This window comes from Chiloscyllium plagiosum, unplaced genomic scaffold (genome assembly GCF_037043375.1).
Source record: "Chiloscyllium plagiosum isolate Xiang-an unplaced genomic scaffold, Cpla_swu_hap1 HiC_scaffold_15, whole genome shotgun sequence".
Lineage (NCBI taxonomy): Eukaryota > Metazoa > Chordata > Chondrichthyes > Orectolobiformes > Hemiscylliidae > Chiloscyllium > Chiloscyllium plagiosum.
This window is the reverse complement of record NW_028270153.1, coordinates 16,245,148-16,317,236: the sequence shown is the minus strand read 5'-3', so window position 1 is coordinate 16,317,236 and position 72,089 is coordinate 16,245,148. Positions and strand designations below refer to the sequence as shown.

Below are 72,089 nucleotides of genomic sequence, written 5' to 3'. Positions count from 1 at the left end.
GCAGTGCTGAGTTGGATCTAGGATAAGGTGGGTGGAGGGGAAATGAGGAAACTGGTGAAATCCACATTGATCTCGTGTGGTTGGAGGGTCCCTGATTGGGTTGGATTAGTAGAAAGGACTGACTATCCAAGGTTAGGGTTAACACTAATGGTAGTCAAATGAGGGTTAGGCCAACACAAGGGGGCAGATAACCTGATTAGGTTTAGATGTATAAGACCAATGTCCTGTGCAGTCAACAAGTTGTGTCGAATTTTCCATTCAGTGGGTGTCTAGTCTTCAGTGTGTCTCCATGAAACTAAAAGTATGGATCCGGCATCAATCAGGAATTGTAAGGGGCGGCTCTGTAGCCACTCCTGTATCTGCTGCAATGTAATCTATTGGCATGGGCAACTGGATCAAGCCAGTGATTAAACTCTGCTGACACTGGGGTACAGCTGGAGAAACATACACAAAAAGTAGAGAGGAGGTTTAACTTTGAAAGAAAATTGACAGGAAAGTCAACTTGCTTGAAGAGCAGCCCTCCTGTTGGAATGATCAAAAGTTATTATTTTCTGCTATAGAAATTTCAAGGAAAAGGAGAGATTATTTTTGGTTTTTCAATGCATTGGGTGCATCCGTACAATTGGTAATGTAACTAGTTTTCTTATTCTTTATTTTTCTACGGTCTGGGAATTTAGAATAGTGGGAATGGCGGTTAGGGCAGTTGAATGTTCCTCCTGCAGAATGTGGGAGGCAAGGGTCACCGCTAGTGTCCCTGCTGACTTCATCTGTGGAAAGTGACCTAACTCCAGCTCCTTGAAAACCGCGTGAGGGAACTGGAGCTGGAGCTGAATGAACTTCGGAAAATTCAGGAGGCAGAGGGGGTTATTGAGAGGAGTTACAGGGAGGTAATCCCAGCTCAGGTACAAGAAAAAGGCAGATGGGTTACAGTCAGGGGACGGAAAGGGAACCAGCAGGCAGTGCAGGGAACCCCTGTGGCCGTTCCCCTCAATGACAAGTATGCCATTTTGGATACTGTTGAGGGGGGTGGAGTTACCAGGGGTAAGACATGGGGTACAGGTCTCTGGCACAGGGTCTGTCCCTGTTGCTCAGAAAGGCAGGGGAGAGAAGAGCAGAGCATTAGTCAGAAAGACTCACGATTGGTGTGTTGCCTCCTAGATGCCAGCATCCACGATATCTCAGATCATGTTATCGGGATCATGGGGAGGGGTGCAAGGAGCAGTCCCAAGTTGTGGTCCACATAGGTACTAACGATATAGGTAGAAAAAAGGATGGGATTTAAGGCAGAAATTCAGGGAGCTCAGGTGGAAGCTTAGTGCAAGAACAAACAGAGTTGTTATCTCTGATTTGTTGCCCATGCCACATGCTAACGAGGCAAGGAGTAGGGAGAGAGAAGAGTTGAACATGTGGTGACAGGGATGGTGCAGGTGGGAGGGATTCAGATACCTGGATAATTGGGGCTTATTCTGGAGCAGTTGGGACCTCTACAAACAGGATGGTCTACATTTCAGCCAGAGGGGGCTCAATATCCTGGGGTGGAAATTTGCTAATGTACCAACAAGCAGGAAGATGGTGTCAAGTGTGTCTACTTCAACACCAGGAGCACCCGGAATAAGGTGGTGAACTTGCAGCATGGGCTGGTACCTAGGACTTTGATACTGTGGCCATTTCGGTGACATGGATAGAGCAGGAACAGGAATGGTTGTTGCCGGTTCCGGGATTTAGATGTTTCAGTAACAACAGAGAAGATGGTAAAAGAGGGGGAGATGTGGCATTGTTAGGAGAAAGTGAGGACTGCAGATGCTGGAGATTAGAGTTGAGTGTGTTGCTGGAAAAGCACAGCAGGTCAGGCAGCATTTGAGGAGCAGAAGAATTGACATTTCCTGATGAAGGGCTTATGCCCGAAACATTGATTTTTTTGCTCCTTGGATGCTGCCTGACCTGCCATGCTTTTCCAGCAACACACTCTCGACATGTGGCATTGTTAGTCAAGAACAGTATTACGGTGGCAGAAAGGACGTTTTTTTGGACACGCATTATGGACTGAGGTTAGAAACAGGAAAGGAGAGGTCAACCTGTTGGGAGGTTTTCTGTAGGCCTCCAAATAGTTCCAGAGATGTCGAGGAAAGGATAGCAAAGATAATTCTGGACAGGAGCGAGAGTAACAGGGTAATTGTTAAGAGGGACTTTAACTTTCCAAATATTGACTGCAAATACTATAGTTTGAGTACTTTAGATGGGTCAGTTTTTGTCCAATGTGTGCAAGAGGGTTTCCTGACACAGTATGTTGATAGGCCAACAAAGGGCAAGGTCACATTGGATTTGGTGCTCGATAATAAACCTGGCCAAGTGTTAGATTTGGAGGTAGGTGAGCACTTTGGTGATAGTGACCACAATTCAGTTATGTTTACTTTAGCGATGGAAAGGGATAGGTATATAATGCAGGGCAAGAGTTATTGCTGGGAGAAAGGCAATTATGATGCGATTAGGCAAGATTTAGGATGCATAGGATGGGGAGGGAAACTGCAGGAGATGGGCACAATTGAAATTGGAGCTTATTCAAGGAATAGCTACTGTGTGTCCTTGATAAGTATGTACCTGTCAGGCAGGGAGGAAAGGGTTCAGTGAGGGAGCCGTGTTTTACTAAAGAAGTTGAATCTCTTGTCAAGAGGAAGTAGAAGCCTTATGTTAGGATGAGATGTAAAGGCTCAGTTAGGACACTTGAGCGTTCTAAGTTAGCTAGGAAAGACCTAAAGAGAACAGTAAGAAGAGCCAGGAGAGGACATGAGAAGTCTTTGGCAGGTAGAATCAAGGAAAACCCTAAAGCTTTCTATAGATATATCAAAAGTAAAAGAATGACTAGAGAAGGATTATGGCCAATCAAGGACAGTAGTGAGAAGTTGTGTGCAGAGTCCAAGGAGATAGGGGAAACGCTAAATAAATATTTTTTGTCAGTATTCACACTGGAAAAAGATAATGTTGTCAAGGAGAATACAGGGATATAGGCTACTAGACTAGATGGGATTGACGTTCGCATGGAGGAGATGTTAGCAATTCTGGATAGTGTGAAAATAGATAAGTCCCCTGGGCTGGATGCAATTTATTCTAGGATTCTCTGGGAAACCAGGGAGGAGATTGCAGAGCCTTTGGCTTTGATCTTTATGTAATCATTGATACAAGAATAGTGCCAGAAGACTGGTGGATAGCAAAGAAGGAGAGTAGAGGCAACCCTGGTAATTATAGACCAGTGAACCTTACTTCAATTGTCAGTAAAGTATTAGAAAAGGTTATAAGAGATAGGAATTATAATCACCTGGAGAGGAAAACATTGATTAGGATGGTCAACATAGTCATGTGAAGGGTAGATCATATTTTACAAACCTTATTGAGTTCTTTGAGTTGGTGACCAAACAGATGGATGAGGGTAAAGTGGTTGATGTGGTGCAAATGGATTTCAATAAGGTGTTTGATAAGGTTCCCCACAATAGGCTACTGCACCAAATATAGTGGCATGGGATTGAAGGTGAATTTACCGGTTTGAATCAGACATTGGCTAGCTGAAAGAAGATAGAGTGTGGTAGTTGATGGGAAATGTTCATCCTGGATTTCAGTTACTAGTTCTGGATATAAGTTTGCTCACTGAGGCTGGAAGGTTCATTTCCAGACGTTTCATCACCCTACTAGGTGACATCTTCAGTGGGTCTCCAGGCGAAGCACTGCTGCTGATTCCTGCTTTCTATTTACATGTTTGGGTTTCTTTGGTTTGGTGATGTCATTTCCTGAGGTGATGTCATTTCTTGTTCTTTTTCTCAGGGGGTGGTTGATGGGAATTAACTCAATGTGTTTGTTGATAGAGTTCCGGTTGGAATGCCATGCTTCGGTCCATGCTCTCGGTGTCTATGCACAATGATCCCTGAAAGTTGCCACTCAGGTTGATAGGGCTGTTAAGAAGGCCTACAGTGTGTTAGCTTTTAATAGAAGAGGAATTGAGGTTTGGAGCCACGAGGTGATGCTGCAGCTGTACAAAACTCTGCATGTCATTTCTTGTTCTTTTTCTCAGGGGGTGGTTGATGGGAATTAACTCAATGTGTTTGTTGATAGAGTTCCGATTGGAATGCCATGCTTCTTGGAATTCTCGTGCGTGTCTCTATTTGGTTGTCCGAGGATGGATGTGTTGTTACAGTTGAAGTGGTGTCCTTCCTTATCTGTATGTAAGGAGACTAGTGAGAGACGATTATGTCATTTTGTGTCTAGTTGATGTTCATGCATCCTGGTGGCTAGTTTTCTGCCTGTTTGTCTAATGTAGTGTTTGTTACAGTTCTTGCACAGTATTTTGTAAATGACATTAGTTTTGCTTGTTGTCTGTATAGGGTCTTTCAAGTTTATTAGCTGCTGTTTTAGTGTATTGGTGGATTTGTGGGCTACCATGATGCCAAGGGGTCTGAGTATTCTGGCAGTCAGTTACTAGTGGTATATTTCAAGGATCTGTTTTGGGGCCACTGTTGTTTGTCATTTTTATAAATGAACTAGATGAGGGTGTAGAAGGATGGGTTAGTAAATTTGCGGATAATACTAATGTCATGGATTTGTAGATAGTGCTGAAGGATGTTGCAGGTTACTGAGGCACATAGATAAACTGCAGAGCTGGGCTGAGTGATGGCAAATGGAGTTTTCTGCAGAAAAGTGTGAGTTGATTCACTTTGGAAGGAGCAACAGGAATAGAGAGTATGGGCTAATGGTAAGACTCTTGGCAGTGTAGATGAGCAGAGAGATCTCGCTGTCCATGCACAATGATCCCTGAAAGTTGCCACTCAGGTTGATAGGGCTGTTAAGAAGGCCTACAGTGTGTTAGCTTTTAATAGAAGAGGAATTGAGGTTTGGAGCCACGAGGTGATGCTGCAGCTGTACAAAACTCTAATACAGCTGCACTTGGAGTATTGCATACAGTTCTGGTCACCATATTATATGAAGGATGTGGAAGCTTTAGAAAGGGTCCAGAGGAGATTTACTAGGATGTTGCCTGGTATGGAGGGAAGATCTTATGAGGAAAGGCTGAGGGACTTGAGCCTGTTTTCATTAGAGAGAAGAAGGTTGAGAGGTGAACTAATTGAGAGATGTAAGATAATCAGAGGGTTAAATAGGGTGGACAGTGAGAGATGTTTTCCTCAGATGGTGATGGCTAGCATGAGGGGACATAGCTTTAAATTGAGGGGTGATAGAGTTAGAGTTAGGTTCTTCACTCAGAGAGTAGTAGGGGCGTGGAATGTACTGCCTGCAACAGTAGTAGACTCGCCAACTTTAAGAGTATTTAAATAGTCATTGGATAAACATCTGGATGAAAATGGAAGAGTGTAGGATAGGTAGGCTTCACAGATTGGCGCAACATCGAGGGCTGAAGGGCCTGTACTGCACTGTAACACTGTAATGTTCTATGTTCTATTAATTCCGATTTGGTTTGCACATTTTCTTTGCCAGGGTAACAGTAGGGCTAAATAGACCAAAGGAATTCATGATGTGGCGATACTGGTGTTGGACTGGGGTGGACAAAGTTAATCGTCACATGACAACGAGTTATAGTCCAACAGGTTTATTTGAAACCACAAACTTTCAGAGCCCCCGCTCATTCCTCAGGCAGCTAGAGAGACAGAATACATCAGACATAGAATTTATAAGTAAAAGCCTTAAAGGTCATACAACTTATGTGAATGTATTGTGGTACATGACTCTATTGAGCAAACCTAGATCTCCGAAACCTTATATTTTAAATAAACCTATTGGACTATAACCCAGCGTCGTGTGATTTTTGAAAAGTAACTCAGTCAGGGCTACAAGTTTAAAGACCATGACATGCCCTCTAATGCTTTTTTATCTTAATAATGGGAGCCCAAAAGAGCTAAAAGAAATTACAAAGACATATGGCAGCTGCGGCTACCTTCATCAGCAGAAGCTGCTGATTTAATTGTGCCTCACGTGGCAGCCCCTTCCTTGTGTCTCCTCATCATTGCTGTTGTAAAAACTGTCCCAAAATATTGATTGCCTGCAACACGCAATGGGAATTAAAACATTGCAAACAATTGGGTTATTCACTAGTTCGATATCTTGTTAATTAATCATTTCAAATTGGCGATCAGGTTGCTGATTTCACAGCTAACTATTTGAGTCACCTTTGTCCTATATCCTAAAGTAAGTTGGGTTAACAAAAATATATTAACCTTGGATTTAAAATTAACGGCTGACCTCACATTTGTGGAAGAGAATTCCAAACTTTTACCACCCTTTGTTGTAGATGTCTTTCTGACTAACTTCTGAAATGTCTGCTTATACATTTTAGGCAACGCCTTAGTCCTATACATATTCCAGTGGAATTTTCTCTCTCTCTCTCTCTCTCTCTTTTGTTGCGGCTGCACAGGACATTGATTTGACCACTTTTGGAATATTGCGTGCAATTCTGGTCTTCCTCCTGTCGGAAGGATGTTGTGAAACTTAGAGTCATAGAGATGTACAGCATGGATACAGACCCTTCGGTCCAACTTGCCCATGCTGACGAGATATCCCAACCCAATCTAGTCCAGAATGTCCAGATTACAGAGGAGGAAGTGCTGGATGTCTTGAAACAGTTAAAAGTGGATAAATCCCAGGACCTGATCAGGTGTACCCGAGAACTCTGTGGGAAGCTAGAGAAGTGATTGCTGGGCCTTTTGCTGAGATATTTACATCATTGACAGTCACAGGTGAGATGCCGGAAGACTGGAGGTTGGCAAACGTGGTGCCACTGTTTAAGAAGGGCGGTAAAGACAAGCCAGGGAACGATAGATCGGTGAGCATGACGTTGGTGGTGGGCAAGTCGTTGGAGGGAGTCCTGAGGGACAGGATGTTCATGTATTTGGAAAGGCAAGGACTGATTAGGGATAGTCAACATGGCTTTGTGCCTGGTAAATCATATCTCACAAACTTGATTGAGTTTTTTGAAGAAGTAAGAAGATTGATGAGGGCAGAGCAGGAGATGTGATCGATATGGATTTCAGTAAGGCATTCAACAAAGTTCCCCATGGGAGACTGATTAGCAAGGTTAGATCTCATGGAATACAGGGAGAACTAGCCATTTGGATACAGAACTGGCTCAAAGGTAGAAGACAGAGGGTGGTGGTGGAGGGTTGTTTTTCAGACTGGAGGCCTGTGACCAGTGGAGTGCCACAAGGATCAGTGCTGGGTCCTCTACTTTTTGTCATTTACATAAATGATTTGGATGTGAGCATAAGAGGTACAGTTAGTAAGTTTGCAGATGACACCAAAATTGGAGGTGTAGTGGACAGCAAAGAGGGTTACCTCAAATTACAACAGGATCTGGACCAGATGGGCCAATGGGCTGAGAAGTGGTGGATGGAGTTTAATTCAGATAAATGCGAGGTGCTGCATTTTGGGAAAGCAAATCTTAGCAGGACTTATACACTTAATGGTAAGGTCCTTGGGAGTGTTGCTGAACAAAGAGACCTTGGAGTGCAGGTTCATTGCTCCTTGAAAGTGGAGTCGCAGGTAGATGGGATAGTGAAGAAGGCATTTGGTATGCTTTCCTTTATTGGTCAGAGTATTAAGTACAGGAGTTGGGAGGTCATGTTGCGGCTGTACAGGACATTGGTTCCCCACAAGGTTCTAAATTACCCCACAAGAGGAAACATCCTTCCAGCCCTACCTTGTCAATTGCCCTCAGAATCTCACATGTTTAAATATGATTCAATAAGAATGTCCAAAGCTTTGTTTCAGGGATTCTGGTAAATGTAACATGAAATCCTGAAACAGCTGATTCTCACTTTAGGGAATCACTATCTGACAATAGAGGAAATTGGTGACATCTGCTTTAGGGTTCATGTGTACCACCACGATGAACGTTATAATGGCTTGGTTAAAAAGCTCTAACACTGAAAATAACAGCCCACAGGACACCAGGTAACTTCATCTGTGACACTGATGGTAGCATCTGCCTCTTTAGCCATCTGCAAAAGTATGTCATGTGAAGACTCCCCATCATAAATTGATTTGTTTACTGCGTCACTCTCATATTTTGTTTATGGAAGGAAGCTGTTAACATATCTTTCTAAATTCCATGGAATACACCTCAGGTTTGAGTAGAAAATCCAAGTTGGCGGAATACTCTCCATCTATCTGAATGGGTGCAGCTCTAGCACTTAAGAGGGTTTACACCATCCAGGACAAAGCAGCCCACTTGATTTGCATCCCATCCATCACCTACAATATTGACTCCCTTCACCATCTGTGTTCTATGTCAGCAGTAACATCTACGAGATGCACTACGACAACTGAAGAAGTCTCTTCAGACATCACCTTATGAACCCATAACCTCAATCACCTAGAAGGACAACGGCAGCAAATTCATGGATTACCTGCAAGTCCTGACTTGGGATTATATCACCATTCTTTTACTTTGACCTAGTTGAAATAATGGAGCTCCCTCCTTCTCACTGTCTCGAGCGCATGTAAATATAGTCTTGTACAGGTCATTCTGCTTTAATGCACGTTTCATCAATGTGAATTTGCGGTAAAGCGATTGATGAATTGGGGAAGTTATTTCTAAAGCGCAAACGTTTAAAACATGTATTGGCTATAACATGATTACATCACCAGCACATTAACCACTGTTTCCAAACAGTGATTTTTCTATAACACGGGGTTGCACAAGAACTCTACCATCATGGTTTTGAAGAACTGACTGTAAATGTAAGAGATGTCTTTGGTTTGTTTGGAACGAGTCAAACTCCAGTGTTTGTTTGTTTCCTTGATATGTAACTGTTCAGAATTGAATTGCATTTGTAACTATGTATATATACAAAGATTTTTTTTATGAATAAAGTATATTTTTGAAATAAAAAAATTCTGGTGCTCTCTCTCTCTTACAACATTTCAGGTGTACCTTCACCACAAGGATTGCAACAGTTCAAGAGGGCAGCTCACTACCCTTTCTTAAGGGCAATTAGGGATGGGCAACAAATGCTGGCCGAGCCAGTGAAACTCATATCCCCTGAGTAAATAAAAAAGACTCTTTCTTGAACTTAACCCTTGGGATCTAGTCATCATTCTGGTAAATCTATGTTGCATCTCTACAATCACCAGAAAGTTTTCAAAATGTTTAGTAATGCTATCCTTGATTATAAGCTCTAACAATTTCCTGATGTAAGAATAACTGGTTTTTAATTTTACAGTGTCCCTCTCCCAGCTTTGTTAAAGAATGGAGTTATGTGCAACTTTTCCAAGATAAAAAAATAGCTCTGGAGTTAAGAGAATTTTGGAAGTTTATAGTGTGGTGATTGAATGTTCTCACTTACCTCCCTTAAAGTCAATCAGTCAGTCGTAACTTTTCAACTTTCAGTTTAGCATGTTAAATAACACGATTTAGTTTTTCCTAGCGATAAAATTAAAATCACAGTTGAATGCCAGCAATGTTCAATCCTAGAGCGATGTGGGAACCAGCAGTTTATATACACTGATCTGCCTCTCTTGTGACAGATACCTTGTCTATTAAGATTGGCTCACTGTCAATTCATTCAGCTTCATACCTTTCTTTCCCTTTCCTTTTTTTCCAATCGAAGTAAGTCTGGGAGCGATCAAAATGAATATATCAATGTAATAGATATATTTAAGGGGAAATCAGACAAGTATATGACAGATGATAGATTTAATTGTGCAAAGTTTGGAGGAGGCTCAAGTGAGCATAGACACTTGCATGGTCTGATTGGGTCAAGTGGGCTTTTTCTGTGCTACATATCCAATGGAAATGAGCTTCTTTGTGAGTTTTGGTTCAAGAGTGACAACAGTGTAATCAACCTTGCGTCATATCACAAGATGGATGATAGATTACAATGAGGACAACCCTTGACCTATCTTAGTCCTCTGATACAAAAAAAGCTTACGTTATTCAAATATTTCTCATAAATTACTCAATGACTTTTGCCTTTATTATTGTTTCAGGATGTTCCAACTATAAGTTGATCATTGATCCAATTATCTGTTGTTTCTCCAGGTTCCACTCCAGTAAACATCCACAATTGTTCTTAATACCCCGTCTGAAATGCTAGGGGAGAAATAAAATTGTAGGTCACAGTAAAACTTCTGTCTACAAGGCATCTTATTACCTTTTCCACCACACACCTATCTCAACTTTGTTCCATTATAAATTTCTGTATCTCAATGGAAATTACCCGTGTAAATTCATCATCCTGCAATTACTCAATAAGGCTACTTGTTTTCTGCTGTCCACAATAGGCTCAAAGTGCGCCTTCAAGAAACTTTTGGGAACTGGCATTTCTTTTCAGATAAATACATTTGACAATGTCCAAAACAAAATGACTTCAAACAAAGTTTTAAAGATATAGGTACTTTCATTAAGATTTACATTTATCTTTCTGAATTTATTGTGCCTGTTCTTTTCCATATGTGGAGCTGAGCCTCTCCCAGAAGCTGAGATTTGCAGTCAATGTTTGCCCGAAGTTGCAACACTTGAACAGCAATTACGTCATATGGTTGGATGTATGCAACACATCAATTGTACTGACCACGTAACTTATTTTAACTTACATAAATTTCTGATAACTTGTTTGCCAAAATATTTAAAGAAAACTTTGAGAGCAAATTTTAAAGGTCTTATTTATGTAAAATTTCAGGTAGATTGTTTCCTGAATGAAATATTTTACCTGTGTTTGTATGTGATGGAGAGTGAAAATTATATTTCACCCATCTGAAACGTTAACTCTCCCTCTCTCTCATTACAGGTGCTACTTGATCTGCTGAGTAGTTCTGTGTTTGGTTCTTTTATCAGATCCTGAATCCACAGTGTTCTGCTTTTCATGAAAAATACATGTTCTGTGTACACTTTTTTTCATTTTAAAACCCCCATAATATATTGGAACCAAAGTAGGTCATTCAGCCCATCAAATCTGCTGTCTTTTTTTAACCACCAAGTGCACAACCTGTCAGGGTAGAGTTCAGTTTGTACCGCATTGCTGGCTCTAAATCTTCTTTGACATCTGAGGGAGTGGCATCTCAGAATATTTGTCCAGACAGTATTATACTGGCTGAGTCATTCCTCTTTTGAAAAAAACACAAGCTGGTATTAAAGGTGTGATACGTCGACAGGTGATTTCATAAAGTTATAGAGATGTACAGCACAGAAACAGACACTTCGGTCCAATTCATCCATGCTGACTAGATATCCTAAATTAATCTAGTTCCATTTGCCAGCAGTTGGCCCATATCCCTCATAACCCTTATTATTCACGTATCCATATTGATGCCTTTTAAAAGTTATAATTGCACCTGCCTCCACCACTTTCTCCAGCAGCTCATTCCGTACACTCATCACCCTCTGTGTGGAAACATTATTCCTTACATCCTTTTAAAATCCTTTCTTTTACACCTTAAACATATGTCCTCCAGTTTTGGTCTCCCCTACCCTGGGGGGAAAAAGCCTTGCTATTCATCCTATCCATGATTTTGTAAAACCTCTACAGGTCACTCTGCTCTAATGCAACAGTTAGGTTCCTCTGCGACCTCACACTATGGAAAACCGCTATGGAGTCATAGAGTCATAGAGATGTACAGCATGGAAACAGATCCTTTGGTCCAACTTCTCCATGCCAACCCAATCTAGTCCCACCTTCCATACCCGACCCATATCCCTCCGAACCCTTCCTATTCATAAACCCATCCAGATGCCTTTTAAATGTTACAATCGTATCAGCCTCCACCACTTCCTCTGGCAGCTCATTCCATACACGTACCACCTTCTGCATGAAACAGTTGTCCATTAGATCTCTTTCATAGCTTTCCCCTCTCACCCTAAACCCATGCTCTCCAGTTCTGGACTCCTCCACCCCAAGGAAGAGACTTTGTCTATTTATCCAACCATCCCCCTTACGATTTTATAAACCTCTATAAGGTCACCCCTCAGTCTCCGACGCTCCAGGGAAAACAGCCCCAGCCTGTTCAACCTCTCCCTTTAGCTCAAATCCTCCAACCCTGGAAACATCCTTGGAAATCTTTTCTGAACCCTTTCAAACTTCACAACATCCTTCCATTAGGAAGGAGACCAGAATTGCATGCAATATTCCAAAAGTGGCCGAACCAATATCCTGTACAGCTGCAACATAACTTCTCAACTCCTGTACTCAATACTCTTATTAATAAAGGAAAGCATACCAAAAGCCTTCTTCACTAACATACCTACCTGCGACTCTATTTTCGAGGAGCTATGAACCTGCAGGTCTCTTTGTTCAGCAACACTCCCAAGGACCTTACCATTAAGTGTATAAGTCCTGCTAAGATTTGCTTTCCCAAAATGCAGCACCTCACATTTATCTGAATTAAACTCCATCTGCCACTTCTCAGCCCATTGGCCCATCTGATCAAGATCGCATTGTAATCTGAGGTGACCTTCTTCGCTGTCCACTACACTCCCAATGTTTGGTGTCATCTGCAAACTTACTAACTTATACCTCTAATGCTCGCATCCAATTCATTTATATAAATGACAAAAAGTAGAGGGCCCAGAACTGATTCTTGTGGCACTCCACTGGTCACAGGCCTCCAGTCTGAAAAACAATCCCCCACCACCACCCTCTGCCTTCTACCTTTGAGCCAGTTCTGTATCCAAATGGCGAGCTCTCCCTGTATTCCATGAGATCTAACCTTGCTAACCAGTTTTCCATGGGGAATCTTGTTGAACACCTTACTGAAGTCCATATCGATCACATCTACCGCTCTGCCCTCATCAATCCTTTTGTTACTTCTTCAAAAACTCAATCGAGTTTGTGAGATATGATTTCCCATGCACAAAGCCTTTCCCTAATTAGTCCTTGCCTTTCCAAACACATGTACATTCTGTCCCTCAGGGTTCCCTCCAACAACTTGCCCACCACCAACGTCAAGCTCACTGGTCTATAGTTCCCTGGCTTGTCCTTACCACCTTTCTTAAACAGTGGCACCACATTAGCCAACCTCCACTCTTCCAGCACCTCACCTGTGACTATCGATGATACAAATATCTCAACAAGGGGCCCAGCAATCACTTCCCTAGCTTCTGACAGAGTTCTAAGGTTCACTTGATCATGTCCTGGGATTTATTCACTTTTATGTGTTTCAAGATATCTAGCGCTCACCCTGTAGAAGATTACTAGAAAAAAAATCACTATATCCGTTCAGCATAAAATTTGCGTTATCCAAACAGCGTCCACAATTCGTCAATCGAATTATAGCCAATTTGTGTTGACAAAATGCGTGTTATACCTGTATAAAGTCACCCCTCAGACTCCAATACTTCAGGGAAAATAGCCCTAATCTATTCAACTTCTCCCTATACTCAAACCTCCAACTCTGGCAACATCTCTGCAAATCTTTTCTGAACTCTTCCAAGTTTTATCACATCTTTCCTGAAGGAGGGAGAAGCGAATTGAAAGCACGATACCAAAGTGGCCATACCAATGTCCTATACAGCTGCAGCACCACCTCCCAACGCCTATACTCAATGCACTGACCAATAAAGGAGGAGAAAATAAGGATTGCAGATGCTGGAGATCAGAGTTGAGAGTTTGGTGCTGAAAAAGCACAGCAAGTCAGGTAGCATCTGAGGAGCAGGAGAATCAACATTTCAGGCATAAGCCCTTCATCAGGAGTCAATTCAGCATTGATGAAGCTTATGCCTGAAACGTCAATTCTCCTGCTCCTCGGATGCTGTCTGACCTGCTGTACTTTTCCAGGACCACACACTTGGCACTGACCAATAAAGTCAAGTGCCTTCTTCACTATCCTGTCTATCTGTGACTCTACTTCCAAGGAACCAGGCACATACACTCTGAGATCTTTTTGTTTGGCAACACTTCTCAGGACCTTTCTATTAAGTATACGAGTCCTACCCTGGTTTGCCTTACCAAAATGTAGCATGTCACATTATCTAAATTGCACTTCATCTGCCACTCCTCAGCCCATTGGCCCAACTCATCAAGGTCCAGTTGTATTTTGAGGTAACCTTCTTCGCTGTCCACTACATCTCCAATTTTGGTGTCATCTGCAAACTTACTAACCATACCTCCTGTGTTCACATCCAAATGATCCATTAATATAACACAGCACACCAGTGACTGCTGATAACAACAAGTTATTCCACATATCTTCTTCGTGACAATAAGAAATGTTACTTACTAACACTTATGAGGGACAACAGGGGCACAGTATATTTTCTCATTCTAAGTTAATTGTCTTTAAAAGAACAAATCTAGAAATAATAAGCCCTTTACATGAGAAATGGATAGGGTGGATAGGAGAGATCATGTGGAGGGGAGCAGCAAGAATAACAGAAATAAATAGAATTGTTATCTCATTTGTTTAATTAAACTGAAGCATGTTTGTCAATCGTTCCATGCTGCATTCTATTGGAAATAACCAATCAGAGACAACCTGCCAATAATCAGTACCCTTTTGTCGCATAATATAAATTGCTGCTTCCTCTGAAATTTGGCACTCTTGCATCTGTCCTGATGAATGCAAGACAAAAATTTTGACATAATGGCTTTATTTCAGCAATTAAGATGAGAGAAATAAAATGAGTGAGAGAAATGAGTGTGAGAAAGATAGGAACAAGAGAAAGAAATAACAAAACAGAGATTGATAAGAGAGGGATGATGTTCTTTAACATTACCAACTTCGATCTGCAATGCCATTTTCAAAAAACCTACCCATTTAACGTTATGAGGCAAATCACATCAGATCACTATCTTTCAAGGTGAAAGAAAAACTCTTTCCTTATAATGCATTCTTCTGTTACTAGGGATTAATCTTGTAGCTCTCATAAGATCTTCCTCCACAGCTGGCTCTAGCAAGGAGTTCCAGTGACACGCCAACCCTTGGAGAGAAGAAATTCCTCCTTATCTCAACCTTAAATTGTGCTACCCCACCCTCCCTGCTCAATATTCTGAGACTATGCCCTTTGGTCCTAGACTCTCCCATGAGGGGAAACATCCCCTCAGCATTTATCCTGTCAGAATCGTATTTTTTTTTCAATGGGATCGATCATCTCATCATCTGCAGAACATCCAGGGCTATCATTTCTCCATAACATCCCCCACCAAAGCTGGCTAGACCACTGGACATGGCGGGCGGATTGGCCCCATCCTATTGTCGTAAAGCTTGCAGGATTCTGGAACAGATGGCTTTTGAAGTCTAAATTCCTGAACTTTCCATTCGCTGCTCTGCATCAATTGAAAGAGGTTAAGTATTAAGATTTTCAGCCGATAAGTCACGACAGTATTCCTGGGGTAGAAATTCCCGACCTTCTTCATCTTACATTGGTGGCATTTTCCTTCTTCGTGTTTCACCTAGAGGGGTGACCCAGTTTATTGTGCAGCCCGACTGAGTACAACAGTTCAGTGATTCCACTCTGCAGCAAGTGTTCCGCCAGGAAAACCTACAATGGACAAAGTCCCACAAAGCGTCCATTCTTCACCACACAGCCCTTATCTCACTTCGCACGATCTCCTCTGGTCAAGCAGTGGTTAAAACTCGGAGGACCCAATGCCATTCACTCACAGATCAGGAGTAAACCCTTTGGACTGAGAGGTCAGGCGCTTTCGTTAAAGTCTCTGAAAGCTTCAAGTATTCACTGGCAGCGGTTCCAGTAGCAGAGAGGGGCAGGGAAGCGTGTGCGAAACCCAGCCACAGGAACATGGAAAAGATCGCTGTGATCGCCAAGAAGGTTTGGTGTCTCCGCAAAAGCATCGTGGTCTGCTTGGCCCCTCTAGTCTTTTCACCGATCCTCTTCACCACGCCTCCCAAGGTAAAGTAAAAACCTGGCAGACCCTGACTGCTGTGGGTAAATTGGACGGGTTTGTTACAATAGGAAGCATTAGTCACTTTTTGTGTGTGTGGAAAGGAAACATAATTGGAAGGAGAGAGAGAGTCTTCACACACAACTTGAATTTCACCTTCTGCGCAGATCCAGGCCATTCAGCCCATCCAGTCTGGACCAACCCTCTGAAGGGCATCCCACCCTATCCCAGTATTTACCATGGCTCATCCACTATGGGCAATTCAGCATCGCTAATCCACTTGACCTGCACATCTTTCAACGGTGGGAGGAAACCAGAGCACCCAGAGGAGACCCATTCAGATATAGGAGAATGTGAAAACTCCACACAGACAGTCACCCGAGGGTGGAATTGAACCAAGCTCCCTGGCTATACTGTGAGGTAGCAGTGCTAACTCCCCTGCACTTGCCCCATACTGCTACCATAAAACAATCCCGTTAAATTGCCCTTCATTCAGGACTATTTCTACAAAAAATCCCCACCCATCTCTTTTCCAGAACATGCATGTTCTTTAGGTGTCTGCCAGTGAAAGTTAATGACTGCGTATGCACACTGCATTTTTAAATGTATCCATTGCTGTTAGAAACAAGTAGCAGAATCTACTGCATCAGTAATCTACTTTCCAGTTAACTGTGGTTCTTATAAGTAAGGGTGGCACGGTGACTCAGTGGTTAGCACAGCGCCAGGGACATGGGTTCGACTCCAGCCTTGGGCAACTGTCTGTGTGGGTTTGCACATTCACCCCGTGTCTGTGTGGGTTTGCTCTGGTTTCCTCACACAATCCAAAGATAGGTAGGCTACGTGGATTGGCCTTGCTAAATTGCCCAAAGTGTCCAGGGATGTGTAGGTTAGATGCATTAGTCAGGGGTAAATATAGGATAATAGGGTAGGGGAATGGGTCTTGATGGGTTGCTTTTTGGAGGGTTGGTGTGGATTTGTTGGGCCAAAGGGCTTGTTTCCACACTGTAGGGGTTCCATGAAAGTTAGATCTTTGTCGGCAATTATAATTAATTCCTTTGTTTTGGAAGTGGTATACATAGAAACATAGGAGCAGGAGTAAGCCATTCAACCCTTTGAGCCTGCTACACTATTCATCACAATCATGGCTGATCATCCAATTCAGTACCCTTGTTCCCACTTTCTCCACATACCCTCTGATCCCTTTAGCTCTGAGAATCCTGTCTAACTCATTCTTGAAAACATTCAATGTTTTAGCCTCAACCATTCTATATGGCAGAGAATTCCACAGGCTCACCATTCTCTAAGTGCCATTTCTCTTCATCTCCATCCTAAGTGGCATACCCTGTATCCTTAGACTGTGAGCCCTGGTTCTGAACTCCCTGGTCATTGGAATTATCCCCTCTGCGCTTACCCTGTTAGACCTGTTAGAATTTTATACGTTTCTACAAGATCCCTCCTCATTCTTCCAAACTCCTGTGAATTTAGTCCTAACCAATCCAGTCTCCCTTTATACATCAGAATGACATTTGAGGAACTGGTCTGTTAAATCTGTGTTATACTCCCTCCATAGACAGAACATCCTTCCCGAGATAAGATTAGATTCCCTACAGTGTAGGAACAGGCTCTTCGGCCCAACCAGTCCACACCAACCCTCCAAAGAGTAATCCATCCAAACCAATTTCCCTCTGAATAATGCACCTAACACTATGGGCAATTTAGCATGGCCAATTCACCTGACCTGCACATCTTTGGACTGTGGGAGGAAACCCACACAGACACAGGGAGAATATGCAAATTCCACACAGGCAGTTACCCGAGGCTGGAATCGAACTCAGGTCCCTGGTACTGTGCTAACCACTGAGCCACCGTGCCGTCCCAAAGATAAGGAGCGTAAAGCTATACAAAATATTTCAGGAGTGTTCTCACCAAGGCCCTGTACAGTCGCAGCAAAACATCCCTGCTCCTGTACCCAATTCCTCTTCTCCTGAAGGCCAACACATCAGTGATCTTCACTGTCTGCTGCACAAAAAAGGACTATGAGATAGCCTTGGCAGGTAAGATTCAGGATAATCCAAAGAGAATCAATTAGAACATTAAGAGCAAGAGAGCAACTAGAGAGAGTAAGGCCTCTTAAAGGTCAAAGGGGACATCCTTGTGTAGAACCTCAGGAGATGGGAGAGATAATGAATTTTTCGCATCACGTTTTACTGTGGAAAAGGAAATGGACACGAGAGAACTCAGGGAAACAAATATTGATGTTTTGAAAGCAGTTCACATTACAGAGGAGGAAGTGCTGGCAGCGCTAGAAAATATAAAGATGGATAATGTATCCCAGAACATTGTGGAAGTGAGAGGGGAAATTGCAGGGTCCCTTGCAGAAATATTTGCATCATCTATAATGATGACCGCGGTGCCAGATGACTCAAAAGTGGTTAATGTTTTGCCTTTGTTTAAGAAGGGATGTAAGGAGAAGCCTGGGAACTGTAGGCCTGTGAGTCTGATTTCAGTGGTGGGTGAGTTGTTGGAGGTAGTTCTGAAAGATGGGATTTATATGCATTTAGAGAGTCAAGGAATGATTGGGGATGGTGTGCATGGTTTGTGCGAGGAAAATCACGTCTCACAAATTTGATTGGGTTTTTTGAGAAAACAACCAAGAGGATTGATGAGGCCAGAGCAGTGGACGTTGTTTACTTGGACTTTAACAAAGCTTTTGACAAGGTTCCGCATGGTAAACAAATTAGTAAAATTAGATCACATGGGTGAGCTTGCCAATTGGATACAAAATTGGCTGAATGGCAGGAGACAGAGGGTGGTGGTGGAGGATTGTTTTTCAGACTGGAGGCCTGTGACCAGTGGTGGTTCCACAGAAATAAGTACTGGGTTCATTTTCGTTCGTCATTTAGGTGAATGATTTAGATGAAAATATAGAAAGCCTGCAGATGACGCCAACATTGGTGGTATAGCGGACAGTGATGAAGGTTATCTGAGATTACAAAGAGATCTTGATCAATTGGGTCAATGGGCTGGGGAGTGGCAGATAGAGTTTAATTTGGATAAATGCAAGAAAATATTGCATTTTGATAAAACAAACAGGGGCAGGCTTTATACTATTAAAATTAGGGCCTTGGGTAGTGTGGTAGCTCAGAGGGACCTAGGAGTTCAGGTACATAATTCTTTGACGTTTGTGACACATTTAGACAGGATACGTAGAACAGAGAACAGTACAGCACAGCACAGGCCCTTCAGCCCACAATGTTGTGCCAAGCACTTAACTTAATCTAAGATCGATGTAACCTACACACTCCTCAATTTACTGCCATCCATGTGCTTGTCCAGCAATTGCTTAAATGTCCTGAATGTCTCTGACTCTACTACCACCGCTGGCAGTGTATTCCATGCACCCACTGCTCTCTGCATAAAAAACTTACCTCTGACATCTCCCCTATACCTTCCTTCCAATCACCTTAAAATTATAACCCCTCGTGACAGCCATTTCTGACCTGGGGAAACGTCTCTGGGTATCCACTCTATCTTTGCTTCTCATTACCTTGTACACCTTTATCAAACCACCTCTCTTCCTTCTTCTCTCCAGTGTGAAAAGCTCTAGCTCCCTCAACCTCTCTTCATAAGTCTAACCCACCAATTCAGGCAGCATCCTCGTAAATCTCCTCTGCACCCTCTCTAAAGCATCTACATCCTTCCTATAATGAGGTGACCAGAACTGGACACAGTATTCCAAGTGTGGTCTAACCAGGATTTTATAGAGCTGTAGCAAAACCTCCTAGTCTTTAACTCAATCCCCAAATAATGAAAGCGAAAACACCATATGCCTTCTTAACAACGCTATCAACTTGGGTGGCAACTTTGAGGGATCTATGTTCATGGACCCCAAGGTCCCACTGTTCCACCATACTGCCAAGAATCTTGCCTTTAACCCTGTATTCAGCATTTAAATTCAACCTTCCAAAATGAATCACTTCACATTTATCCAGGTTGAACTCCATCTGCCACTTCTCAGTCCAGCTCTGCATCCTGTCAATGTCTTGTTGTAGCCTGCAACAGCTCTCGACGCTATCTACAACACCACCGACTTTTGTGTCATCGGCAAACTTACTAACCCACCCTTCCACTTCTTCATCCAAGTCATTTATAAAAATTACAAAGAGCAGAGGCCCAAGACTAGATCCCTGCGTGACACCATTGGTCACGGTCCTCCAGTCGGAATAGTTTCCATCCACTACCACGCTTTGTCTTCTTTCAGCCTGCCAATTCTGTATCCAGACAGCCAAAGTATAGTTGAGAAAGGGTTTAGCACACTTGCCTTCATTGCTTAGACCTTTGAGTATAGGAGTTGGGACATTATGTTAAAGTTGTACAGGACATTAGTGAGGCCTCTTCTGGAGTACTGTATCCAGTTCTGGTTGCCCTGTTATAGGAAGGACATTATTAAGCTGGAGGCAGTTCAGAAAACATTTACCAGGATGTTGCCGGGAATGGAGAGTTTGAGTTACATGGAAAGCCACACAGCTTGGAAACAGGCTCTTCCGTCTAACCAGTCCATGCCGACCATAATCCCAAACTAAACTAGTCCCACCTGCCTGCGCTGGGCCCACATCCCTCCAAACATTTCGCATTCATGTACTCATGCAAATATTTTTTAAATATTGTAACTATACCTGCATCCACCACTTCCTCTGGAAGTTCATTCCACACACGAACCAGTCTCTGTGTAAAATAGTTGCCCCTCATGTCTTTTTTAAATCTTTCTCCTCTCACCTGAAAAATACTCCCCCAGTCTTGAAATCCCACACCTCGAAAAAATACACCTGTCATTCACATGATTTTACAAACCTCTATAAGGTCACCCCTTAACCTCTTATGCTCCAGTGAAAAAAGTCCCAGTCTTTCCAGTCTCTCCTTATAATTCGAACTCTCCATTCCAGATGGCATCCTGATAAATCTTTTCCGAACACTCCCCAGTTTAATAATATCTTTCCTATAACGGAGAGACCTGAGGAAAAAAGCATGTCTTTTAATGATCATACTAATGTAGACTTGACAGCAGACCAAATGGGCAGCATTTAGCATTGTTTTCAGGGAAGAGATAGGGGTTCCTTCACAGGGTTTCTGCAGGGGAATGATGCCTTTTGACTTCAGTACAAAAGGTCACATTTAAGAAGAAGATGATGATATTTGCTACAAAATATTATCCCCCCATTAATATTCCAAGGGTATTCTATTAGGGTAATGGCACTAGATTGAAGAGTAATACTTGAAACAGAATTGGACAAATACTTTCAGGGAAATATTATAAGGTAGTGGGGAAACAGAAGTGGAGTGGGTTTATTTCAAGAGATCTACTCAACAGCCAAGCACAGAAATAATGGACTGAATGGCCTCTTTCTATGGTATATTATTCTACAATTCTAAGAAACTCAATTTTTTTCCATATTAGAAAATGGTTGCATTTACAAATCTATCTTTCCTAGGAGGGAAGATGCCTGTATGTGATTCTACTCATGGCGATGTACTGGTGCACAGAAGCTTTGCCGATCGCTGTGACATCCCTGCTTCCCATGAGCCTCTTTCCCCTACTTGGTATTTTACCATCTTCCAAAGTCTGTCCTCAGTACTTTCTCGACACCAACGCTCTCTTCTTGAGTGGCCTGATCATGGCATTGGCGATTGAGGAGTGGAACTTGCACCGCCGAATAGCATTGGCTGTCCTTTTATTTGTGGGATTGTCTCCATCCATGTAAGTAATGACAATACAAATGAATTTTCATTTATTAATGCACTTAAGGGAAAGGATGTGCTCTTCCTAACTCCAGTTGAGAATAAAATCTTTCCAGTCAGTACCATGTTACAACGATAGGCTTTTTATTATAGAAACACCATTTTCCCTTAGTGATCCAATGATAATTCTTATCCATTACAATTCCAAAGTTATGCATTTCTGATAAGTCCTTGCAAAAATGCATATACTAAAAGTTAACAATTATCTAGTTGAAACAATCCATTTAATTAATGCAACAATCTCCCAATATGCTGAAATTTCCTAATAGGCTTTACTTATCAGCGTCAGAAAGAATCAAGTGAAAGGTTGTCATAACCTTGGACAAACTATGCGAACAACAAATATTAGCTCAGACAAAGAAGTTAATTATATCTTTAGTTATAAACAAATGTTAAATGTATGAATCTGAAAACATGTTGAACAAAGAACCAAACAGTAAACCAATCTGGCTTCATCATTTCACAAATTCAACTTGTGTTGGCAGGTGGGACGAGATTGGATTGGGATATCTGGTCAGCATGGACGGGTTGGATTGAAGGGTCTGTTTCTCTGACTCTATGACTCTATAACATTTTGTTTAAGTCTTAAAATATATAAAATATTTCTTGAGTCACCTGAGGATGGCCAATTTTCATTTCCATTGTAGAATAGAATAGAATCCCTAAAGTGTGGAAACAGGCCCTTCGACCCAGCAAGTCCACACCAACCCTCCAAAGAGTATCCCGTCTAAACTCGTTTCCCATTACTTTATCTTTACCCCTGACTAATGCACCTTACCTACACATCCCTGAATACTATGGACAATTTAGAATGGTCAATTGACCTATCCTGCACATCTATGGATTGTGGGAAGAAACCGGAGCACCCAGAGGAAATCCACACAGATACAGGGAGAATGTGCAAACTCCACACAGTCACCCGAGTCTGGAATTGATCCCGGGCCCCTTATGAGGCAGCAAGTGCACCTGGTCACTGAAAATTAAAATTGGAGTTGTTCTGTAATCAGTGGAAAACAGCTAACATGAAAATTTCAGCCTTTGTTTTACAGATTTTCAGTCAACCTTAATACCATTTTGCACGCTCTAATTTACAATACAGTTTAGAACTTTTTGTGGCCAATATTTTATGACTGAATTTAATCTGTCCATTTTAAATGAGCTAATGTTTACATTTACAATCTGATTCACATATCTCAGCTCAGTTGATGTAACTTCTTAGAAGATGTGGATATTATGTACGTCAGTGTCAATTATGCAAAAATACACATAAAATAGATTCTTAGAGTCTAAAGAATAATATTGACAATTAAATCAAGGAAAAATATTCCTTTTCAAATTTTTGATCGTAAGACCTAAATTCTGACTCTTTAAGTAAAATATATAAATTACTTAAATCTGTCTGGAAACAACATTTGATGATGTGCACACTAGATATTAAAATTTGCTAAAGGTGGGTGAAATGGAAGGTGATGAGTCTTAATATTTTCATGAGTAATTTATAAAGTGTGCAATGGAGCCTTTCTGTAGAATCAAGTGCCATCTCTCAGCACAGTTAACAAGAGCTGGAATGGAATGGTTGTTTCCTTTTTTAGTAACCTTATAAAAGTTTGTTTTTTGCATTGAAACGTTGAAATTACTGGCTGCCATTTTCTATTGCATAACCACATACATTTACCATTCGAAACCTAAATAGGTTAATAATTTGTTCTTAGGAAGGGTCACTTGACCCCAAACGTTAACTCTGATTTATCTCCACAGATGCTGCCAGACCTGCTGAGCTTTTCCGGCAATTTTTGTTTTTGGTTCTGATTTACAGCATCCGCAGTTCTTTCGGTTTTTATTTAGGATAACAACTTTCCCACATGGTAGAAAGGTTGACTCTACAGAGCTAATTCTCTGATTTAGCCCACTGGGTGAGGTGTAGTATTTGCAGAGAATGCAGGTTGAAAATCAATGGTTTCATTGACTTTCAATCCATCAAGATGAATGTTGGGAGAAATAAAAATGCAGGCCTGTGAATTCTTCAACAGTAATCCTTGTGACTAGTGTTCCAGAAATACAGATGATTCTGCTATAAAACGTTTTAACATGAATTGACTGTAACACAATTGATGAATTGGGGACACTGTTGCTCAAGTGCGAACCTTAAAAATGTGTGTTGGCTGTAAAGCGATTAATTGTTTCTAAAGCACAATTTTTCTATAATGCGGGATTGCACAAGAATGCAGCCATCGTGTTATAGAAGAACTGTAAGTAATCTAAGGACTACCTTTATTCAAACATACATATATCCATGAACATATCCATGATGTTTTATAATTGACTGCAAATATTGCCAGTGCCACCACTAGGTGGTGCAGTGAACACAAGCATACAGAAACACATTAGTGCAGTCAAACAGACTCTAGATTAGAGTGGTGCTGGAAATGCACAGCAGGTCAGGCAGCAGCCGAAGAGCAGGAAAATCGATGTTTCGGGCAAACGCCCTTCATCATGAATGAGGCAGGGAGCCTCCGGGGTGGAGAAGTAAATGGGAAAAGTGGGCTGGGGAGAAAGTAAAGGTAAAAACAATGACTGCAGATGCTGGAAACCAGATTCTGGATCAATGGTGCTGGAAGAGCACAGCAGTTCAGGCAGCATCGAGAAGCTTCAGCAAAATCGACGTTTCGGGCAAAAGCCCTTCATCAGGAATAAAGGCAGAGAGCCTGAAGCGTGGAGAGATAAGCTAGGGGAGGGTGGGGGTGGGGAGAGAGTAGCATAGAGTACAATGGGTGAGTGGGGGAGGAGATGAAGGTGATAGGTCAGGGAGGAGAGGGTGGAGTGGATAGGTGGAAAAGGAGCTAGGCAGGTCGGACAGGTCCGGACAAGTCAAGGGGACTGGAAGTTTGAAACTAGGATGAGGTGGGGGAAGGGAAATGAGGAAGCTGTTGAAGTCCACATTGATGCCCTGGGGTTGAAGTGTTCCAAGGCGGAAGATGAGGCGTTCTTCCTCCAGGCGTCTGGTGGTGAGGGAGCGGCGGTGAAGGAGGCCCAGGATCTCCATGTCCTCGGCAGAGTGGGAGGGGGAGTTGAAATGTTGGGCCACGGGGCGGTTTGATTGATTGGTGCGGGTGTCCCAGAGATGTTCCCTGAAGCGCTCTGCTAGGAGGCACCCAGTCTCCCCAATGTAGAGGAGACCGCATCGGGAGCAACGGATACAATAAATAATATTGGTGGATGTGCAGGTAAAACTTTGATGGATATGGAAGGCTCCTTTAGGGCCTTGGATGGAGGTGAGGGAGGAGGTGTGGGCACAGGTTTTACAGTTCCTGCGGTGGCAGGGGAAAGTGCCAGGATGTGAGGGTGGGTCGTAGGGGGGTATGGACCTGACCAGGTAGTCACGGAGGGAAGGGTCTTTGCGGAAGGCGGGAAGGGGTGGGGAGGGAAATATATCCCTGGTGGGATATATTTCCCTCCCCACCCCTTTCCGCCCACCCCTTTCCGCCCCACCAGGGATATATTTCCCTCCCCACCCCTTTCCGCCCCACCAGGGATATATTTCCCTCCCCACCCCTTTCCGCCTTCTGCAAAGACCGTTCCCTCCGTGACTACCTGGTCAGGTCCACCAGGGATATATTTCCCTCCCCACCCCTTTCCGCCTTCCGCAAAGACCGTTACCTCCCTGACTACCTGGTCAGGTCCACCAGGGATATATTTCCTTCCCCACCCCTTTCCGCCTTCCGCAAAGACCGTTCCCTCCGTGACTACCTGGTCAGGTCCACCAGGGATATATTTCCCTCCCCACCCCTTTCCGCCTTCCGCAAAGACCGTTCCCTCCGTGACTACCTGGTCAGGTCCACGCCCCCCTACGACCCACCCTCACATCCTGGCACTTTCCCCTGCCACCGCAGGAACTGTAAAACCTGTGCCCACACCTCCTCCCTCACCTCTATCCAAGGCCCTAAAGGAGCCTTCCATATCCATCAAAATTTTACCTGCACATCCATTAATATCATTTATTGTATCCGTTGCTCCCGATGCGGTCTCCTCTACATTGGGGAGACTGGGCGCCTCCTAGCAGAGCGCTTTAGGGAACATCTCCGAGACACCCGCACCAATCAACCAAACCGCCCCGTGGCCCAACATTTCAACTCCCCCTCCCACTCTGCCGAGGACATGGAGATCCTGGGCCTCCTTCACCGCCGCTCCCTCACCACCAGACGCCTGGAGGAAGAACGCCTCATCTTCCGCCTCGGAACACTTCAACCCCAGGGCATCAATGTGGACTTCAATATTTTCCTCATTTCCCCTTTCCCCGCCTCATCCTAGTTTCAAACTTCCAGTCCCCTTGACTTGTCCAGACTTGTCCGACCTGGGGAGAAAGTAGCCAAGAGTACAATAGGTGGATGGAGGTGGGGATGAAGGTGAGAGGTCGGAGAGGAGGGTGGAGCAGATAGGTGGGAAGGGAGATTGGCAGGTAGGACAGGTCAAGAGTATGGTGCTGAGTTGGCAGGTTGGAACTGTGGTAAGGTGGGGGGAGGGGAAATGAGGAAACTGTTGAAGTCCACATTGATGCCCTGGGGTTGAAGTGTTCCGATGCGGAAGATGAGGCGTTCTTCCTCCAGGCGTTGGATGGTGAGGAAGTGGCGGTGGAGGAGGCCCGGGACCTGCATGTCCTCGGCAGAGTGGGAGGGGGAGTTGAGATGTTCGGCCACGGGGTGGTGTGGTTGATTGGTGCGGGTGTCTCGGAGATGTTCCCTAAAGCGCTCTGCGAGAAGGCATCCAGTCTCCCCAATGTAGAGGAGACCACATTGGGAGCAACGATATAAATGACATTGGTGGATGTGCAGGTGAAATTTTGATGGATGTGGAAGGCTCCTTTGAGAGCTTGGATGGAGGTGAGGGAGCCCAAGTCTCTGAAATGAATGGATATTGGCAGAACTACCTTGTCAGAGTGCAGTTTATTAAATTTACAGCACTGCAGTGTGAAAGCATCTGTGCAAGCGGTGCCTCTGAAGTGAATTGGAGAAGCGTTGATCCAGAGCCATGCTTAGAAATAGCATTCGATGCCTAGCCTAACGCCTCACTGCTAATGAAGGGCTTTTGCCCAACTGTCCTGCTCCTCGGATGCTGCCTGACCTGCTGTGCTTTTACAGCACCACACTCTTGACTCTAATCTCCAGCATCTGCAGTCCTCACTTTCACCTACCGCCTCACCCGTTGCCCCATCCACTGAGTGAAGTAAGGGGGTTGGGTTGGGGATGTGGGGGTTGGGGAGGGCAGCGAGGTGTAGCAGGCAAGTCAATTCTGAAGGAGAGTCATGTCGAACCCAAAAACAATAACTCAATTTCTCTCTCCACAATTGCTGCCAGACCTGCTGTGTCTCTCCAGCACTTTGTGTTTGTATTTAGGCAGGAGGCTCCCTTATGCCACTGTGATGTCATTGCTGCCATCTGAGCATGTGCAGGCAGCTGGCAGCCATCTTTGCTGGCCACCTTGGTGTTGGCTACAAACTTTGTGTATAATCATAAGAGTTATGGCTAATAGACAACCAATGAACAATGTGTCTCCCAAGTGTAAAACTGTTTGTTTTGGATTTGCCATGACATTTGAAATGTCTGATGCCAGACAATTTCTATGTCTGTTTTCAACCATAACTTGAGTGGTGCCACTGGTAACATTTTAGTTCTTCTCTGGTTTTCTTCAAGCCTCCATCAGTCTGCAGCTCAATTTTGTCTGGCCATCTAACTTTTCTTTATCTTTCTTTGTTTTTAACCCTCAATTTCTCAATCAGTTGATGCTATGGGATAAGACTGTCTGTCTTTGTTCCCAATGTCCACACTTGGATATACTTCTTTCTGTAACTGAACTCAGCAATCCCTCCAATTCCTGAAATTCTACTCTTGATCTAATCCACTCATTTGTCCTTCTGTCTGTCCTGTTTCTATGATAGATTAACTATTTGCCATGTCAGTTTTATGTCTAGGTGACAAATTGAAAATCTACCCTCAACATATTTTCTCCCTCAGCTGAGGTATTATGTAAAGAATATTTTCAGAATGTATCCATTTTCAGTACAGTCCTTTGTCTATCTTTACCCTAATTCAAAATTAATTCAGAAAATCGGAGACTTGTATCAGCAATTTAATCCTATTGTTCTGTTGTGTTTTCTAGGCTTATCCTGGGGATGATGATCACCACATGCTTTCTGTCAATGTGGCTTAGTAACACTGCCACTACTGCCATGATGATGCCAATAGCCAATGCTGTGCTCCAAAGCTTATTTGGCAGCATGGAAGTTACTCCGAGGTCTGGTAAGATTAAAGGTGGCTTAGACACTAAAGGTAACCCAATATACTGGATACTTACATTGTGGTACATTGGATTGTCCAACTAGAAAGCTTGAGTTGAATTCCATATCCAGGCTGGGTGTAGAAATCAGGCTTCCCTTACTCCCATCAAACAAAACAACTAGTGGTGGGAGTAGGCCATTCAGCCCCTCAAATCTACTCCTTCATTTAATGCAATCATGGCTGATCTCATCTGGGCCTCAGTTCAACTTTCGTGCATGCTCCCCATAACTCTTTAACACATTCCTAATTTTAAATATTGTTTATTTCCTCCTTAAATTTACTCAATGTCCTGGCATCCACCATACTCTGGGGTACTGAATTCTACAGTTTCACCACTCTTACAGAGAGGTAATTGCTCCTCACCTCTATTGTAAATTTGCCTCTTCTGACTTAGACTACAACTCTCATTCTAGATTACCCCATAAGGGGAAACGTCTGCTCAACATGTAGTTTGTCAATCCCTTTTAGCATCATACAGATGCTAAATTCAAGTAGATCTCCTCTCATCCTTCTAAACTCTAGAGAATATTGGCCTAAACTCTCATCATAAGACATTACTTTATTTTAATATGAAACAAGAGAAAAGGGAGGTTGAACTGATTACAGAGATTTCTATTTTGGTGTAAATTTGTGTTTCATATGAAGAAATAGTTAGCTTAATGTAGTAACCATAAAAGTATTCAAAGACAAAGTCTCCACAGCTATCTAGGGAAGATAATTTCACTGACTAATGATCATAGAATTCCAGCAGTATGGAAGCAGGCCATTTGTTCCATTGACTCCACACCAACCTTCCAAAGAGCATTCCTCCCCGACCCACCTCACCTTGTAATTCTGCATTTCCCATGGCTAACCCACCTAGGCTGCACATCTCTGGACAGTATGGACAATTTAGCGTGGCCAATCCACCTAACCTGCACAGCTTCAGACTGTGGGAAGAAACCCATGCAGACACGGGGAGAAGGCGCAAACTCCACACAGACAGTCGCCCGAGGTTGAATCGAATCCGGGTCCCTGGCACTGTGAGGCAGCAGTGCTAACCACTGGGCCACTAAGAAAATCCTCAGGGAAAAAACATTCTCCTTATTCCCATTGTAAATGGTTTTAATCAGTGTGCCCCAGTTTTAGTCTCTCTCACAAGAGGAAACATCCTTTCAGTGTTCACCCTGTCAAGTCTTCTATGTTTTCATAAGATTACCTCTCATTCTTCTAAATTCTAAAGGACAAAGGCCTAACACTTCCAACCTTCCATCATAAATCCAATGGTCTTACTCTGACATTCACTGGTTCACTATTCTCGTTTTACTTTAGTAGAAATCTATTTGTGTGCATAAACAGTTTCCATTAAATCTCTATTAAAACAACAGAAACTTCAAAAGAAATTCCTGTCAGTGGGCTTTAGTCAGTTTTCTGTCTAAATCAGCAAATGGTTCAAAGGTAATGGAGCTTTAATACCAGCAGAAGATCTACAAAAACAGCGCTTCCGCTTAGGTCAATCCTGAGGGGGGAGGTGGCTCTTGTGGGAGATGGTTGCGACAAGGCACCAACACGTCACAAATGTTACCCCTGCAATTTATCAGACGTTAGATGGATTGTCCAGGGTTAGATGTTGTCCAGGGTTAGATGGATTGTCCAGGGTTAGATGTTGTCCAGGTTTTACTGTGGCATGGCATGGGCTGCTTCATTATTGGAGGAGTTGTAAATAGAACTGAACGCCATGGGCAGCAAATTCCCTACTCGTATGAACGTACAATTTGGGAACAAGGGTCAGTCTCTTGAGCCTGCTTCAGCATTGGATAAGAGAATGAACTGGTTATGACCCCAGCTCCACTTCCCTTTTTAGTCCCTCTACCCTTTGAATCCTTTGTCAATCAATAATCTGTCTAACTCAACCCTAGAAATATTCAATGACCCAGCCTCTCCTGCTGTCTAGGGAAGAGAATTCCATTCTCTAACAACCTCTTGAGAAACAAATGTTTTCCTGATCTCCATTTTAAATAGTAAACCCCTTCGTTTTAAGCAGTGACCCCTAGTTGTAGCCTCTCCCATGGGGAAACAATCCCCCCAGAAACTGTCAAGTCTTAGATGTTTCTTCAAGATCACTTGTCATTCTTCTAAACTCCAATAGACATAGGCCAAACCAGCCCAGCCTTTCCTGGTAAGGTAACTGCTTCTAATGCTATTACGTCCTTTCTCAAGTAAGGAGACGGTACTCCAGATGTAGCCTCACCAACTCCCTATTTAATTGTAGAACTTCTCCGCTTTAATGTTCCATTCCCCTTGCAATAAATTACAATATTTAACTTTTTTCTTCCTAATGGAAGGAAGAATGGCTGCATGGGAAGCAGTCTGAGCAGGAAGGGATTTCCACATTTTCTGTTACATCCTGCGAGTATCTACTCAGTGAGAATGGGGAAGTATTGTTTCCTGTGGAGCGAAAAGACAACCTATAATAATCCAAGAAAAATAATTGGGCTATGCAGCACAGTACCCATCTGGTGGTTAACACTATACTCATGAAACTGGATTGGTGCTTCCTATGGGTGAGCTAGAGTCAGTAATTGTGCAATGGAGGGGTGCAGAATTTGTCATAGCGTCTTCAGCATATCCCTGTCCTTCCATTTGCATTCAATTCATGGTGGACACTTGTAGTGATTAAAAGCAGGGCCAGGTGGATCTCATTGAGTTTGAGATCCTTGATTGGGGCTGTTAACCTAGGCCAACCAGGGAGCCCTGCCTGACAGATATAAACAGGAGATTAATTTTATCAGCTAATATGGATAAAGTAGTCTTGCTGTATGATGTAGACATGTTTAAAGGCTTTAATTATTCAGTTATTTGGTCCTGGTACATGTCTTGTCATTATGTCTGCTACCTTCGCAAATAATGTATTGTGAGTGATTGAGTGTATTTTTAAAGTTGCATACTCACTATTTAAACCTTTGCAGAGTGGAGTATTTTTGGTCAGGTTTGCAACCCCCTCACACTTGGATGATTAATTTGATTTGGACCTAATTTTCTTCCCATCTTTAGAATAAAAGTTTTCCTCATCAAATCTGTCTTTGTGGTAGTGATTGTTACATACTATTATTGGTCAGTCAGCTAAAAATGGTCAACTAATTAAAAAAAAAGAAGAAAAAATAACAAACAGGAGATTCAGTCGAGGAACTAGCTTTGAGCTAACTGGTCAGAGCCCATGTAAATAAAAGTTGACTTGGTGACAGGACACTAGCTTCTGTGCAGTTATTTCAACACTTAAGGGAACAGTTGGTCTTTAAGAGGTTAAATTTGGTGACCATTTCTGGGGCTAGATTTGGCAATAAACTAAAAAATCCCTTTTGACTGCTTGTTCTGCTTCTGAAATCATTTAGGTTCTTGCCAGGTTTAGCCTATACGTGACTTGAGACCCATTGTAAAGTAATTGACTCTTTACTGCTCTTTGAAATGGCCTAGCAAGCCATTCAGTTCAAGAGCAGTTAGGGATGAATGATAAATGCTGAGCTTGCCAGCAATGCCCAGACCTTAGGAAATAATAAATTTAAAAATTTTACAAAATGGAGACTTTTCTAAAGGAGAAATGGCTGTTTCAGTAGTTAACCAGTCACACAAGACTTCAACAGTAAATCCCCAGATTAAATCTTTTGAACAGTTAGTTAGTTGGGATGATTTGTGGGCAGCACGGTGGCACAGTGGTTAGCACTGCTGCCTCACAGCACCAGAGACCTGGGTTCAATTCCCGCCTCAGGCGACTGACTGTGTGGAGTTTGCACGTTCTCCCCGTGTCTGCGTGGGTTTCCTCCGGGTGCTCCGGTTTCCTCCCACAGTCCAAAGATGTGCAGGTTAGGTGAATTGGCCGTGCTAAATTGCCCGTAGTGTTAGGTAAGGGGTAAATGTAGGGGTATGGGTGGGTTGCGCTTCGGCGGGTCAGTGTGGACTTGCTGGGCTGAAGGGCCTGAAGGGGCTGAAGGGCCTGTTTCCACACTGTAAGTAATCTAATCATGTAAGCAATCTAAAAAAAATTAAAATGCCTTAGCATCTATTAAGAGCTGTACTTTTAAGATCAGCTACTTAATGAGTAACAATTACGATCTCTGTACATCTTTTGTTCCTAGATCATTTAAAAACTACCTGCTACACAATCTGACGCTTTTAGTTTGAAATTTAATATTGGTATTATGTTTATATATGCTTTATAACATTAAATAAAATAGGATTTGTATATCATCTCTTCGTTTCTTCTCCAGATAATACTTCAAAAGAGTCATTACCTAATGAGACATCATGTTTTATCAGTGATGACAGGTACAATATTAAAATTGTCTTGCATAGAACTGTAATAGAGCTTGTGTAGTAGAGTCTTGTGATGAGTGTTCGGCCAAACTTATTTGATTTGTCCTCAAAGCAAAAAGGTCTTTTACTGGACCTTAAATTCCTTCAGTATAAACTAACAGTTTGCTTCAGTCTGCTTTAGCCATTTGTATGGTTGCATTAAAGTAAAGTTAAGGAGCCATTACACTGCTTCACTAATACTTCTGGTGAGAAATTGCATTTTATGACATTAATGGATGAACACTTCAAATGTTGTAATGAAATAATTTTGTACACTCTTTAATGTGAACTGACAGGGTTGTTTTAAGAAAAAGTAAACATTTATAATGTTCTAGTGAGTAAATGTCTAATTATAGCCGAAGAATTCTGCATCTCAACTGGCAGATGTATTTTATTGTACATGGCCCAGTCCTACATAAAGACACAACTTGATTATTCCACTCTGAGCTTCGAATTCATGAACTCTACCACCACTTGCTCGGATGCTTTGATTGCTTTCCTGACTGTAAGCCCCCTACCTCACAGGACATTTCCTGCACAATTCTTCCAGCCACAAAGACACATTGCTGCTTAACTACATATTAATAAGACTTCTTAACCAATTCTGGTATCTTCACCTTCGCAACTCTGCCCAGACATCTAGTCCAAATGTTGTTCGCTCTTTATGTAAACAAGAATATCCCACTATCAGCAAAGCCTGTTTACATTAACTCATAGACTCAGTGCAAATAAAAGGCAGCAACAGTTGGCCAGCTTGCCCATTGAGCCCACTCTGCTATTCAACATGTTCCTGACTGATCCTCTGTTAAAAAATAAATAGATTTATAGAAGCTTAAACATGTCAAGGGGCATAGGGAGAGTGCAGGAGTATGGCGTTGAGATAGAGGATCAGCCAGGAACATGTTGAATGACAGAATACTCTTGCTTCATTCACCTAATGAAGGAGCAGTGCTCTGAAAGCTTGGGATTTCAAATAAACCTGTTGGACTATAACTTGGTGTCATGTGATTTCTGACCCCATGCCTGTAACCCCACGTTTATCATGGCTAACCCACCGAGCCTGCACATCCCTGGACACAACAGACAATTTAGCATAGCCACTCCACTTAACCCTCACACCTTAGGACTCAGGCTAAGATGGCCTATCGTGTATCCTGAGACTGTGTCCCCTTGTTCTGTGCCCCCCTGCCAGGGATCACCATCCCTGCATCCAGTCTGTCAGAATTTTTATACATTTCAATGAGAATCCTACTCATCCTTTTAAATTCTAGTGAACACAGGTCCACTCAACCCCCAATCTCTTCTTATATAACAAACCTGCTGTCTCAGGAATCAGTCTGGTGAACCTTCACTGCACTCCCTCTATGGAAAGCACGTCTTTTCTGAGGTAGCTGTACACAATTTTCCAGGAGTGATCTCACCAAATCCCTGCACAGCTATCTGCAACAAGACTTCCTTGTTCCTGTACTCAAGCCCTCTTACAATGAAGGTCTACACACCATTCACCTCAAGAATAGAGTGGTGCTGGAAAAGCACAGTAGGACATGCAGCAACGAAGGAGCAGGAAAATCAACGTTTCGGGCAAAAACCCTTCATCAGGAATGATTTTCCTGCTCCTCGGATGCTGCCTGACCTGCTGTGCTTTTCTAGCATCACTCTAATTTTGACTCTGATCTCCAGCATCTGCAGTCCTCACTTATGTCCACACCATTCACCTTCCTAACTGCTTGCTGTACCTGTATGCTTCCTTTCAATATTAGGGCAGCCAGATCCCTTTGTTCCTCAATCTTTCTCAGTCTATCAACATTTAAATAATAGTGCCATTCTGTTTTTCCTACGGAACATGGTTAACGCCACATTTATTCATGTTCTACTGCATTTGCCATGTACTTACCAACTCACTCAAATTGTTTAACTTGTCTAAATTGCCTTGAATCCTCCTCATGTCCTCCTCACCACTCACTCCAACCTAATTTTGTGTTGGCAGTAAATTTAAAAATATTATACTTGATGAAATTACTCATTTATCTTTTTTCCTGTACTGTTGCTTATTGTACTCTCATGCACAAAATAAGACCGAATGCCTCATTTTCCAGACCAGAATGGTCATGTAAGTTTAATCTTTCTTCATAACCTAAGAATAGGGACCTACACTATGACACTTTGCAACGAGTGAGTAACTTTCTTATTTCTTGGTAACCGGAATTAGACACAATAGTTAAGTTTCACTCTGAGCAGAGACCTATAGACCTGCAGTCTATACTCTACGACCAGTAATAATTCCATTTGTTGTCATTCTCTGGATAATGTTTTGATAAACTCAGCCCATTGAGGTTCCTTATTACCTCCAGTTCTGCCATTGACTTCCTAATGCTAACTTTAATCCTTACTGTTAACTCGCAACAGAAAATATCCTAACTTCTGATGCGATACCAATATCCTGAACCTTTCCGATTAACTAGAGCAGTATTGAACTTCTAGCTTGAAAATACTGTTTATTTTAAAATTCCTTTTAACTTATGTAAGGTCACAATGAGAACTCTTTTTAATTTCTGCTGTTGTCTGTCGCATTGTCCAGTTGGTATTTGTGTGGTTGTAACTTTGATGGACCAAGCCGAGATTATAGATGCATGCATTGATAGATAGGAATGATATTGCCCCGGCTAATAATTTATCTGAATCAACCGCTTGCAGTTCCAGGGATTATTATATGACCACTTAATATGTGAACAAAGTTTCAGTCTGATGCTGACCATTTGCATTCCTGCCCCAGCAGTAGCCATCCACAGAAGTTGGAGACTGATGTCAGCTTCACACCAGTCCAACAGAGGAAGGAGAAGGAAAGCCAGAAGAGACTGTGGAAGGGTTTCCTTGTCTGTATACCTTACGCTGCGAGTATTGGAGGCACAGCCACATTGACTGGGACAGCACCAAACCTGCTTCTACTTGGGCAGCTGAAAACGTAAAATAATCATAAGGAACTTCTGATTTGTTAATGTCCCTTTCTTAGAGAGAAGCTACAGGGATGGTTGACAAGAGAATTGTGAGCATTGACTTGCTGAAGTAGGGCCTGCTCATCCCAGACTGGGGGACAGAAAACCCTATGCAACATCTAAATTGTATGATACGTAACTTGGGAATTCTGATGGTGAGGAGGTTTTGGCGTGCAGTAGGAGCCCCTCTGCCTGTGGGAAGAAACCACAGATTTGAGTCCCATGCCAAGTCTTGGCTGTGTATGATGTATTTGTGAGGTGATTTGATTATCACAGAATTCTTATGATGCAAAAGAAGGCCATTCAGCCCATCATATTAAACATTAAGGTATATTTTTAGGTGAAAGGAAACAATATATACTCACATGCAGTCACCTTACCAAGAGAACTACCAGGAAGTACATTGGAAACAGGGCCCATCACATTCCCCCAGGTTGGAAAACCTTTGTTGTAATCTTCTACCTGTAAATCCTTCCAATACAACTAATAGCGGCGGTACAAATGAGAGAGTTTCCTGTTCAGCTATTCTGCAAAACACAATAGCCAAACCTCTGCAGTACTTTTCACATAAACATGGACCAATCCAATGGAATCTGTGGCCCAACCCTCAGAAACAAAGACCACAGAACAGAACAGATATTTATCGCTGGGTGTAGGAAATGGAGAAATAAAATGATCCACTCCCTGACACTGGAATGTGTCTTTAGCATTTCACAAACTAATGGAAATGTCATAAGTCAGTTAAATAACAAACGCTTCAATGGCACTGCTCAAGACAATGACCAGCTGATCCGTACAGATCATAAAGATGCCGAATCTTAGTTTTCAACCAATACTTTGTGAGAAATGATAGCAAGACTATAGTTGGTCAGTCTATTAGATAGGGGAAATTAGCCAGGGAACATAACTCCTTATTGGGATTGTGACTTAAAATGTCAAATATTAAAGTACTTTTTTGAAAAAGAAAACAAATACTTAAGTGCCTTTAATAAGAGAACCACTCCAAGATACATTAGAATTGGGACCCAGTACCTTCCCCAATATTGGCAATGTCTGCTGCAGTACATGAACTGTGGTTCAAAGCTGATATGCTAGATGCCTCCCATGCACAGACTAGCATTAGCACAAATCGTTCACTTTGCCTAGTCTCTCCAATTACTTAAGCTTTTCCCACCCTTTCACCTACTGAGCACCCTCCCCTTTTACAATACTGTCACTAACCTCTCCTTCACTATCAAATAGATAGCTCCATCAAAAACTACACTGTGGGGAAAATGACTTCCTTCTTTGCTGTGCTATTGTAAGATTCTGTGAGTCCTTCTGGATTATTCACATAAGCCCTGTATGCTCCTTTGCTCTTTACTTTGCTATCAGTCACATCACCATAGACCATTCAATCACTCTTATCTCCCTTCACCCTGTTTCCCTCAAGGATGGAGAGACACACCTCATCCTTTAGACTGTTTCCAACCTAATCTCCCTTCATTTTCTTTCAAATACTTTGAGATACCTTCAACATTCAATTAGTGATTTTTTAAACAAAATTAAGTCAAATAATGATGAGGAAATACATTCTGTCTACTATTTCTATCAGTCTATATTTCCCACTGCCTCAGGGAGGCAACCAACATCATCAAAGACCTCTCCTACCCTGGTTATAATTTCTTCCAATCTCTTCTGTTGGGCAGAAGATACAAAACCTTAAACAGACATACCAACAGATTTAAGAACAGCTTCAACCCCACTGTTATTAGACTTCTAATTCACTTCTCAAATTTTAAATTAATTTGATTTCGCTCTTTGTGCACCTTCTCTGCAGCCATAACATTATATTCCTAGCTCTGTTCTATTCTCTTTTGCATTTTGTATGGACTGATCTGCCTGTACTGCACGCAAAACAAAACCTTTTGCTGTACCTAGGTACATGTGACACTAATAAATCGAATCAAATCTGTGTTTCTCTAACTCTATTTTTCTTCCCCTCTCTGTCAAACACAGGCATCAGAAAATAAAATCCTGACGGAGTTGAAAGCTATGGACCAGATCCTGGTGGTTGTACTGGATGGCATCTCGTAACCCCAGTAGCGTTTGTAGGGTCAGTGAGTGGGAAATGTCAGAACGGATACATCTCCAGTGTTATGGGAGTCCTGTGGTGCAAGGGCAGCGTTCCTGCCACTAGGCCAGAAGCCCTGAGTTTGAGTTCCACATGAGGATGTGTTGGCCATTCAAGATGTTTGTAATGTAGTGAAACAGGTTGGTTGTCAGTCTGATGGCAGTCACCTGGTCAGCCATCTTGCAGATGTAAGGACTTGGGAGTTGAATAACTGGTTTTATCACAATTTTATTCTTTATTCCTTTAATTTATTTTAATGTTGAAGCCTCCACAATAGTGGCACTGAAGCACTGAAGGTTGAACCACAGTTAATACTTGACTCATAAGGTGTGGATCAATGCAATGGCCATCCATTAGAGTTCAATTCAATGGACTCCATACAATGAGAAGCTTGATGTTCAGAGTTAGATGGTGGTTATGCTGGGGGCAGTGTGAAGACTGCAGATGTAATCACAAACTAAACAAAGAAAAGTTTAAAAACTAAGTAGCCAGCAAATGACTGAAGCAACAGTTAAATCACAGAGTATGGGGAATAATCAAAATTAGAAGATAGTAATTGAAAGACTCATTTGTAATATTACAACTTATGTTTCAATTGTGTGGGCTGTTGCTGCATAATGCACAATATAAGAGTATCCATATCAATGCATGATAGCAAAAACAATCAAAAGATTTTAAAATATATATAATATATATAATGTGACCCATGGAGCATAAACACCAAGATAGACCAAGATAGAATTGTCTGTTCCTGTCCAGTAGATTCTTTGTTCTCCTTATTATCTAAGTGTCACGAACATGTTTGAATTTGCAGGATGATCCTGAGAATTCACACTTGGCACCACATGATTTCCAATAGAATTAAGAATAAGATTTTCTTATCTTGCTTCGTTTCAGGTATTTCCCTGGTTGCAACATGGTGAACTTTGCATCCTGGTTTATGTTTTGCTGTCCTGTAGCGATCCTGTTCCTGTTTGCCGGCTGGCTGTGGATTGCTTTCCTATATGGAGGACTCAATCCAAGGTAGGAAAAATGGATAAGAAATTGCACACAATTACGAGTTGAAATCTTCCTTAAGCATTTTTGGGTTTCACCTTTGACCTGCCAACTCTGCCCTTCTTCCTGAACTGTGGTAGGATTTTCCATTTTGAAGTTATGTCACATTGGCCAGTGCCCAGGACAAGATATCTCATGGGTTTCTCAGTTGATTATCTATGCAAGTGGAATGTTGGTAAATCATGGTAGTGAATGAGCTGAAAGTTTTCACCATCAGTTGGATTTTTTTGGGATCAAACGTTTCGATGCCAGATTGAAAGGCCAGCTATAACTATAACTTCAGAGTGCAACTTTTACTCAGTCCTGACTTGCATTCCTCGGTGAACTACAGTCCTGTAGGAAGACTTGTAGTTGAACTTTCAATGCTTCAGTGCCACCATTGTGGAGGCTTCAAAATTAACATAAATTAATTGAATAAAGAATAAAGTTGTGATAAAATCAGTTATTCAACTCCAAGTCCTTACATGCAGGAATGAATGCTTTAGCATTGATAAGAGAAGTCCTGGACACCACTGCAGGACAGAAACCTCTCCAAAGCCAGCGGTGACCATGCTAAGGAGTCTGTCAATGCCTGCCAGGATGTCTTGGATTGATTCAGGGGCTATTAAGGCTAGTCAGATGGGGTGACTGAAAGAAGGGACCTCTTCATCCCAGGGCGAGAGTGAGGATTGCAGATGCTGGAGATCAGAGACTAGATTAGAGTGGTGCTGGAAAAGCACAGCAGGTCAGGCAGCATTCAAGAAGCAGGAAAATCAACGTTTCAGGCAAAAGGCCTCATTCCTGATGAAGGGCTTTTGCCCAAAACGTCAATCCGACCTCTTCATCCCAGGTGACTGCAGCAGGAGGGCATTGCATCAGTCCCGTCCAGCCAAGGCAGATATTGTAGCATGGGTCAGTAGGACCCCTGGCCTCCACCAAAGGGTCAGCTAACAGTGCACCAAGAAACTGAGGGTACGCGACGACATCTCTTTGCTCCCTCAGCACTCACAGAAACATTACATACTACAGTTATACAGGACCTTGGGGAGGCCACACCTTGAGTATTGTGTGCAGTTTGGTCTCCTAGTCTGAGGAAGGACATTCTTGCTATTGAGGGAGGCCAGAGAAAATTCACCAGACTGACTCCAGGGATGACAGGACTGACATATGAGGAAAGACTGGATCAGCTGGGCTTGTACCCTCTGGAATTTAGAAGAATGAGGGGGGACCTCATGGAAACACATAAAATCCTGATGGGGCTTGACAGGCTTGATGCAAAAGAATGTTTCCAATGTTGGGGAAGTCCAGAAGTAGAGGTCACAGCCTAAGAATAAGGGGTAAGCCATTCAGGACTGAGATGAGGAAGAATTTCTTCACTCGGAGAGTTGTGAACCTGTGGAATTCTCTCCCACAGGAAGCTGTTGGGGTCAGTTCATTAGATATATTCAAGAGGGAGCTGGGCATGACCCTTGTGGCTAACGGAGTCAAAGGGTATGGAGAGAAAGCGAGTGGGATACTGCGATTGCATGATCAGCCATGATCATATTGAATGGTGTGCAGGTTCAAAGGGCCGAATGGCCTACTCCTGTCCTATTTTTGATGTTTCTACGTTTAATCTGCCACCAACATCTCACAACTGGTCATAGCCAGCAAGCATCAGTGTCACAGGCAGCTCTCTATCTCGCATGGTCATGCATGCTCAGTTCCTGCACCCATTCTCCATCCAACTTCTTTATCGCATTAGGAGGAAATGGCATGATGGCTTAATGGTTAGCACTGCTGCCTCACAGTGCCAGGGATCCGGGTTCGATTCCAACAATTCTCTGTGTGGAGTTTGCACATTCGCCCTGTGTCTGCATGGGTTTCCTCCCACAGTCCAAGTATGTGCAGGTTAGGTGAATTGGCCATGCTGAATTGCCCATAGTGTTCAGGGATATGTAGGTTGGGTGCATTGGTCAGGGGTAAATGTAGAATAATAGGGTAGAGGAATGGGTCTGGGTGGGTTGTTCTTTGGAGGGTCAGTGTGGACATGTTGGGCACACTGTAGGGATTCTGGGATCTCTGTGATTGAAAAACAGGCCCAGGGCCAGGCCAAATATAAAGATCATCACCTCCTCCTTTGATGAGAGTGTTGTTGAACTAGTTTCGGAAGATTGCACTGTCATTCTGATGATGGGGGGACACCAATGAACCAGCAGCTGAAAATGTGTTGCTGGAAAAGCGCAGCAGGTCAGGCAGCATCCAAGGAGCAGGATAATCGATGTTTCGGGCATGAGCCCTTCTTCAGGCTCACTTTCTCCCACCAATCAACCAGCAACCCAGTCAACAATATTTTGCATTGTTCTTCTGGGACAAACCCATTGCTCTGCACAAGTTATCCTCACTGACTCACTCTTTCCCCTCTCTAGGCACAGGCTCCACCCAGTGCTGCAGCCTGTGCCCCTCCACACCAACAGAACCTCTCAGGGTGAAGCCTGTGAACTGTCAGGGGATGTACTGACAAAGTGTTCACCTGCATCCTCCATCAGCTCAGACACAGTCACCTAGCAGGTACTTGACTGGATTAGACTTAGGAGTACATCACATGTCCACAGCTGGTGGAAGAAGAAATGTCCAAAGTCTCTGACACTCAGAGAACTGACAGAGACCAGGCACCCACCCAGGACTCAGTGAACTTGGCCATAAGTCACAAGGTCAACCTGCAGTGAAAGGAAAGGGAACATCAGGTAGGGGTGGTTGGCTGGAGCAAATAATGGAGGAATCTGTCCATGTTCTTATGACTGTATAGGCTCCAGAAGGTGAGGGCCTCCATGAAGATGAGATCCATGTCCTGCAGAATGCACAATAACTGCAGATATGTTTCAGACCTGCTATCCATCACTCTAGCCATGGGTGCTCACCACCATTGGAAAGGAAATGCGGGAACGAGGCACCTCATTTACTGATCATTAACTATTTATGGGCTAGGAGGGAAGGAAAGATGTCCAAATCTGTTTTTAAATAGTGTTAAATAGGTGACATCTCACCTCTTGCCTGAGAGATAGCCTGCACAGTGCCCAATTCCATTGATGCCATTCAAACCAAATATTGAATGGGGTTTCAAAGAATAGATTCCCATTTGTAAAAGGAACAAGAATGAGAGGGCATAGACTTAAAGTGACCTGCAAAGGAAGCAAGGATGACGTGATGGAAAAAAAGTTGTTCATCACAAATAAGCCGGGTATGGAATGTGCTGCATGTGGTGGAGGCTGGTACAGTTGAGGTATTCAAGAGGGCGTTCATTGATTATTTAGATAGAAATAGTGTACAAGGATACGGGAAAAAGGCAGGACACTGGCACTGGGTAATGATGCTAATTTGAAGAGCTGGTACATGCACAATGGGCCCAATGGCCTCCTTCTGTACTGTAACGATTTTGTGATTCTGTGATTACAAAAAGCAACTGATGTAGTAATACCCACCTTGAACTTTGCTCAGGATTAACTTCTGCTCAAGGAGTGGTGGACACGTTACAGCCTCTAATGCTTACCTTTGTAAATAATGCCTTTGTTCATTAATACATAGAGGGTGCAGAGTTTGTGTATGTGACTGTGTGTGTAAATAACATATAAAAATCAGATAGTACATATCTCAATGAAGTTATCAGTGTCATCAATGATATCAGTAATTCATATTATTGCTGTTCCTTATGAAGGTGAGATTTGCTAGTTTAAAATAGACATTCTATTTAATTTTTTAAAGTTGTAAATGCTTCTGGCAAGCTTATTGACTATCCCTCATTCTCGGGAGAAAATAGCGGTGAAGTGTCATCTTGAATCCACTGATGGCTTGCTAGGTCAGTTCCAAGGACAGGTAGGAGTTAACTCCATTGCTGTGGATAACATATTGGCCAGACTGGATATGGATAGTAGATTTCTCTTCCTAAAGGACATTAGTGAGCCAGATAGGGTAAGAATTGGTGTTGATAAAATAGCATATATTATATCTTTCAATGGAGCTTTATTTAATCATGAGTTTTTGAATAACAGGACAAAGGCAATATATTGTGGAGGAGGTAAACTGAAATAAAAGCAACATTTTTGGAGTTATAGAGAGTACAGCATGGAAACAGACCTCCTGGTCCAACTCATTCATGCCAACCAGACATCCTAAATTAATCTAGTCCCATTTGCCAGCACTTAGCCCATATCCATCTAAACCCTTTACAATCATATACCCATCCAGCTGATTTTTAAATGTTGTAATTGCACCAGCCTCCACCACTTCCTGTGGCAGCTCATTCCATACCCACACCACCCTCCAAAAAGCTGCCACGTAGGTCCCTTTTGAATCTTTCCCCACTCACCTTAAACCTAAGGCCTCTAGTTCTGGACCCCACACCACGGAAAAGTCTTTGTCCATTTACCCTATCTATGGCTGGAAATGTGTTGCTGGAAAAGCGCAGCAGGTCAGGCAGCATCCAGGGAACAGGAGAATCGACGTTTCGGCATAAGCCCTTCTTCAGGAAGAAGGGCTTATGCCCGAAACGTCGATTCTCCTGTTCCCTGGATGCTGCCTGACCTGATGCGCTTTTCCAGCAACACATTTCCAGCTCTGATCTCCAGCATCTGCAGACCTCACTTTCTACCCTATCTATGGCCCTCATGATTTTATTAACCTCTATGAGGTCACCCCTCAGCCTCTGGCACTCCAGGGAAAATAGTCTCAATCCTCTTCGTATAACTCAAGACCCCCCCAACCCTGGCAACATCCTTGTAAATCTTTTCTGAACCCTTTCAAGTTTCACAACATCCTTCTTGTCGCAGGGAGACCAGAATTGTACGTAGTATTCCAATAGCGGCCTAAACAATGTCCAGTATAGCTGCAACATGACCTCCCAACTCCCATACTCAATGCTCTGTCCAATAAAGGAAAGCATACCAAATGCCTTCTTCACTATCCTATCTACCTGCAACTTCACTTTCAAGGACCTATGAAACTGCACTCCAAGGTCTTTTTATTTAGCAACACTCCCCAGGACCATACCATTAAGTGTATAAGTCCTGCCCTAATTTGCCTTTCCCCCAAAATGCAGCACCTCACATTTATGCAGCACACATGCAGACCACGGAACGAGGACATACCACAACCAAAAGGACTAGCCACACTACCATACATCAGGAGCATCTCGGAACTGACAGCCAGACTACTGCGACCCCTAGGACTCATAACGGCACACAAACCAACAACCACGCTCAGAGAACAACTCACCAGAATGAAGGACCCGATACCCAACATGAGCAAGACGAATGTAGTGTACAAAATACCATGCAAGGACTGCACTAAACACTATATAGGACAAACAGGAAGACAGCTAACAATCCGCATACATGAACATCAACTAGCCACGAAACGACACGACCAGCTATCCTTAGTAGCCACACACGCAGACAACAAGCAACATGAATTTGACTGGGACAACACTACTATCATAGGGCAAGCCAGACAGAGAACAGCCAGGGAATTCCTAGAGGCATGGCATTCATCCACAAACTCCATCAACAAACACATCGACCTGGACCCAATATACCAACCACTACAGCGGACAGCTGAAACTGACAACCGGAAGCGGCAGGGACAGACTACTATAAACACCGGAGGAAACATCAAAGAAGCACTTCGCAGGAGGCTCCCAAGCACTGATGATGTTGCCTAGCCAGGGGACGAAACGTTTGCAACAAAAACTTCCAGCTCGGCAGACAGAACCACAACAACGAGCACCCGAGCTACAAATCTTCGCACAAACTTTGATCACATTTATCTAAATTAAACTCCATCTGCCACTCCTTGGCCCATTGGCCCATCCGATCAAGATCCTGCTGTACTCAGAAGTAACCTTCTTCACTGTCCATTACGCCTCCAAAAAAGGTTAGTTAACACTGCTGTCTCCAAGGATGCAGCCTGACCTGCTGAGTTTTTCCAGCATTTTAAAAAATGTTGATAACTTATGTATTGTCTGTCTGCAGCTGTGCCTTATCCTATTCTTTTGCATAGAGTTACAAGTCTGTTGAACTCCCATTCTATGTAAACACAGAGTACGCACCCAATCAATGAGAACAATGATAAGATACTGTAAGGCAAAGTTTCATTGAAACTTCCTTGGATATGTCATTATAATAATTTGAGAGTGTCTTTTTCAATTTTAAGGTCATGGAGTCAGAAGAAAACCAATAACACTGAGTCTCAAGCCAGGGTGAGAGCTAGAATAAGGAGCGATTATGAAAAACTGGGGCCATTAACGTAAGTATGTGTTCTCTATATTTGTTCCTCACTTACCCCAACCCCCTGACAACTACACAGAAAATGAAGCACATGTGAAACAGCATGTTGATACTGCCTATGTTTAGCGAGTTTGCTGATTTATAATCAGCAGCTTAAGTTCCAAATGTATGAGCATACAAAACAGGCGAGGGCTTCTGACATTGTGCAGCGCTCTCTATCTGTGAGTCAGTAGTTGTGGGTTTGAGTCTTGACCTACAACTGAATAGGCAGCTCCACCCTGTGATCATAATATAGCCAAATAGATTGACTATCAGCCTGAAATGCTGGAAAAACTCGGCAGGACAGATTCTGTCCTTACCGTCTACCTCTATCAGACGGTAAGAACAGAAATTTCCTGGTCAGCCACAACTGTGGTAGCTGTAGTGTAACAGTCTCCCCATGTTAAAAGATTCCATGTACAAGCTCTTGCTGTGGACTGTGGCCAAAGCCCTTTTTATTTTGAGGGACACTTTAGCAATAGACATAACACGAATGCATTAATATTTTAGCAGATGACCCAATTGCACTGCGCAAAATAGAATCCCTCCAGTTCAATGATCAGTTACTGTTAACTCAACTGGTTACATTCCCAATGGTCACATTTTCACTCCTTGTTTACTTTTCCACCAATTACAAGGAGGTAGACTGATCATGTTGGAATAAAAGAATGTGAGACATTAAGCCACTGGTTCCATCTACTCACTCAAGTGAATGCAAAAGATCCAAAGGCTTTGCTTTTAAGCACAACCTGGAGACTTCTTCAGGTACAATATTTATTCCTGAACCTCACATCCCTCAATAACACTGAAAACAGATGATACAATCTGGGGCTTCCCAAACTGTATGTCATGGCCCCCAAGTGGGTCAAACTTCTGGAGTTAAGATGTCTGACATATTAATGACGGAGCGCCAACATGTGCTTGTAACTATGAAACTCCTTTAAATCTCACAGCTTTTCTTAATAGCGAGTGCTGCCTAACTACCCTGAAAGACATAACATGAAGATATGTTTCACTTAAAAATCCTCTACATTAAACAGCTTGCACCCCCTGCCACTCTCCAGGTCAATCGCCTCTTCCCCTATCCTTAGTCCTTAAAGGCATTCCTTTTCCCCTGTGTTCTCTTAAACACCAAGCCCGTCCCATCAACCCCCATCACCACCACCTCAAACAAACATTTCCCATCCTCCTCTCACAGGCTCCCCCACCAGTTAATGCTATTTCCCCCTCCACCAATTCCTGCAGACATTGATGCCCCCAAATGTGCTCCCCACTTCTCTTCTCATAAACATTTGCCCCCCACAACAGGTATTCCCACTCCACCGTTGTTCTCACAAGCAATATGCCCTCCCCTCAATCTCACACAGATGGTGTCAGCAATGTTTGAGCACCAAAACTGGATCACAATGGAAGAGAGCTTGTTGTTGGTAGGAGTTTGCTCTGCACTAATGAGCTGCTGCACTTCCTGCATTACGACCGTGACTAGCCATGAAACATGTTTAATTGTTGGTAATTTACTTTGGAAGATCGCGAGCCTAAGAAAAGCACTAAGTGCATGTTTTTCTTTCTTTTAACAATCTTGCAGGTTTGCAGAATGTGCTGTTTTGGTTTTCTTTGCCTTCTTTGTGGTTCTGCTTCTCACGAGAGATCCAAAATTCATCCCTGGATGGGCCAGTATTTTCCCAAAAGGGTGAGAAGTCTTTTGTGAGTTTGTGCTGGTGACCTGTTCAAGTAGGAACATTTGGAAAGTTACATGTGAGGAAGCAACAAGTGGAAAGGAATAGAGACCAAATAAAATTAATGAGAGTAATTAAATGATTGAAACTAGGAATCTGTATTTTAGGGAGATACAATGCAATAAAGTCAATCATTCACCTCCTGGGACTGAAATGTTCCCTCAGTCTGCTCACAAGAAAGCTTCAAGTGATACGGGGCAGATTCTGTTCAGTTCTTCAATGATTCACCACAAATCTCAACCCAAACTAAAAATCTGACTTACTGAACTCAGTAGATGTCTGGTATGGAAAATAGAAAAATGTCTCCAATGAGATTGGTTTGGGGATGTTGTGAGACAAAAGTAGAGGAAGCTTCACATTTCATCTAACCATCTGGGAGTGCTGGCAGTGAGTATATATGTTTTAGTTTCCACGATAAAAAATCCTCATCTAATGAATACAGACAGAGGCAAAAGAATCAGGCTCTATATAGGGCTAAGGAATTCCAAAATATTCCTATGTTGGTAGCAATAGATGTCTGTTGGTCCCTTTGTGAATATGTTCAGAAGAAATATTAATGATAAATGATCAGGCAATGGCAAATATGTTACGTAAATTAGATATTGCTAAAAGGAAACAAATTTAAAGCACTGTGTCCTGTACTCATCAAGAAAGAAAGTAAGAAGGAGCCAAGATTAGAGTGGTGCTGGAAATGCACAGCAGGTCAGGCAGCATCCGAGGAGCAGGAAAATCGATGTTTTGGGTAGGAGCCCTTCATCAGGAATGAGGAAAAGGTGGCCTGGGAATACAGCAGGAGGAGTTAACTATCAAGTTTAGGTCTCATACCAGGCAACCAGACTCTGTCAGAGTGTTGCCACAGGAAAGGAGCAGAGATGTGCAGTGTCCATGGCCCCTTTCCCAATTACAATGGTGCACATTTACAAAATCCTTTTACCTACATAAAGCAGGTTCCTGTGTGTTAACAAATATAGCTTCCAGCACACGCAAATACATCTCACTGCAGGTCTGACTGGTAAGCTTAGATTGGTACAATTTTGTAGCACACTCCGGATTATTTAGTAAATGTTGCACAAACCTTGGAATCACATAAAAAGTTGAACACATGGTGTTTTGAGGTTTGCAAGCACAGGTTGGAATGGAAAATCAGGAAATGTGAATTGAATCTAGATTAAGAAACTTCTGGCTGACATAATGGAAAAATGATGAAGAGCTTATGCTCGAAACGTCGATTCTCCTGGTCCTCAGATGCTGCCTGACCAGCTGTGCTTTTCCTGTGCCACACTTTTTGACTCGAATCTCCAGCATCTGCAGTCCCCACTTTCTCCATAATGGAAAAAAAAATTAGGTTAGTAATCTGAAAGGATCAGATGAATTTAGTTGGAAGGCATTTCTTTACCCAAGTCTGTTATATGCTGATTTGATTTGATTTGATTTGATTTGTTGTGGTTACATGTATCTAAGTATAGTGAAAAGGTCGATTTTGCAAGCAGTACAGATCACAGCAAAGGAGGACATAGGGTGCTTAGACAGCGAGGCAAACAGGTTACAACTGCACAGGAGGAGCACAGAACAAGGGCATGATCAACATTAGCATGATCAACATTAGAAGAACATTATTAGTCATTTTAGTATTTTGGGGCGGAACGGTGGCTCAGTGGTTAGCACTGCTGCCTCACAGCACCAGGGTCCTGGGTTTGATTCCTGCCTGGCTGTGTGGAGTTTGCACATTCTCCCTGTGTCTGTGTGGGTTTCCTCCCACAATCCAAAGATGTGCAGGTCAGGTGAAGTGGCCATGCTAAATTGCCCACTGATATTTTCCAGCATTTTCTCTTTTGGTTTCAGATTCTAGCATCCGCAGTAATTTGCTTTTATGCTAAATTGCCCACTGTGTTAGGTGTTTTAGTCAGGAGTAAGTATAGGGTAGGGGAATGGGTTTGGGTGGGTTTCTCTTCGGAGGGGCAGTATGGACTTATTGGGCCGAAGGGCCTGTTTCCACACTGTAGAGAATCTAATCTAATCTAATCTAATCTTAAATTTAAAAGTGTGGAAAGTTATAAGAGATGTGAGAATAAGATCTGCTGTAGAGAGCTTGCAAAGAGTGTTGGAGCCATCTTGAAATCTTTCAGATAGACAAACTTCAAATGGAGGAGTTTTGATATCTCTGCTTTCATATGCTACGGAATTAGATCAGAATTATATTGACATGCTCACCTCATTAAAAAGAAAACCTGAACACAACAGTTTGGAGTAACTCTACATTTCCTCCACAGAGGGTGATCATCATTAATTCAGCCCACTTTCTGCTTATTTCTCCCAAAACACTCTTTTTCAGATATGTGTCAGATGCAGTGACTGGAATGACATTTGTTTTTGCGTTATGCTTCTTTCCATCTCAAAAGCCTTCATTGAAGTGGTGGTTTGATCCGAAAGGTATGTGAATCAGTTTAACTAAACAAAGGGAGCTATGAGGGAATGAGAGTCGGGGGGTCAGTGAGGGTAATGCTCTTTGGAGCTGTGTATATGGAAAAGGAATTGTTAGAGAAACATAATCACTAATAAATCTAACAAGGGCATAAGGGGGCATTTCATTTCTCAGACATGGCTAGAATGTGAGATAAAGCAATTGAGGTAAATGGTTCACAATCTTTCAAAGGGAAACTGAACAGATATGTGAGAAAAAAGGAGAAAAAAAGATATGTTAAAAGGCCAAGCTGAGGTAGATGGAACAAGAGAAGACCCCTGTAGATTATATGCACCAGCAAAGATTGATTGAGCTGAATGGCCTGATTCTGTACTATATATTTTTTGTAATATATAAGAGAAGTTAACTGTTCAACAACAGTGTGGAACAGCAGGGATGGAGAGTAACTCTGAAAGTCCATGGATCGTAATCCCAGTGAGTTTTACCTGGATCAGGGTCATAAATGCCCTTCAGTGTTTCTCTAAGCCTGTGAGGTCAGTGGGAGGGCTAACGGACACATCCACATCTCCTATGCCTGCTGGCTGTCAGAGACCAGAATGTCCAGAGATTGCCTACAAGCCTGGGTAGTGGGGTAGAATTTCAGGCACCCTCTCCCCTCCTGTTCCACCTGCCTGCTCTTGGCCCATATCCCTCCAAACCTCTCCTATTCGTGTACTTATCCAAATGTCTTTTAAACATTGTCATTGTACCCACATATACCACCTCCTCAGGAAGGTCATTCCACGCACAAACCACCCTCTATGTGAAACATATGCCCGTCCATGTCTTTTTTAAATCTTTCTTCTCTCACGTTAAAAGTGTGCCCCCAGTCTTAAAATCCCCCATCCTAGGGAAAAAACAACTGCCATTAACTATTTATACCCCTCATTATTTTATAAACTTCTGTAAGATTTCAACCTCCTTCTGCTCCAGTGAAACAAAGTCCCAACCTTTCTTTATAACTCAAACCTGAAACAACATTTTCTAGTCTTTTGGGCACCCACCCATTTCTACTCCCAATCCTTACAAGTACATCTAACGTCCAACTTGTTCAATGGAAGAATGTGGAGCTAGAATGAAAACTATTGGGTCAGCAGAGACTCTTTGGGGATTTTTTTTGTTGCCCTTTCATGAAATGTGAAATCTTTGGCTGGACTGGGATTTGTTGCCCATTCCTGAATTGGCCTTGAGAAATTGATGTTGAGCTGTTTTCTTTAACCATTGCAATCCGTTTGATATAAATACACCGATTGTGCTGTAAAAGGTGTACCAGCATATTTCACACAGCTGGAGAGGTAAATGAGAGTAACGAAAATCAGAATGGTGTGGAACTTGAAGGACAACTTGCAGTTATGCAGTATACTTGGGGAGACACTGCAATACAATCAGGTTTAAAGTTTGTTCAGATCAAATTCAATTTAATCAGCAACGCTTTCAAAGAAGACTATAATGGCAAAAAATCACTAATTTGTTAACAAAGCTGGAGTAACTGTTTACATGTATTATCAAGAGCAAAGTTATTTATTAAAATGGCTGATTTGTCACATTGTCAAAAGGAGTAAAATATTCACATGTCTCTAAATGCTGAATCATTTTCCAACTTGAAACTTTACCAACTTTACTGTTAAGATTACGAATGTAGCAGCAGGACAGACCATTCGGTCCTTCAAAGCTATTCTCTCATTTTGTAAGGTCATGGTTGAGTGACAATCAATCATCCAGACTGGTTCTCAATGACATTGTAATCACAGACTTGCTTTTCCAAACTAGGTAATCAATTGGCTTTGGAAATAACTCATTTAAACCTTTGTTTATTTCTGTTTTCTTCTTTTCCAGCCTCAGGAAAAATGAATCCACCACTGCTAAACTGGAAGAAAATTCAGAAAGATTTACCTTGGAATGTGGTCCTACTACTCGGAGGGGGATTTGCAATAGCAAAAGGGTGTGAGGTATTTCTTGTCAAATCCACTTGATATTTTAATTAAAATATCTGTTTTTTAAAAAAAAACAACTTTCAATTTTACAAATTGATGTACCAAACAATAATTTCCTCAGTGGTTGATTCACTAATTGTAAATTTCAAATTTTGCCTCAAATTCCAGAAAACTAAACATTTCACTTTGACTCTCCTTCATGCTAGTTTCAGAGGTCCCTGATCAAATAGAGTGATACCTTTTCCAATCTTCACATGCTGTCTTTGGCAGAAGCGTGTCAGAAACCCAAATAAATGGTATAACCAGCTTTGAACTATTTTTGGAAAACTTTCATCAAAAATACCGCACTATAGAGGGAATGATGATTCTTAGAATCCCTGCAGCATGGAAACAGGCCATTTGGCCCAATCAAGTTCACACCAACCCTCTGAAGAGCATCCCACCCAGACCCACCACCCCTAGATATTATGGTGAATTACCAATTCACCTAACCTATGGACTGTGGGAGGAAACCCATGTGGAGAACATGCAAACTCCACACAGGCAGTCACCCAAGGCTGGAATTGAACCCAGGTCCTTGGTGCTGTGAGGTGATTACCAAGCCACCTTGCCAACGATGTACTTTGACATCAATAGTCACATGCTATTGAGACTATTAGAATAGTGGAGTGGAAGAATTGAGCAGGAAAGCTTTAATCAGAAATCTGCATGTTACTGTGTAAATAAAGAGTTTATTTAGTGGCCCACTGAGAGTCAGATTATAGTTACTTTTGGATAAGGTGAAGCCAGAGATTCAGCAGACTCTCTGTTGGGGCAGTCTAGCTCAGTAGAGTTTACTCAAAAAAGATACCCGACACTCAGATGCCATGGTAAGCAGAATCCATGAGGATAGAACAATGCAGGATGGTGTCATAGTTGAGCTGTTTAAAGGAAATATAGGTAAGCACGTGAAGGAAAATGGGAAAGAAAATTCTGTCATGGAGAAAAGAAGAAGGATGAGAGGAGATTTATAAGAACCATGAACACTAGCATAGAAGTATGGATTATATGTCCTGCTTCCATACTGGAAATATAATGTTGACCAATTGTATATCAACATAGACATTTTGTAGGAGATGGAGTTGTTGGTATTTCATCATCTCCAAAAATGACAAATCCATTTATTTTGCATTACTATTTCACAGTGAGACATTCCCCATTTTTAGTAATTGGAGTACATAGGGGGACCTGAGGCACAGACTTCAGTGTGACCACCTTTCAAGTTGCATAACCATAAATCCATTCATTTGAATAGATGTAGTATCATTGCAAACTTGACTAGAGCTTATTGTTTTCTGCCTCAGTTTCAGAATGTACTCTCATTATATGAATTCCTGTGCTGAAGGCATAATTAACTATATATACATTAGGGTTAGTAACTCTCACTCATTCAAAGGCGAGGTGTTTTGTTCCATAAGATATTTTCTTGCTCCATACAAGTAGGGAGAAAGATAGTAGGATCTAGCTCTTAAGACTACATCTGATGTAGAAGTGAGTGTACGTTGGAGATCAGAACATGAAAGTTAGAATGGCCAATTAGCAATGGTTTTGTGTATCTGTTTTTTTACCTGAACACTGTACATTAGGATCAGCAGTAGCTCCCTCAGCCCCTCTAATTGTTCTGCCATTCAATAATATCATGGCTAATCTGATGGTAGCCCCAACTCTACATTTCTCTGATAACCTTTGACTCCCTCATTAGTCAAGAATCTATCTATTTATCTCTGCCTTAAAAATTACTCACTGAACCTGCACTGTCTGGGTACGATAGTTCCCAAAGAGATATAATTTTCAGAGAAATTCTTCTTTTCACCATCTTAAATAGGAGACTCCTGAATTTTTCAGCAGGAAACTTAGAAAATACCAACTCTACTACACAAAATCAGCATGGATTTGTGAAAGGGAAATCATTTCTGACAAACCTACTTGAGGAATTTGCGGATGTAACTAGTAGAATCAATGAGGAAGAACCAGTGGATGTGGTGTATTTGGATTTTTCAGAAAGCTTTAATAAATTCTCCCACAGGACTTTAATGTGCAAAATCAAAGCACATGGGTTATGGTAAGTGCTAGATGGATTGGGAATTGGTTAGCAGCCAGGAAGCAGGAATAAATGGATCTTTTCTGGAGTGGAAATTGGTGACAAGTGAGGTATCACAGGAATCCAGGCAATATATATCAACAATATGTATAAAGGAATCAAATGTAATATTTCTAAGATTGCTGATGTCACAAAACCAGGTTGGAGTGTGAGTAGTGAGGAGGAGATAAAGAGGCACCAAGGTGACTTAGACAAGTGGAGTGAGTGCATGAAAATTTGGCAGAAGCCTGAACACAAACACTAGCAGGTTCAGGAACAACTTCTTCAACTGATGAATGGACTCTTAGCCTCAGTAATGTAGCCTGTATCTTGGTCTTTTTGATCTGTACATCTTTGCTAACTATGAACTGCCTGTACTGCTCGTAAACAAAGGTTTCCACTGTACACGTGACAATCAATTAATCATTATTAGATTAGATTACTTACAGTGTGGAAACAGGCCCTTCGGCCCAACAAGTCCACACCGACCCGCTGAAGCGCAACCCACCCAGACCCATTCCCCTACATTTACCCCTTCACTCAACACTACGGGCAATTTAGCATGACCAATTCACCTCCCCTGCACATTTTTGGACTGTGGGAGGAAACCAGAGCACCCGGAGGAAACCCACGCAGACACGGGGAGAATGTGCAAACTCCACACAGTCAGGGGTGGGAATTGAACCTGGGTCTCTGGCGCTGTGAGGCAGCAGTACTAACCTCTGTGTCACCGTGCCGCCCACTGTCGCTTAATCAGATGCAGTAGAACTTGGATAAATGTGAGGTCAAATAAACAGAATGGTAAAGTATTATTTAAATGTTGATAAATTGGGAAAGGTTGATGTAAAAAAGGACTTGGGTATCCTTGTGCACCAGTCACTGAAAGGAAGAGTCAAGGTGCACCACCAGTTATTAAAGCAAAATGGTGTGTTGGCCTTCATTGCAAGAGGGTTTTAATATAGTAGCAAGGAGGTCTTACTGCAGCTGTACCAGGAGAAAGTGAGGACTGCAGATACTGGAGATACGAAAATGTGGTGCTGGGAAAGCACAGCAGTTTAGGCAGCATCCGAGGAGCGGGAGGAACAGCGTTTCAGGCATAAGCCTTTCATTAGGAATCCTGATGAAGCGATTATGCCCGAAACGTTGTCTCTCCTGCTCCTCGGATGCTGCCTAACCTGCTGTGCTTTTCCAGCACCTTACTCTCGACTCTGCAGCTGTACCAGGTCTTATTGAGACCACACCAGCAGTATTCTGTGAGGTTTTGGTCTCCTAACCTCAGGAAAGACATACTTACCATAGAGGGAGCCCAGAGGAAGTTCACCAGACTGATTCCTGGAATGGGAAAGTGAGGGCTGCAGATGCTGGAGATCAGAGCTGAAAATGTGTTGCTGGAAAAGCGCAGCAGGTCAGGCAGCATCCAAGGAACAGGAGAATCGACGTTTCGGGCATAAGCCCTTCTCCAGGATTCCTGAAGAAGAGCTTATGCCCGAAACGTCGATTCTCCTGTTCCTTGGATGCTGCCTGACCTGCTGCGCTTTTCCAGCAACACATTTTCAGCTCTGATTCCTGGAATGGCAAGCTTGTCTTATAGGGAGAAATTGGGTCAAACGGGGACTGAATTCACTGGAGTTTAAAGGAATGAGAGAGGGTCTCATCGACATGCGTAAAAGTCTGACAGGGATGATGTTTCCATTGACTGAAGGGTCCAAAACAAGGAATCACAGTCTCAGAAGATGGGGTGCGAATTTCAGACTGAGATGAGGAGAAATTTTCTCACTCAGAGGGGAGTCAACCTGTATAATTCTCTTCCACAAAAGGATGTTGAGGCCAAGAATATTTTTAAGAGAAACATCAGTTAAAGGCTATAGGTGTCAAGGGGCATGGTGCAAGGGCAGAAGTATGATGTTGAGGTAGAGGTTGAGTAATGATCAAATTGAATAGGAGATCACGTCTAATTTACCAAATAGCCTACTCCTGTTCCCATTTTCTATGTTTCCTTAAATGTTAACTGGCAATAGCATTCATGCATACATTCTCTATGGCAATACCACTACCAATCAGATTCTACTTGCCACCCATCAGGATTCTTGAATACAGTTTAAATGTTGATTTTACATTTGAATTTGTGTCCTTGAAAAATGTCCTAATGGCTGAACGTTGAAAAGCTTTGATAAAATGTGACTTTTCTCTTGAATGTTCCCTCTCACCCCAAGTATCAGTTGAGTTAACCTTCTCTGAAATGTTCATCGAGCCATAGAGATGTACAGTATGGAAACAGACCCTTCGGTCTAACCCATCCATGCCGACCAGATATTCCAACCCAATCTAGTGCCACCTGCCAGCACCCAGCCCATATCCCTCCAAACCCTTCCTATTCATATACCCATCCAAATGCCTCTTAAATGTTGCAATTGTACCAGCCTCCACCACATCCTCTGGCAGCTCATTCCATACACGTACCACCCTCTGCGTGAAAAAGTTGCCCCTTATGTCCCTTTTATATCTTTCCCCTCTTACCCTAAACCTATTCCATCTAGTTCTGGACTCCCTGACCCCAGGGAAAAGACTTTGTCTATTTATCCTATCCATGCCCCTCGTAATTTTGTAAACTTCTATAAGGTCACCCCTCAGCCTCCGATGCTCCAGGGAAAACAGCCCCTGTAGCTCAGATCCTCCAACCCTGGCAAAATCCTTGTAATTCTTTTCTGAACCCTTTCAAGTTTCACAACATCTTTCCGATAGGAAGGAGACCAGAATTGCATGCAATATTCCAACAGTGGCCTAACCAATGTCCTGTACAGCTGCAACATGACCTCCCAACTCCTGTACTCAATACTCTGACCAATAAAGGAAAGCATACCAAACGCCTTCTTCACTATCCTATCTACCTGCGACTCCACTTTCAAGGAGCTATGAACCTGCACTCCAAGGTCTCTTTGTTCAGCAACACTCCCTAGGACATTACCATTGAGTATATAAGTCCTGCTAAGATTTGCTTTCCCAAAATGCAGCACCTCGCAAATGTTTCTAAGGCATTTACATCCTTTCGTAAATAAGGAGGCCCAAACTGGACAAAGTACTCCTGATGTAATCTCACCAATTCTCTGCACAACTGTAACAATTCAGCACTGCCCTCTTGAACTGTCCTACCTGTCCATCTGCCTTCCCACCTATGTGCTCCACCCTCCACTTCAACCTATCACTATCACCCTCTACTCTCATCTACCTATCGCCTTCCTAGCTACTTTTCCCCCAGCCTCACTCCCCTTTCATTTATCTCTCTGTCCCCTTGGACCCACTCCACATTCCAGATGAAGGGCTTGTACCCGAAACATCGACTCTCCTGCTCCTCAGATGCTGCCTGACCTGCTGTGCTTTTCCAGCGCCACACTTTTTGACTCTGATCTCCAGCATCTGCAATCCTTTCTTTCTCCTAAAGCAAAGCATCTCTGACTTTATATTGCAATCCTCTTGCAATGAGTAACAACATTCCATCTGTCTTACTATTCCCTTGGTGTGCCTGATTCCTGTCAACCAGATTCCTCTATTCCTCAGAATACTTCAATCTCATTTCATTTACAGTTCTGCTGAACTGGAGCTCACAGTTCTTCAGAGTTATGAAGAAGATTCCTATTGGACTTGAAACATTAACTCTGTTCCTCTCTCCGCAGAAGATGCCAGACTTGCTGAGTTTCTCTGACACTTTCTTTTTCCATTTCTGCTCCTCACCACTCACAGTACAGATAAGGTATCATTTAACCGCACACCCACAAACTGAAAAGACCTAAAAATCGGAGGTCTTTTCGAAAATGGACCCGAACAGATCTCTGAGTCCGGGCCTTTTGGAAAAAGAATTCCGCTTAACCTGAACAAATCCCAAAGGGAGACCAAATGAATTATTATGGACTTAATTGTATCCTGGCGAATGGAAGTCTTTTGGTGATAGTTTTGTGCCTGATTCTTCTCCTGTATGAATAGTTATTTATACACACGTTATTTATAGTTACATAAATAATATTTATAGTTATTATAGTTATACAATAGTTATTTATATCACCTATAATGTGATCGGTGATAGTTGGGTGCAGACTATACTATAGATGATAATCATTCCGAATTAGTTAACTGATTCATTAAGCAAGATGGCAAAGATTTCCTAACACAGTCAGCAGAATTTGACAGGTCCCAGAAATTCGAACAGACACTTTGACCTTGATTTTAACCTTAATTGCCACGTTAGAAGAAGTGACAAAACTGTGTAAATCTATTTAATGCCTTGTATGCGGAAACTGAAAATATCCTTCATCTGATGAACAGTTGGTCTTGAGGATACTGTAATTTCACAAGTTTTGGTTTGGTGCTTTTTTTTCTAGAATGTCCAAATCTTTTGAATTTAGAATAGAACTTAAGCCCGGCTTGTCTAAATTAATTTACAGTGTCTATTTTCCAGACTTCTGGACTGTCCATCTGGATTGGCAACCAACTTCAGCCGATGGTGTACATCAAGCCAACCATAGCTATTATCCTGATCTGCTTGTTGATAACATGTTTTACTGAGTTTGCCAGCAACACTGCTACAATTGTAATCATGTTACCAATCGTGGCTGAATTGGTGAGTTTCCTGAAATAGTGGAAAAAGGAATGCTTGCGTTTTGACAGTTCGTTTCACGATCTTAGAATGTCTCAAAACACATTACACACAATTAAGTATTTTGAAGAGCAGGAAACTCAGCAGCATTTGCATACACTAAGGTCCCACAAACAATGGTATTATCCTGATGCAGTAGCATGTTTAGTGATGTTGATTATTGGAGAGATATTGGCCAGGACACTGGGAGAATTTCCTACCTTACATGTGATTAAGCGTGTCGCTACAAGGGCAAATCAAAGACAGGGAATTCTGCAGTGAATAACCCATCTCCAGACTCCCAAAGCCTGACCATCATCTCCAAGTCACAAGTCAGGAGTGTGATGGAGTAGTCCCCTTTGCCTGGATGAGTGCAGCTCCAACAATACTCAAGAAGCTCAACACCATTCAGGACAAACCACAGAGACATAGAAGGTAAGAGTGGGCTATTCAACCCCTCGAGCCTGCTCTCCCATTCAATATGATCATGGCTGATCATTGAGCTCAATACCCTCATCACGCCCTCCCTCCTCCTCTCTTCAGCCATAAGAGCTCTATCTATATCCTTCTTGAAAACACAGAATGCTTTGGCTTCAACCACTTTCTGTGGTAGTGAATTCCACAGGCTTAGCACTCTTTGGGCGAAGAAATTTCTCATCTCAGTTTTAAATGATTAATGGGTGGCACAGTGGCTCAGTGGTTAGCACTGCTGCCTCACAGCACCAGGGTCCCAGGTTTGATTCCAGCCTTGGGCGATTGTCGGTGTGGAGTTTGCACATTCTCCCCATGTCTGTCTGGATTTCCTACCACAGTCCAAAGAAGTACAGGTCAGGTAAATTGGCCATGTTAAAGTTGCCCATAGTGTTAGGTGCATTAGTCAGAAATGGGTCTGGGTGGGTTGCTCTTTGGAGGTTTGGTGTGGACTGGTTGGGCCGAAGGGCTTGTTTCCACACTGTAGGGAATCTAATCTGATCTTATCCTTAGACCATAATCCCTTGGTTTCCTACCTTCGGGGCCATCCTCCATGCATCTAACCTGTCTAGTCCTGTTATAATTTAATGGGTTTCTATGAACCCCCCTCATTATTCTAAACTCCAGTGAATACAATCCTAACCAACTCAATCTCCCCTCATACATCAGTTCTGCCATCCTAGGAATCAATTCAGTAAATCTTCACTGCACTCCCTTCATAGCAAGAACATCCTTCCTCAGATAAGGAGACCCAAACTGCACACAATACTCCAGGTGTGTCTCACCAATGCCCTGTATAAATGTGGCAAGACACCTTTGTTCCTGTACTCAAATCTTGCACTATGAAAGCCAACGTCCAGTTTGCCTTCTCTATGACTGCTGCACCAGCATGCTTACTTTCAGCGATTGGTACACGAGGACACCATGGTCTCATTGAACATTTCCTTTTCTCAATTTACAGCCATTCAAGTAATAATCTGCCTTCCTGTTTTTGCTCCCAAAGTGGATGACCTCACATTTATCCACATTATACTACATCTGACACATATTTGCCCATACTCAGTCTGTACAAATCACTCTGGAACATCTCTGCAACCTCTTCACAGCTCACCCTACCACCCAGTTTTGTTTCATGTACACATTTTAAGATGTTACATTTAGTCCCCTCATCTAAATCATTAATATATATTCTGAATAGCTGGGGTCCTTGTACCAATCTCTGCAATACCCCACTAGTAACTCTCTGCCATTTAGAAATAGACACACGTATTCCTGCTGTACACCCGTTTGACTGGCACTCCATCCACTACCTTCAATATTCACTTCTTTCATTAGTGATGCACAGTAGCAGTGGTGTGTACCATCCACGTGATGCACTGCAGCAACATACCAAGGCTCTCCAACAAAACCAACCAAGCCTATAATCTCTATCAGCAAGAAGAGGAAGGACAGCAGCTACAAGGAAATGTCACCAACTGCAAGGTTTCCTCCAAGCAACACACCATCCTGATTTGGAACAATATCATCATTTCTTCAATGTAGCTGGGTCAAAGTCCTGGGCTCCCCTCTTAACAACACTGTAGATGCCCCTACATCCAAATGACTGCAGTGGTTTAACAGAGCAGCTTACTACCATCTTTTTCAGGGTAGTTAGAGATGGGTAATAAATACTGGCTTAGCTAGCAACATCTACATCCAGCAAACATATAAGAATTAAGAGTTTCTTAAAATTGCAGTGTCAAATTGACTCTGCTCAGTATATAGGGTTACACCCGAAATGTTGACTCCTCCACCTCCTGATGCTGCTTGGATTGCTGTGTTCTTCCTGCCTCCTGCTTGTCTACCTGGGATTTCAGCATCTGCAGGTTTTTTTTGTCACTACCTACATTAGCTCCCGGATTTCAATTACAATTTATTATAATTGTCCTGGTTTTCGAACCTCTCTATGGTTTCATGCATCCATTCTCAATCATTTCTTCCACCCATCCAACCTCTACTTCGAGACTGCCTCACTTCAGATCTGAGGGGTATGAAGGGCTGGGGTGGGAGGGCAGGGAGTGAGATGTGGCACTGGGTGTGACTCCACTTGAAAGGGCTCTCAGCTGCATTTTACAAGTGGCAGTGAATTCAATGGGTGCCGCTGTCAGAACACTACCAACAACAGTGGCCATCGCTGGGACTACATCCCGGAGGAAGAGGATACAGGAGTGTACATGCACCCACACAGTCAGACTGGTGAGGGCCGGAGGTATTTACATCCATCAGGCAGGCTCCAACAAAGTGGTAACAATCAATAAGGGGCATGTGCCACTGTCGGCACAGGATTGTTGCCAGGACCCCTTCATAGACCAAAGCCTATCCAAAGGAATTAAGGTCCTCCTGCCATCAGATCTGCTCAGAAGCTGCAAGGTTTTCCTTCCTCCCTCCCAAAGTCCCGAAGAATCCTTTCTGCCCCTGGCAAAATACCAACGAAAAGGGGAATTGGTCCTTGATTAGGGAAGTGGGGAGATCCTCTACCACATTTCCTGATACTGGCAAAATAGCATGGTAAATGTGGTATTCGGGATATCACTCGACACCTGCCCTCACCTGTAACCCCGACAGTCCTGAAAAATCACAGCTCTGTATTCAACAAGTAGAAGTGAATTTTTATCTACACGCTAGAGAGGGTTCAGAAGAGAGTTACCAGGAATGGAAGATTTGAATTATGAAGAAAGGCTTGGTTTTCTTTTACTGGAGTGTAGGATGTTGAGAAGTGACCACGTAGAGGTTTATAAGATCATGAGGGGTAGAGATAGAGTTAAGATTAGGTGTCTTTTCTCTCAGATGGGGAATTTCAAGACTAGGGTCTTGAGGAAAGAGATTTTAAAAAGACATGAGGGACAAATTTTTTACATGGAGTGGTTCACATGTAGAATGAACTTCCTGAGGAAGTGGTGGACGTGGGCACAATTACAATGTTTAAAAAGGCACTTAGATAAGTACATGAATAGGAAAGGTTTGGAGGGATATGGACCAGTAGCAGGCAAGTGGGACTGATTTAGTTTGGGATTATGTTTGGCATGGATTGGTTGGATCGAAGTGTCTGTTGTATGACTCCATGACTATGACTCTATTTCTTTCTGTTACCAATAGGATTGATATCCAATTGCAAGGACAGAATCTCATCCCATTTATTTATCATTTATTACAGGCTTTGCACATGAGGGTGAATCCCCTCTATCTGATGGTCCCTGCAACTGTTGCAGGTTCCTATGCTTTCATGCTTCCAATATCAACACCTCCAAACTCAATTGCTTTTGCTACAGGCAATCTAAAGGTCATTGATATGGTATGTATAATTCTTCAGTTGAAGCAGTTTGAAATACCTAGCTTTGAACTTCAATGCATAAATTGAAATCAGTGATTTGCCATTGAGTAACTATTGTTGAGATGATAAAGAATTTTTTAACTTTGCCCTTTCCTACAATGAGTCAAGAATGTGGAGCTGGAAAAGCACAGCAGGTCAGGCAGCATTGGAGGAGCAGGAGAATTAATGTTTTGGGCATAAGCCCTTCATCAAGAATGCCTGAAACATCGATTCTCCTGCTCCTCAGATGCTGCCTAACCTGATGTGCTTTTCAAGCACCACACTCTCGATTCTGATCTCCAGCATCTGCAGTTCTCACTATCTCCTTTCCTATAGATCCTTGTTGTGACCTATGGGATGAAGGTTAATGTTGGTTCATGAAAGAATGACTTTCATTTAAATGGAGGTCATGCCCATCTATCTTGAATACATACAAGGTAGACTTGTATATATATTGGCCCACGCCAGGGTGAATGTGAGTAGGGTTCAGTTTTTTTCCTTATGTTCCTGGCAAAAGTGAGTTCTACTTACATTGTGGGGGGGGGGGGGGGGGGGGGCGGTGGGGAGGTAGAAGATTTGACAGAATTGGTATAAATCAACTGGAATATTTGGGTCTGTATCACCCTGGAAATAAATGTATATTTGTTATCAACATGAAGTTAAAAATCACACACCAGGTTATAATCCAACAACTTTATTTGGAAGCACTAGTTTTCAGAGTGCTGCTCCTTCATCAGGCGGTGGAGAATAAGATCATGACCACAGAATTTATAGCCAAAGGAGTCCAGTGTCATGGAGATGTGATACACTAAACAATTTTAGATCAAATCTTTCATCTTTTAGAATAGGATTTGCTGGTTTCTGTTCTTTGATATGTAAATCCCAGAACTTCTTTTAAAGTGCATTCTCAAGATAGCTTAGTTTTTTTAAACAATAGAACACAGATAGAACATAGAACATAGAAAAGTACAGCACAGGCCCACGATGTTGTGCCGAGATATAATCCTATTGTAAAATGTAGTCACTTAACCTACGCACCCCTCAACTCACTGCTATCCATGTGCATGTCCAGCAGTCACTTAAATGTCCCCAGTGACTCTGCTTCCACCATCACAGCTGGCAACGCATTCCATGCATTCACAACTCTCTGCGTAAAGAACCTACCTCTGATGTCTCCTTTATACCTTCCTCCTAATATCTTCAAACTATGACTTCTTGTACTAGTCAATCCTGCCCTGAGGAAAAGCCTCTGCCTATTGACTCTATCTATTCCACTCATTATCTTGTATACCTCGATCAGGTCTCCTCTCTTTCTCTTTCTCTCCAGAGAGAAAAGTCCGAGCTTACTCAACCTTTCTTCATACAACAAGCCTTCTAGTCCAGGCAGCATCTTGGTAAACCTTCTTTGCACCCTCTCCAAAGCCTCTGTATCTTTCCTATAGTAGGGCTACCAGAACTAGACACAATATTCCAAGTGTGGTCTCACCAGGGATTTGTAGAGCTGTAGCAAAACCTCGCGGCTCTTAAACTTGATCCCCCTGTTAATGAAAGCCAAAAAACCATATGCTTTCTTAACAACTCTATTCACTTGGGTGTCAACTTTGAGGGATCTATGTACTTGCACACCCAGATCCCTCTGTTCCTCCACACTGCCAAGAATCCTGTCTTTAATCCTATATTCAGCATTCGGGTTCGACCTTCCAAAATGCATCACTTCGCATCGATCCAGGTTGAACTCCATCTGCCATTTCTCAGCCCAGCTCTGCATCCTGTCCATGTCACGCTGCAGCTTGCAGTAGCCCTCTATACTCTCGACGGCATGTCCAAATGTGTCATCTTTGTGTCATCTGCAAATTTACTAACCCACCCCTCAACCTCCTCATCCAAGTCACTTATAAAACCCACAAAGAGCAGAGGCCCAAGAACAGAGCCTTGCGGGACCCCACTCAATGCTGTCCTCCAGGCAGAATACTTTCCATCTACAACCACTCTCTGCCTTCTGTCAGCCAGCCAATTCTGAATCCAGATAGCCAAATCTCCCTCTATCCCATACTTCCTGACTTTATAAATGAGCCTACCATGGGGAACCCTATCAAATGTCTTGCTGAAATCCATATACACCACATCCACTGCTCGACCGTCATCGACCTGTCTTGACACCTCCTCAAAGAACTCAATAAGATTTGTGAGGCATGACCTGCCCTTCACAAAACCATGCTGACAAGCTTTAATCACACACTATGCTTTGCCAAATAGTCATAAATCCTATCCCTCAGAATTCTTTCCACAACTTTGCTGACCACAGACGTAAGACTGACTGGTCTGTAATTGCCAGGAATTTCCCTATTACCCTTCTTGAAAAATGGAACAACATTCGCCTCCTTCCAATCCTCTGGTACGACTCCCGTGGAGAGTGAGGAGGCAAATATCCTCGCCAGTGGCTTAGCAACCTCCTTTCTCGCTTCCCAGAGCAGCCTAGGATAAATCTGGTCTGGCCCTGGGGACTTATCAATCTTAATGTTTTCCAAAATTTCTAGCACACCAACTTCATCAATCTTAATCTGGTCAAGACTGTATCCCAGATCCTCTAAGTTTTCATTTACAGCAATTTCCCTTTCCTTGGTGAAAACCAAAGCAAAAAACTCATTCCGGGCTTCCCCTATCTGCTCAGACTTCACGCACAGGTTCCCTCCGCTATCCCTGATCGGCCCTACCTTCTCCCTGATCATGCTATTATTCCTTACGTATGAGTAAAACGCCTTTGGGTTCTCACTAATCCTTCTTGCCAAGCCTTTTTCGTGCCCCTCCTGGCTCTCCTCAGTCCATTTCTGAGCTCCTTTCTAGCAAGCCTGTAATCCTCTAAAGCTGTGCTAGATCCTTGCTTCCTTCACCTTACATAAGCTCCTACTTCCTTTTGACAAGAAGTTCCTCTGTTCTCGTCATCCAAGATTCCTCAATCTTACCCTTTCTTACCTGTATCAGAGGAACAAATTTGTGCAACACTTGCAACAACTGCTCCTTAAATAGTCTCCACCTGTCTGCTGTGCCCTTTCGGTGGAACAATTGCTCCCAGTCTGTACTTCCCAACTCCTGTCTGATAGCGTCATAATTTCCTTTCCCCCAGTTAAATATCTTCCCTCGGTAACTGATTCTTTCACCTTCCAAGGCTGTGCTAAATGTGAGGCAGTTGTGATCACTTTCACCAAAGTGCTCTCCCACCGCGAGATCTGACACCTGTCCTGGCTCATTGCCAAGCACCAAATCCAAAATGGCCTCTCCCCTCGTCGGCCTGTCCACATACTGAGTAAGGAAACCCTCCTGAACACACCTGACAAAAACGGCTCCATCCAAACCATCTGCACTTAGGGGGTTCCGGTTGATATTGGGAAAGTTGAAATCACCCATAACAACAACCCTGCTACTTTTGCATTTTTCCAGAATGTGCCTGCCTATGAGATCTTCAATCTCTCTACTGCTATTAGGTGGTCTGTAGAAAACCCCCAATGCGGTGGCTGTTCCTTTGCTGCTCCTAATTTCCACCCATACTGACTCAGTAGACAAACCTTCCTCAACAACCTTCGTTTCTGTAGCTGTGATGCACTCTCTGATTAGCAATGCTCTTTTTCCACCCTTCCTGTTCTTTTTAAATGTTCTAAACCCTGAAACATCAAGTAACCATTCCTGCCTCTGTGAAACCCACATCTCCATTCTGGCCACAACACTGTAGCCCCAAGTACTGATCCATGCTCTAAGTTCGTCAGTCTTATTCCGGACACTCCTTGCATTAAAGCAGACACACTTTAACTGATCCCAATGTTTCATCGTGTGAGAAACCTTCCTGATAGATTCAATATATCCTGTCACTGTCCTGTCTGCAACTGATCCCCTCTCTGACATGTGGCTCTGATTCAAACTAGTTTAAACCCTCCCGAATTGTACGAGCAAATCTCCTACCCAGGACATTTGTACCCCTCCAGTTCAGGTGCAACCCGTCCTTCATGTACAGGTCCCACCTTCCCCAGAAGATATCCCAATGGTCTAGGTAGCTGAAGCTCTCCCTCCTGCACCAGCCTCGCAGCCACGTGTTAAGCTGCATTTGCTGACTGTTCCTCATCCCACTATATCGTGGCAGCAGAACCAACCGGAGATCAATACTCTACTCGTCCTCTCTTCAGCTTCCAACCTAACACTCTGTGGTCACTTTTCAGATCCTCAATCCCTTTCCTGGCTATATCATTGGTGCCAATATGTACCATGATTTCTGGCTGCTTGCCCTCCCCCTTCAGAATCTTGCAAACCCGATCGGCGACATCCCGGATCCTGGCACCAGGGAAGCAACATACCTTCCGGGAATCCCGTTCCTGACCACAAAACCTCCTGTCAATCTGTCTAACTATTGAGTCCCCTACCACTAGTGCTTTTCTATTCCCCCCCCTCCCTTCTGAGCCACAGTGCCAGACTCAGTGCCAGAGACCTGACAACAATGGCTTTCCCCTGGTAGGCTGTCCCCACCAACAGTATCCAAAACGGTATACTTATTGCTGAGGGGAACGGCCACAAGGGATCCCTGCTCTGACTGTTGGTTCCCTTTCCTCCCCCTGACAGTAACCCAGCTGTCCTTATCCTGTGTCTGGGGAGTGACCACCTCCCTGTACATGCTCTCAATTTCCCCCTCAGCCTCCCGAATGATCCGTAGTTCATCCAGCTCCAGCTCCAGTTCCCTAACTCGGTTTTCAAGGAGCTGGAGTTGGGTGCACTTTTCAGATGTAGTCGACAGAGATATGTGTAGTGTCTCTCACCTGCCACATTCTGCAGGAGGAACATGCAACTGCCCTAACATCCATATCCTGCTACTCTGAAAGCCCACGCAGAACTAAACAAAGGAAGAGAAGGAAAAAAAAGAAACCTGAAAACTTACCTAGTTTACAGACTTTTAGTAAGGTTAGAGAAGGTGGCGGGAGGGAGGCCCTACGATATAGGGTCTCGGGTTTAGATCTCACCCACTTAAAAACTTCCCAGAATTCCTTTGCTCCTCCCTCGCACCTCTCGGCAAATGGAGGCCCCGACGCCTGAAGTAAGTCTTTTGAACAATTAGACTCACTTTCTCAGAATAGGTGCGAATTCTATGTCCCAATGTTGAGTCAGATTGACAAGCTCTCTGTATAGTTTTACAGAGTTTTACATGGATTCATGTAGTTTTTGAGCAAAATAAAATGTAATTCTGCAAAAACAAATTCACCCCATAAACGTATATCATTGGCGTGTAGGAGCAACAGAGTGACTGTGTGTGTGAATGTATGCATATGGGTGTGAGTGCATGTGATAGAGTATGTGTGTATATGTTTATAAGCTTGGTTATGTGTGTGTGTTAGTGTGGTGGGATATGTGTGTGTGAGAGGATACGTGTGTGGGTGTGAATGCGGGTGGTGTATATGTGTGCATATGAGAGAGACCTTATGTGTGACAGAGGGTCTGTGGGACTGTGTGTGTGTGTGTGTGTGTGTATGTGTTAGAATCTATCAACCCAAGGTCCCAGTTGACACCAGTTGGATTATAAACTGGTGTTGTGTGATTTTTAACTTCATCTAACCCAGACCAACAGCGGAACCTCCAAGTCATGTTATCAATATAATCAATTCACTGGAGAGAAATTGAAGGTTGGGTGGATTGATAATGATCTCAATCCCTGTCTTTGTTTTAACTGGGAAATCCCTTATTGTATTACCTTTTTTAAGGCTTTGATTTCAACAATGTTAAATTCCTTTTCATTTCCCTTTAACATTAGTTTCTCACTTCTATAGCAGATGCATCCTCAATCGCTGAACAAAATCCTACTCTATATTTCTGAGGTTTTGTGCCAGAAATTATTGTTTTTTTGAGCTGCCATCTTAAGATTTTCTTTAGGGCTACATTTTTATTTTGTGACTACTTTTTGGTTTTCAGAGACTCCTTTCCAATTGTTACCAATGCATTTATTAAGTGATATAGCTGTGTACTAGCAATGTCTTCTGTATTTGAATTTACACATTGATATTTGGACTGATTTAAAGCAGAAATAGAAGAATTTATCAATATCTTAAATAATTACCAAACCACAAGGAAAATACTAATTTCTGAGATACCACAGCATTTATATTAGGACAAGACAACAGATATATTTTGGCAACAATAGTTATTTTCAAAATTACCGACACTTCTGCACGCAAAAAAACCCACTACATACCTCTGCAAACCAGTGAGATACGAGCGAATGTATTTATATCACATACACACAAAGCTGAAAACTTCTAACCAAGCAGCTACCTTTTTTTAAGCATCTTTGAGCTCAATTTCAAATTTAACAATTGGCACATAGTGTTTATTACAATGACATCCACTAATTTTTCTCCATTTAGAGGCTTCCAAGTCTATGCAGCCTTATGCTAGAGATTCCACCTTCATCTGAATTTCAATGATTTCCAAGATTTCTTGGCTCTCAATTGGCTGACAGTTTAATGTTTTGTTGACAGTTTAAAACTCTTTCCTCACGTTACCGACATGCCTTCCTGCATGAACCAACGTGCTAGAATGGTAGACTGAGGAATATGTTGGACCATGAGTTTACAGTTTGTGTTGAAATACAATTCTGCTGCTACCAATGGTGCCCAGTTTTGAGTTGTTAGATCTGATTGAAATCTGACCCATTTAGCACAGTGGTAATGCCATACAACACAATGGAGGAAGTGATAAAGAATGCTGGTCCCAAATACATTAATAGTTAACGTGGTTTATGGACAAAAAAATTATAGTACCAATGACTATATCAAATTTAATTTAATAACATTCTTGTGAGGTGCCTTGGGATGTTTAACTACATTTAAATATGATACAGATACATAATGACGTTGCAGTGAGTCAATGGTAACAGTGAATACAATGGACTCAACAATCACAGTGTGGATGAAATATTTTCGGTATGTCAGATGCAAGTAATTCGTTGGAGATACTGCAGTTTAAAAAGGCTTGACAAACTGTTATCTTCATCCCAAATTATCCTGTTATCAATGTGTTTGGCCATCTCAGTGGCTGGTGTCATCACTGACTAAAGTTTACTAGGCAGATGAACAATTAACAGACTTGTGTTCACGAGATTATGAATGACCTTTAAAAGTGCAACATGATGCACGCAGAACACTAAAAAACATGTGATTTAATGTCCAGGTTGTGGTTGAGCAATTTTTCCTTGAGCAATTTTTGGCAAACAAGAGTGTTTTTAGTTCTAATTCAGTTTTCAGTGGGTGAGAGCAGTTCCTGGGTTGAAAATCTGTCAGAATGTTTAGCCAAAATTTGCAGCTTTGGATAACAACTTTTTAAAAATGCAATAAGCAAATGCGAATACAGATGACCCTCTGTCTCTATCTGAAATGTCCCATTTAGTTGTCAAACACAGATCAATAGGAATTTTGTATACATACAGTAATTCCTGTAAAAATCTTCTCCTTTTATACCCAAAGCTGAGTCTGCTATCCCATTGCTACTGGTAGAAGATAGCAATATTGCTTTCCTTGACTGAAATTAGATGGAAAGTTGTTGAGCCAATGTACCTTGATAAGCCAAATTTTGATCAACCAACTGCACATTTAATGAATTATGTTAAATTAGAAAGGGCAAAAGATAAGTGAGAGATCCAAGCAATGAGAGCAAACTCAACGTTGAACCAAATTCAGCCTTTGCAACAAAACTAATAAAATGCCGCTGTATTGTTTTAGATAGAAAGAGTTTGTTTATAAAGTGAATTTTCATAATGTCAGGTTGTTTCAAAGTGTTTTACAACCAGTGCTTGTTTTTGAAGTGTAACTGGTGTTATAATGTATGAAGGACAGCAGCCTGTTTGCATATAATAGGGCCCCACCAAGAGCAAGGAGATACATAACCAAAATGTTATCTAGGATGTTAAAGAGAACACACATGGGTTCCTCTATACTGGGAGAAGTGATCGCATACTGGTATTATTGTTATACTATTAATTCAAAGACCCAAGTAATATCTGGGACCTAGGTTTGAATCCTGCCAAGGCAGATGGTAGAATTTGAATTCAATAAAAATCTGGAATCCAGAGTCTAATGATGACCACAAAACTATTGTTTGGAAAAACCCCAATTGGTTCACTAATGTCCTTAAGGGAAGGAAACTGCTATCCTTACCTGGTCTGGCCTACATGTGACCCTAGACCTACAGCATTGTGGTTGACTCTTAGCTGCCTCTTCATAGTTGGCGATGGGCAATAAATTCTGATAGCCATTGATAGCCAGAGGAGATCTAACATAAAATTCTAACAGGGTGATATAGCCTGGATATGGGGAGCAAGTTTTCTCTGGCTGGGTTCCCCTAGAATCAGGGGTCACAGTTTCAGGATACAGGGTAGACTATTTAGGATTGAGATGAAAAAAATTTTCTTCACCCAAAGAGTAGTGAACCTGTGGAATTCACTAACACAGAAGGGCACGGAGTACAAGTCACTGAATGTTTTCAAGGAAGAAACATTTTTTTTTCAGATTTTAAGGGTATCAAAGAATAATGGGAGAAAGCATTGAGGTAGAGAAGCAGCTATGATCCTATTGAATGTAGAGCAGACTCAAAGGGCCGAATGGCCTACTCTTGCTTCAAGTTTCTATGTTTGTCTCATTTCTCCTTAGTCCTCTATTAATTTATTGGATTTGTCTATGCAGGTGAAGTCTGGGATCATCATGAATTTTTTGGGGATCTTTCTGCTGTTGCTGGCCATAAATACCTGGGGTCTGTATGTGTTCGAACTGTCCACTTATCCTGACTGGGCCAGAATCCACACACACAGCACCCAGAATGTCACCATGATCTCTCTGAATGGAACCATGTAATACACAACACTATGAAACATAGAGTCACAAACTTTCCAAGGTCAACGCTATAATGTTGCTAAAGCAAACCAACTGTCGAGAAATTAGATTGGGTCCAACTGTGAGGATGTGAAAAAGACCTGAACAATTCACACATGATTTTTTAAAAAAATTGCTGTATGCTAAATTAAACATTAACTTCTATGTTGGATATAAAGTCATAATAGTTTTCTTTTAAAGAAATCTTTTACAATTGTTTTCTTTTGCCTCTAATTGTACTTTACTGGGTGAATTGAAGTTAAAACATTCATGAGGAAAGAGGCATCTTCATATATTCAGTCACTGAATGGCCAGTTTCACATCAATGCTGTGCAAAGCAATGAGTTAATTTGCTTCTTTCTTAGTTCTCAATATTGTAATGCGTTAGCAAGTAGATCAAGGCTTATGGGGAGAAGGCTGGAGAGTGGGGTTGAGAAATATGTCAGCCATGATCGATTTATGGAGCAAACATGATGGGCCACGTGGCCTAATCTGCTCTTACAGCTTTTGGTCTAAGTGTCACTAAATTAAGTCTCCGCTTTTAGCAAAGTAACAAAGGAACAGTAATGGAATGCAATGCACAGAAAGGGACAGATTTTCAGCTTTGAGGTGAAAATTAAGAGTCAGGATCTTCCTTAACATTGCCATCCTGTCTCCTGTCTGGCAGTGCCCGCCAATGCCATCTTCATCCTATAACAGGCTCATGAGAGGGGGTGACTAGTTTAAAAGACCTGTCTTTCTGTTCGCTGGGATGTCAGCTCAGTTCTGAAGATGAGCATAAGCTCCCTATAGTCTTCAACTCCTCCTTCCTCAACCCATCACCAGCCACTTCTCCCTTCATCTTCCATGTTCACCCTTGTTTTTCCCATGTCGCCCTCACAATTCCATTGCCCTACTCACACCCCTCATCCATCATTCCATTAGCCCCTGATTAACCCATAATCTCTGATCCCTTCAACCAACCTCTTACATACACCAGACCCACTCATCAAGTATCCATGATAAACGAAACTCACAAACTCTCCAATAACATTTGAAAGTCTTTGAAAAGATCACAGCTTTCAAAATACAAAAGCATTAGTGGAAAACTACTCAAAAGACCATTATCTGCTGTAAAAGCTCATAAAACTATCAAAGTGGACTCAGCTTTTCCTTGACAACTATATCAACAAACTCTGCACACAAGGCAGTCAGGTGTTCATTTTGATTTTCCATTGAACAATGTATAAACCATGTCTGCCGAGTAGAATCACTTAGAGTTTTTGAACTCAACCAGAAGGATTATTGAAGTTTTAAAACAGTTTTTTTCTTTTTTCCTTTTTATCTTTTTTCCCCTCCCCCCTCACTGCCCCCTTCCCATCCCCTCCCCCCTCCACCTCCTCACTGCCCCTCCTCACCCTCTCCACCCTCGCCCACTGACCCCTCCCCACCCCTCTCCACACTCTTACTGCCCCTCCCCACCCCCTTCACCCCCTCCCCCTCTCTGCCCCCTCCCCTCCTCATCACTGCCCCCCTTCCCACCACCCTTTGTCCCCTCCTCCTCCCCCCCAACCCTCCACAAACCCCCACCACCACACCCCCTCAAAACGGGTTTAATTACAGCGTGTGAAGGTAGTTCACCACCATCTGTGGATGGGCGTTAAAGACTGGCCAGCCAGAATTGCCCATGTCCCATGATTGAATAAAAAGATGGTTTAGCTGAACTTCAGGCAAAAATTTAAGGCAATAGAATAATTTCATACAATCAAATCTGGATTTCATCAGTTTACAATGC

At 42.5% G+C, this 72,089-nt stretch overlaps 1 protein-coding gene across 4 annotated transcripts; it reads left to right on the top strand.

The window, feature by feature from the left end:
- The first annotated feature begins 15,573 nt into the window (after nucleotides 1–15,573).
- slc13a3 (solute carrier family 13 member 3) lies at nucleotides 15,574–70,485 on the top strand. Of its 4 annotated transcripts, none has more exons than XM_043710739.2 (13): nucleotides 15,574–15,835; nucleotides 21,317–21,582; nucleotides 27,777–27,916; nucleotides 32,200–32,257; nucleotides 35,061–35,246; nucleotides 38,288–38,413; nucleotides 44,612–44,704; nucleotides 46,310–46,414; nucleotides 48,793–48,890; nucleotides 50,758–50,870; nucleotides 57,425–57,586; nucleotides 61,266–61,403; nucleotides 70,130–70,485. In XM_043710739.2, exons 1-13 carry the CDS (start codon nucleotides 15,725–15,727, stop codon nucleotides 70,295–70,297), a joined length of 1,764 nt encoding a protein of 587 aa, XP_043566674.1. In that variant the 5' UTR covers nucleotides 15,574–15,724; the 3' UTR covers nucleotides 70,298–70,485. The 4 variants fall into 4 exon arrangements, with proteins under 4 accessions (XP_043566674.1, XP_043566673.1, XP_043566671.1 ...); XM_043710738.2 differs by having other exon boundaries at nucleotides 35,058–35,246; XM_043710736.2 differs by having other exon boundaries at nucleotides 27,777–27,946.
- Nucleotides 70,486–72,089: the final 1,604 nt, after the last annotated feature.

Bases quoted from the DNA above. Each gene is read 5' to 3' on its own strand.
- slc13a3 (XM_043710735.2), top strand. From the start codon at position 15,725: ATGGAAAAGATCGCTGTGATCGCCAAGAAGGTTTGGTGTCTCCGCAAA. The intron at 32,258-35,057 runs GTACAATATTAA...TTCCTGCCCCAG, and splicing joins TGTTTTATCAGTGATGACAG to CAGTAGCCATCCACAGAAGT. The intron at 44,705-46,309 runs GTAAGTATGTGT...ACAATCTTGCAG, and splicing joins GAAAAACTGGGGCCATTAAC to GTTTGCAGAATGTGCTGTTT.